Here is a 72,089-nt window from a genome sequence, read left to right on the forward strand (position 1 = left end):
TTAATATCTTGGTTTAACCTTGTAAATTTGTAACCGATCATTTAAATTCTGACAACTTGAAGTTTTTGGTGAGGGGTAACATCTCGAAAAGTACTATATATTTGAAATTTTTAAAGATTCGTTTGTAGTTTTCATTTATTTCTATACCCTTTTCTAACTTTTTCATAAATTGTTTATTTTTGGAATATGGCCAAAGCAAATTTTGAAATGTAGTAACTTTTATTAGTTTTAAAAATTCTCATTTAATATATTTTTTCTCAGTTTTAGTTTAATAACCTTATTAATTTGATGAACAATTGATTTTGTTTAAATATATATTACTTTTTGCGAGACACGGCATCTTAAACATTTTTTAAGAATTTGAATTGCCGTAATATGAATCATGTATTTATGTAAATTTAGTCTAGTGAGAGAGCAGCAAATTTGTTGGTTGTGATAATACGGTATGTTAAAAACAAGTTTTCGAAAGTTTATTTATTAAAAAATATATGTGGTTTCAAGTATTATTTTATTGTTCAAACAAACAGTAATTAAACTTGATAATTTTAAAGCTTTAATACAAAAGTCAAGTGAAATATAAACTTAAATTTACTGTAGCTTAAAGGTATTTTTATACAAACGTTGAGAATTCAATGTAATAATTTAAAAGTAAATTTCAAACAAGCTTCGTGGTTTAAGTTTTAATTTTTTATTTATTTAATATTTTTTGTATAAGCTTTTAAAAAACTTTTTGTAATAAGTTTTAGGAGATTTTGCAATTCAAAAGTTCAAGAAGTTTTCTGGTTTTTTAAGTTTGTAGATAGTTTGAACAAGTTTTTATTTTTTGAAAGGAACGCATTTTTAAACATTGTATGACGATCAGTTTAAATTTTATTACGACCGAAAATTTTAATTCGTTTTTCTAAGTAGCTTTTAATGCTGAAACTAAAATGTTTTATAAAATTTTTACTAAGTTTTTTGTTTCTAACTAGCAGTTTAGTTTCTAAGCATTAATTAGCCTTGGTAAACATGTTTTTCAAGTTTATTGCGTATAAATTTCTAAAACAACTTTAATAACAATGTTTTTTAAATACATTTTGAATAACAAAGTAGCTATTACAGTATTGTTTTAAAGTAATACAGATTTTTAACCTATAGTTAACTTTTAATTTTTTTGTCAATAACGACATAAACTTAATAAACACCATTGTTTTAACATTTAATTTGTTTTCTGTTCTAAAATCTTTTATCACCATTAAACACATAGTAAATTTTTTCAAACCAAATTTAACTTATAACCTTTGATTGGCCATCTAAAGTTAAAAAAAGCGTTTCACGAAATTTAACAAAATATAAAAGACTTGTATTTCAATTTTTTTTTGTCAAAATAAAGTTTTTAAATGTATACAAAGGTTGTTTCGAAGCATTTTCAAAGTTAATTGACTCTTGGTTAATGAGCTGTGAAAAATTACGATTGTCTTGCGTTTACAAACTTTTATCTTAAACTGAGCTAAATATTAAAAAAAAGCATTTAAAACGTCAAACAATTTCACAAAGAAAATGTTGTTTTTACGAAGTTCATCGAGATTATTTCCTCATGGTAGAAACGGTTATTACCTTGAAATAAATTGAAATTGACTCAAATCTTAGTTTAATCGAAACTGCTCAAAGTTTTTTGGATTTGACGTTGGTTTGAAAAGCAATTTTTCAAATTAATTGATTTTTTGTTTAGTGAGCTGGAAAAACTTAAGAGTTTTACAGTTGGCTGAACACAATGCTTTAAACTCAATCAATTGAACTCTACTAGTAATAAAGTCTTATTAAAAGGCGTAGAAAGGTTTGCAATTAAAGAAATGTTTTTGTTGGCTTTATGCATTGAGAAAAATATTGTATGTATTGACTTATAAAGAATTTTAAATGATATCACGTGTTGTTTTTCGTTTTGTTTTAACAAAATGTTGTTTATAACAATATCTTATAACAAAGTTATTGGTATGATGTTCTAAAAACAAATTTTAATAAACTTATTGTTAACACTTAAAATTTAATATTCTTGTTTTCGAGAAAAATTGTTAGCTTTTGAAAACTAAAGAAATGTTTTTATTATCTGTTTTTTTGGATATTAAACCCAAACGACCTTTGAAATGTAAAAGTTAACATTCTTATTGGTATCAAAAATATCTGTTTTTAATCACTCTAAAGAACAAATAAAAACTATGTATTTTTCAAACTGATGTTTAGAAAGCAGAAATGTTGGAAAAACATGATTATGTTGTATTATAAAAACAAAATATTTAAGAAAATTTAAAAGTTGTCTCTTAACGATGTTAGAAAAGCATGATATTTTCTTTTAAGCAAGACGTCAATACTTGCTCGCGTGCATCACCTTACGGAAATACAAAACTTCACATGCGTCAGCAGATTAACATTACCGTCGCGGCAGATTTCGGGTGTGTTAAGTTATTTTGCTTACTACAGCAGATATTACGAGATCAAGGCGGGTTATAGGGAGTCAACGGTCAGACGTACGTACTGGCTTAAAGCGTAGAGAAAGAAAATGTGGGCAGAAGAAGCCGCAGCTAACGCCGATGGAGCGAGCAATTTTAAAAATTATTTCAGATTATTATATAGGAATAAAAATTAGTGAATTTTCATCAGTTAAATTAGTTAAGAAGAGGTGTAATAGAATGAAAACTTTAAAAATTTTGCATGCCTATATTAAAAAAAACTTTTTACAACGCCTGTTTCAACTAATTATAAACTTTTTATCTTACTTTTACTACTTGTATAAACGCTTATAAGAACAGATTTGAATGTAAAATATAAAACCTATTTATGAATTTTGTACATTAAGACAATTTCTTTAAAAAAATTCTAAATTAACATTTATATAAAAATAATTTGTTGCAAAACCCCAAAGGACTCTAGTGGAACTGATTGGAGGAAAATATAATAAAAATTTTACATTTTTTTTGCTTTTAAATTACTGCCAAAAGCCTTGGATGATTTTTTATCAAATAACTTTATAACAACTAAACAATAATATGTTTTTGTGCTCAGTTTAGCTATCAGTATGCAAAAAGCACATCACACCAAAATACTCTTTATTATAAGTAAGACCTGTTTTCACGTTTAAGGTTCTCACATTAAAAAATTGTAAGAACATTAAGAACTTTTTAGCTTATAGAATATTTGTCTTTGTTGTTGTGTTTGTAATTGCAATTTTATTCTATTGATAGATTATCTACTTTTTAACTGATAATTTCACAAGGCTTTTAATAAATAAAAAATCAAACATAATAAGCTAACATTAAATGAAAATAAAGTCAACTGAAAATTGCTATTTTTGCTTTATTTTCGATGCCAAGTTTTTGGTTTCAGTCATACGCTTTGAAAATCCACAACAGCATCGATATCATCACTAGTTTGCTGATCTCAACTTTATAAGCAGAATTGCAGTATCTTCCGTCGCCCTCATACCCCGGTTTGCATTCGCACTCTGGGTGCTTCCCCCCGCTGTGCTGCACGCATCTGCAAATGGTAAAACAAACATTGTTATACTTTTATTTAGTTTTTACGCTGCTATTTACATTGTTATGTCAGGTAATATGTAGCGAAATTCCCTTCATAGTCCTAAGTTATTATGAAATTTTTTTTTTTTTAAATTGTCATACTTGTGGGAATTTTTAATTACGGAACGAGTAACTTTACGATTTATTTAAATTTATAAAAGAGATATTAAATTTGAAAATTTTTTGAATATTATGTCATTGTTTTAGTATAAAAATTTTAACTTTTTTGTTAGCTAAAGTATCAAATTTACAAAAACTCAAGGCTTTAAAGTCAGAAAAATGTTTAAAACTACAAACCTGGCGTTCTTGTCACAAAGGATCCACTCCATGTAGCAGGCGTTATTGTACAAGCACGCATTAGGAAGTCTGCACTCTACTTTCCTTTCCTTGAAAAGCATATTAAAGTTAATCGATATACTTTATACATAGAAATAACTATTCAAAGCAATGTAGAAATAAGTTTTACGTTATATAGACAATAAACTGTAGCTTGTTTTTAAGATTTACAACAAGCTTAAAGTCAAATTTCAAATTTGAGTAGCGTTTAAGTGTTAAATAAACAAACCAGTTCGTCGGTGCAGTTTCCCGCCTTGCACGATCTCGTGTCAGTTCTGCTGCCCAGTCCACACTCTCCATTGCACGGACCGATCTCCCAGTCGGTGTAAGAAGTTCCTGTGAAAGTTTAGATGTTGTTGTTAATACAATACATTTAGTACTTTGTTCAGTGAAGCGTTCGTTTTCTTGTTTGCTCAGTAAAATTTATATTGATAGAGCTATATTTAGTTTCTATCATTAAAAGAGAAATATAAATTATGTACCAAATTCAAAAATCTTTTTACTTTGTTAAATGCTTAACTATTTTATGTAAACTGTAAAATGAAGAACCTGTCTTTTCTTAACATGAAACCTATGTACAATTTTCGATTAACTTACTAAATTAAAACCCTCTCAAGTACAGTAGGCTCAGAAAAATATTTGGCTAACAATTAAATTTTATTCTCCATGTACGTGTACAATAATACCATCGTAAAAAAACCGACCGTCGGCTCCCGTGAACCGGATATCTTCGTTCTGAAATATGCAGTCGCCGGTGTCGTTGTCCCTGGTGAACTGGGGCAGGCAGTCGCAGTCGTAGTAGGGGGCCTGGTTTTCTTGCCTCTTCCTCTTCACGCACTCGGAGTTGGGCGGGCAGAAGAGCTCCTTGCAGATGTCCGAAGCTGCGTTGAAAAAAAAAAAGAGTTTTCACGAACTCAAAATATGGATTTGACCTCAAACTCTTTTTTTGAAAACTTCACTTGGAGAAAGTTAAATTTACAACATAGAATCACAAGTTTTAAAATTTACTACAGCGAATCTTTAGCTTTTAAAACTTTTAATCATTGTAATAGAAATTCAAACTGAAGGTTTTGATAACAGTTATATGGAACTACACTTTCAAAGTTTTTCTTAACTAAACTTATTGTTCAATAAATCAAAATAAAATAAAAACTAAAAATCTATGAAAACTAACTGTCGGAGCACTCAGGCATGTTGCAGATCGACACCCGGTTCAGCAGTTGTTCCCTGCCAACGCAGTCGTCCTTGGCAACGCACTTCCTCGTGTCCCTCCTTGTCCCCTCCCCGCACGTCACACTGCATTCGCCCACCTCCCACGCGCTGCATTATTGAAATGAACATTTTTTAATTATGCTAGTTTTCAAATACCCCAAGTTGAGCATAAAATATATTTTAAAGCTTTACAGAATAGTGTTTTACAGAAGCGTTTTTTGAGTGATTCGGACTTTACTGGTCTTGCAGACACTAGAGTACCAGTGCCTGCGGACTTCATTGTTTCAAACCATGACGAAAAAAAACTCCTTTAAAAAGCAATACACGTCAACAACTCACCTGTAATCCATCGTCTCCCGGATCCACTCGACGTGGGGCGTCACCCGATGAAACCCGTCCGGTATATCCGTGCCGCAGCCCGCCTCCTTGGCAACGAAGCCCGCCACCCCCCTCAACACGTACCCGCCCCTCGCGTCGTCCATGCAAGCCAAGGGGCCGCCCGAGTCGCCGTTGCAGACGCCCTGCCGCGAATCAGGGTCGTTGACGCACACGTGGAACCTACTGATGAACGACCCGTAGAACTTCGCGCAGGTCGCCAAGGGAACGGTGAGCACCTCCGCCCACTGCAGCACCTGGTACTGGGGGTTCACCACTGGCTCCGGCTCCCCCTTGGTCCACGTGTGCCCGAAGCCGACCACGTCGCACCTGGTGAGATCCGGAATCAGGTCGTTGTTGCCGTCGGGTAGGGAAATAGCCTGTATGGTCGAGTCGAAGTAGAATTGGGTTTTCAGTTGGATCATGACAATGTCGTGTTGCCACTGCGCGTTGTAGCCCGGATGCTCGAACTTGCGCAAACCCTGCGACCTCTGCTGGAAGCTCAGCAGGGTGTTGTCCAGGAACCCCGCCATCACCCACAGCTTGTCGGCGGGGCTTTTCGCGGTGCAGTGGGCGGCCGACAGGACCCACCAGTTTGAGATGACGGACGCCCCGCACTGAGTGCCGCCGACATCGTTCAGTCTTTTCAGGAACGCATAGAATGGGTACTTTCCCAGGGGAGAGTCCGCGCCGTCGATGATTCGTTCGTCGTCCTGAGCGGACGCCAGCGCCGCAGCCAGAAAAATTAGTAGAAACTTCATGTCCGTCGCATTACTTTATTGAAAACTGTTTTGAAATCTTGAGTGTTGCAGTAATTTTGAGTTTAGATTGAAATTTATTTAATTGATAAAGATTCAATTGCAGTTTATTTAAGAGTTGCTTAGCAACAGAGATAGAATCTGAAACGTAGTTTGTAAAAATACTTAAAAAACAAATACAGTTATTTTGCTGTTATTAGATAAAAAGTAGTTGATTTTCTTTAACGCATCAATTCGAAAATTAGACTAGGAAGCTAAAACATAGGTCGGCAGGCATTAAGTAGACGCGGATAAAATTCATAAAAGACCTTCACGGGCCCCAGTTTTTGTTGCCCATGCTATTTTGTAAAAAACAATATAACATTTTATGACAGTTGTAGATTACTTTTGTTGTTATTAACTTCACTTTATTAAATTAAGTTTGAATACTTAAAAAATCTTTGCATTATTAGTTGTTTAATAGTTTGCCGACATATATTTCAGTCTTTTTTAAAGACTAGACTCGATTTTTTTTTGTGTTACAAAAAACTAAAGTAAAACTCGAAAAATAAATGATGACAAAATGATAAAAAAGTTTTTTGTTAACTTAAAAAAATATATATAAAGTTTAGTACTTATTGTAATTCATAAGTTTGCCTTCTTTATACAGTATAACAAAGAGTTACAACTAATAATAAGCCACAAAAAATTTAAAATTTATTTAATTCCTTTAAGAATTTATATATTGTTACAGGAGTTCAATTGTATTTAATTTAGAAAACATCAAGGTTTTTGTCTTATTAAATTTCGATACGCAATACTGAGTGATAAATTCAAAGTCTTACAAAAAAACCACTTAACGTAAAGTAGAATGATACTCATAAATTTTGAAACTTATATCTACAAAAAAAAAAACTTAATTTTCTATTTTGTTGTGGTCAATAACACATGGCAAATATACATAAACAAGTGATTCTAATGCTAATTAAGAACTCTTCTAACTTTAATCCTAAGTCTTAAGCAGCCTTTAAACAAATATTTTTGGTTTAAATCGGGAACTGGCAAACTGCGGCCCGCGAGCATGTTTTTATTTTAAATGGAATGAGGCCGATTAAAGGTTTAGGCCCACGGAAACGGTTCAAATCTGTACAAAAATATTTTTGCACGAAGAGTCAAATGTGCACAAAGAGACACTTTTGCACGAAAGGACACTTTTGTACGAAGAACTTTTGCGCGAAAGCTCTTTTTTGCACGAAGGGTCATTTTTCAGGAGGTTTAAAAAAACAAATAAATAAAATAAATTTATAAAAACAGGTTAAGAAAAAAAAAACTCATGAGATGAATTAATAAAAAAAAGTAGAAAAAAAAAATTACCAAATGAGGGTAATGGTTAGGGGTAACAGTGGTAGTAATTTTTTAGCTTGATTAACTTGATATACTCTGATAAGTTACATATTTCTGTAGATTATAGCATAAAAATGTTATAATCTGTTATAAACTTATTTATAAACATTTTTGCACATTTAAAAATAATAAAAAACAAAAAAGAAGAAAAAATAAGTTACCGACCGAGGGTAAGGAAAAGTAACAAGAAAATTAAAATAGATAAAAGATTAAAATAAATAGGAAAAAAAAAATCAACCCGTGCAAAAGCGTGTTCGTGCAAAATCGACACTTCGTGCAAAAACGTCTTTGTGTAAAAGTGACCCCTCGTGTAAAATTGACGTCGTTCAAAAGAGTCTTCGTGCAAATGTGTCTCTTTGTGCATGTTTGACACCTACCGTAAAATATATTAAGTTTAATTTTTAATCTAGACTTGTACATTATACAAAACATCAACTGAAATAACACAAGAAGGATAAACTAAGGATAAAACTTGCGGTAAACACAAGGTAAAAGTTAATGATTTTATTAGTTTAATAACTGCTAATCTTCTTCAGTATGTTTTCATAAAACTAGTACTACATATCAGAATCATCAAATTACCGGATTTAAATTTATTTTCTTCCTTATTTGTAGTTTCACCGTTTTCAACAAATCTCCAACATTGAAAAAAGGCTCTTCCACAGTTTGAACTTCAACTGTATAGTTTTTTTCGCCATATTTTTTTTTTGTTTTAATCAAAATTAGTTAGACTGTGTTTATCACTTTTTCACCTTGAGTGCTGTTATCGTCTGTTTTTAATAATTAAAAACGTTTGTTAAAGTCCTCTCTAATTTCTTCAATTCAAAGCAGTCTTCATCTGTTTCAATGCTACTAAAAAGAAAATATGTGTCGTCAGTTTTAAATGTATCTAAAAAGCCATGGTAATTTTCTATCACCTTTCAAAATTACTTTTTGAGCATACTTTTGTTTTGAAATTTTTACCTATACTATCAAAGATTTGAATAAAGGAGCTTTTTTTAACTTCGAATAAGCTTGTTTTTCTTGCACTATCACTTATACTTTCTTCAATCTCCAATGAACTCGACAATTTTACTTCAGTGAAAATTTCTTCAGGAATATTTTCAACTCGATTAATCTGTACAATCTTATTCTATTAAGTGTTTTCAAGATCTTTTTTTAATTTACTAAATACTATAGTAAACATTATGAACAAATAGGAACATTTACATTCTAATTTTAATGAAGAAAGTGATAAGTTGTTCAACTGAAAAATCTTGAAAAACTATAAAGTTTTAAAACACTCTAAGAAAAAATTATCTTTATTGAGATGTTTATTATTCAAACTCAATAAAGTATCTTCTATAGAACAACAACTACAGCTTGCTGTCTAAAACACTTTCTACCTAAATATTGTAAAATCTAGTGATATATCTTAATTTGTTTAGTGATTTGTGCGACTGTTACTTAAAAACAATAAAAAAAACACTTAAAAATTTACAAACAATAAAGTATTCTTTTTTATCTCTATTTTGTTCAAATTTTAAGTTTGATCTATAAGTAGATTTAATTAGATTTTAATTTAAATATAGTATCAAACCAAACTTAGAGTATATAAACATTTAAGTTGATCGGTCAACTTTTAGTAACTTGATAATTTAGAGTTAATTACAAAATATTTCAGATAAAACGAAGTAATAACTTGCACAAAACTAACATATTTCGTAGTCTATGATTTGTGCTTTTATAAATTAGGTATAATTATTCATTTTTTAAATCTCACAAAGCTTTTGTTTGACTATGTTGTTTGTTAACTTTAAAGTACGTTTATACTAATCAACTTAACAAAAATAAACACTACTTATAGTTAATAAGCTTCCATTTTGTTAATTTTTTCCCATGAAGTTTATAAAACTTAAAAGTGAATTATGTATGTTTTGCTGCCATCAAGCGTTTCAAAGTTGAGTTGACTTAATGTTTTAGTTTTTTTAATTAATTAAACTTTTTTAAACTTGGATTAGAACAGTTTCCTGCATTTTTACATAGCAAACTTTGCTTTAAGTTAAACAAAACAGACACTTTAAATAGGTATTTTTAATCTGTTAAAATATTTTTTTGATACAAACACAAAGCCTCCAATAGAAAAGCCATGTCGATGAAGCAGAAAAGATTACTCACAAGAAAACAACTGGTGACCCTAAAGTGTCTGAGCGGCCAAACGTCCAACCCAGATTTAGCAAAGTGCGAATCTTCCCATAGAGACAACTCATGCAGAACTTCCCCAATGAGAAATCTCCAAGCAGGGATTAAATCTTGTGTCGCTTATGAGATCCAACTAGGTAAGAGTCAATTGCTGCTTAGCAGAGCTGGTAACTTCATAGATAAACACCAAAAAACAACGAAAAAAATAGTTTTTGAATGTGATACTTGCGCTGTTTTTATTAACAAAAGAATTTCTTGCCTAAATGTAGCTGTAAAAAAAATTTGTTCGTGAAACAAATCGAAAGGTGAGTGAGTATTTAACCAAAGACAATAACCTCAAAGAAGCCTTTGTTCAAACTAAATTTCAAAAAATAAAGAAAAAGCAAGTCAAAGGAAGAACTCTAAAATTGTTGGACTGGTACGTTTACGAAAGTTACTTCGTAATCGTGACAGAGTACGATGAAGGCTTCCAATTTTCGCAAATGCACAAAAAAACAGACCGGCGGGCATTTCAGCAAAAAAAAAACGCGAAAGAACACATTTCTGAAAATGTTAGATCTCGTTGTCTGACTAAGCAAGAACTACATATTTCATTTGGACATAGAGCCAAGCAATTTCATGTGCAACGAAGATTTGCAAGAGGTTAAGCTGTTATATTTCGGTCAATCCACTGGTAAACTTTGATTGCGGGACAGAGGGTCCGCAGAATCCAAGCAGTTCCTCCCGAATGACGAACACAGTTCCGGTGGGGACGTGGACCTGTGGTGCGTGGCGATGACGTTTTGAGCAAACAATCTTTGAAGTTCAAAGCAGACGATTTAGAAGACCTGATGTCAAAGATGCTTTCCTATGGTGACAGTTTGGATCCGAATGAAATACTTGAACACCCTTGGCTGACCAAGAAAACAATTAAAGATTTAAACTGAAACTAATTAAAATAAAGAATCTCAACTAATGCTTTATACAGTTTCTTTTTTTTTGTGCACCATCTGAAGTTACCGACAAACAGTTTTTACGAGCTAACAAACTTTATTTTTGATTTTAAGTTTATATAATAGTTTTTTCTTATATCACACGAAACTGCTTTTGATTTTATATTAGAACTGATGCTATACATTGCTAATAAACTAATTGGAATTTGTAAAGTAGATTGTTAGGCTAATAAAAATGTAGTGTTTTAAATTCTATTTCCTCACTGAATACATTTATATTAAATAATTCATGATAGTAATTAAACTATAAGTGAAGACACAATTCTACACAACATTAAATTATCTGGATCTAGATCCGGATCAGGATAGTTTAATTTTTTTGAAAAATGTAAGCGCAAAATTACAACCCAACATAATCTATAACGTAAGTTTTCCAATATCTCTAATTGTTTTAAACCAAATAAGATGAAATTTCTAGCTTCTTTATTTTAAATTTAATCAAAACATTATAGTAAAATTTTTTTTTAGAATATACAAAGGTTAGCTGACTTAAATTTTAAAGTTTCTATTACGACTTAAGGTTTTTCAATATATTGTATAGCATATGTAAATCAATGAAATTATTACTGTATCAATTTTGTATTTACAAATTTTTTCTATAAACTTTTATAAAAATTCCTGGTAATAAACTGGTAAAGGTAAAATTCCTTTAAAAAACTTAATATAAAGCCTTTAAAAACAAGACGCAGTTTTTCAATTAGTAAATTTATTAAACATTTCTAGACATACTGTTTAAAGAAAGCAAATTTACAGTAAACAAAACACACAACAATTAATGTTGGTTGAACTGATATTTTAAATGTTGCAAACGAACCGTGTTGACTAGCAAACTGCAACGGACGTTGTTCAAACACGATATTCGTTAAATATGTTTCCATGCACACACAATTGCTACTTCACGTTTAAAATTATTACACTTACACATTGCGATCTAAGTCGGTATAAAAAGTGAACTGTTGCAATTCAGTTCAGTCTTGCAGAAACAGTGTGAAAATAATCAACTCTATTAGTTCTAACCAGTATTGCTGCTTAAAAGCTTATTTTAAAAGTAGTTATTTTTAGATAAGCATTAGTGTTGTTTAAATAAAAAACCGATTTTTCAGAAAAAAAATCCGTAAAAACAGTTTATCTTGTAATTAAAGAAAAAAGTTAATTAAACTTTTAAGGGTCAAAATAAAACTAACTATAAAAAATATTTTGATAAAGACGAAATGCTTAAAGTTTTCTTATGTTTTTAAATTAGGTTAATCAAATTTCTAAATTAAATGAAAACAAACAATGTGCTTGAATAACTGTTTTCAAAGTGTGCACTTGTGCAAAGTTAAGTTTATAACTTTGCACAGCAAGTATGTTTTATAAATAAAATAACTTTTATAATGATTTGTATTGAACTTAAATTTTAAGTTGCTTAAGTTTTTTAATATCTCTAAGTAGGCTTTAGTATATTAAAACTCAATATTGATAACAGAGCCATGCCGGAAATATTTGTCTATAAAGATAAATTCATTTTAGGAACTCTAATATTTTTCAAAGTAGACATAAAAAAATTCCATTGATGTAGAATACTCGATACAAAACAGAAAGTTTGAAAGGTTTATTAAAAAAAGGTAGTAAGCATTATAAACGACTTCAGTTCCTACGTTCATATTTCTCTACAAGAATTTGTGTCAAACTAGGTTAATCTGAAAACAAAAATTAAGTATTAGTTAACAATAGAAGTTATAAGCAGAATTGTTAGTTAGGTACTTTGAAGTTTTAAAATAAAATACCTGTATATTTTACGGCTATTGCAAACATTTTATTCAGTTATATATTGTCATTAGATATAATCTAAAAAATCATAGAAAAATAATTAAAAACAATCGGTATTTTAGAATTTAACAATTAGTATTTTAGTAACTTAGACTTTTAAAAGACTTATCAGAAAAAGTTGTTGTATTTTAGCTTTTTATCTCTTAAAATGTTTAATCAAAAAAAAAAGTGAACAGAAGTGTTATAATTAGTTTATAACAAAAAATATTTAAAAAATACATTCAAAATCAAAGGTTGAGATTGGTAAGTGTAGGCTGGAAAAATTCAAAATGCCTAATTGCTTATTTTTTGTCATAAAATAACATAAATATACTTAGCCTTGCTTCGTTAAAGCTATTAAAAACTTTTCTATAGGATAATAGTTACAGATAAACTAGGTATTTCACAAAGCTGTTTATTTATGAATTAGTCATATAAAAGTTTGGACAAAAACTAGTTCTATAAGTGCTTAGTTTAAAAAAGGGTTCTTAATACATAAATGCACGAAAGTTCTTTTAGATTTTTGACAAAATACGATTCTAAACATTTTTATTGTTTTCGTAATAATAATCTTTACTTTACTTTATCGCTGATAATATTTAAATTTTCTTACCACTTAGGTAACTAGTTGTTTTTGTTTAAAACAACTAAGTGAACTTTCTAACTTAGGTAACTTTTGTTTTAGCGCTGTGTTTTGCTTAAATATAATTATTTTTATAAAACTCTACACAAAGCAATTCAAACACAGAAATTTTAAACATGAACTTTTTGGCGCTCCTCGCTCTCTTGCACCTCTCTTCCGCCCTCGTGTGTCCGGACAGCGGCCACGAGTGTCCCGACCACCACACCTGCTGCCGACTGGCAAGCGGCGAACAGGGCTGCTGCCCCTTCCCCGAAGCCGTCTGCTGCTCGGACGCGGTCCACTGCTGCCCGAAAGCCTTCACTTGCGACAGAGGGACGTGCACCCGCGGTCTGGAAGCGGTGCCGATGGCGAGAAAGTACAAGGCTCTTAATGACGTCACAAAAACCAAGGTTGCGAGGAGAATGTTCCCAGAAATTCCGAGGAACGAAAAGCGCGCGAGAGACATCGTGACCGCATTGCCAGAGCTGCAAAAGTACGAGGCGAAAATGACGAAAGAGACTCCGCTGAAAATCACAACGCCCCTCACTGTCACACTGAAAAGTTCCTCCGACAAAACGTCCACCGTTTGGGCCTCGGAACACCACGTGACCTCAATTTCCTGCTCCCGAAAATTCTCAAACGAGTTTTGCGTTGGCAAGCTCTGCTGCGCCTCGCGTGACGAAACCCACGAGTACTACGGGTGCTGTCCCCATGACGAAGGAGTTTGCTGCGGCAGTGGATGTTGCCGGGCCGGGGACTTGTGTGTCCATGGACTCTGCCAGAGCCTAGTCACCGAATGGATGTGGATGCACAGAAGAAGAATATAATTTTGAATTTTGAAAGGGCGTGTGGTTGAATCGGTTTTAAAATAAACTATATAATGCTGTGCTCGATTTTTATTTTATGACTCATTGTTTTTATAACCTTATGTTAAATATAACTTAAACAATTAATAAAGCTTTATGTAAAGCAAAGATAAGTTGTTATGAGATTCTGTCGTATAACAAACACTTTATGAGAAAAAAAAATCGAGTAAAAATAAATTTTGCGCAAAAGCTATTATCTTTTACTACTAAAGTGTTTTAAAACTTTGTTAAACAGTGTTTCTGTTTTCGGAACAAAAGCATAATTGAAAGTTGTGCTTAACCATCTTAAGCTCTTAAAAAGAAATTAAAATAGTGTTTCAGAAGTTTGCCTAAAACAGTTAAACAACAAATAACTAGTATGAAATAGAATAAAAGCTACATGATTAGTTAAGACGTAAAATACAGATTTGTTCAAAGCGTAATTCTAAACAAGCACCAAACTAATCAAACCCATACACCATTACTTTTCGTTCTAAGACTATTTTTAGTGAAAGATTAAAAAATTAAACAAATAAGCTGTACTCGAATCTCCTAATTTAAAAACTGTCATCTGATTCATAATTAGGTAACAATTATTAAAAAATTAAAATTAACAAAATGTGATAAAACAACTTCTATTTAAATTAATTAGAGTACTACATGTAGCTTTAAAAAAAAAAACTAACTTCTGAAGTTTTAAGAACATTTTTAGCAAAGACTTCTTCTAAACTCTAAAGCATTAAACTCAGGTCTTGATTTAGGATTTACATTCCGAAACATTGTAATTAACTCATATCTGTAACATTAAAATGTTTAGAAGGTTTTAATTGTTAATATATAAGAAGCACTAAGCTGAAATATAAAAGATAAAATGTTTAATGTTCAAATACTGTTTTAATATTTTTACTAAATGACTTTAATTAAAGTATTTAGAATAATACCTTTAAAAAACAATAGTAGTGTAAAAAACTGTAAACCTTTCAACTTGTTATGAAGTACAGTATACTACCGCTTAAGTACGCACTTTTTTGGTACGCACCTCGCCTTAAGTACGCACTTACCTAGAAAAACAAAAAAAATCTAAATTTTCCTAGACTTATAATTTTTCTAAAGCCTTGTTCTATAGAGTCATTTTCTGAGTTTGCCATCCATTTTTCTAAACTTTTATAAAATTTCTAAATTGTTTGTATTCAAATACTTTCAGAACACCTGCAAAAGAAAGGCTAATTTCAATGTGACATTATACAAAACTAATTAACTCCAAAAAATTGTTACAATTTTTATAAAGTCAAAATAAGCATTTAAAAAGAAGCAACAACAAAAAAAACTAAAGTTTGAAAAAAAATAATGAGCATCTTATCATTGTGCACTTATACTATAAATGTTTCTACTGATATAAACTTTCATATAAAAACAGTCGTGAAACGTTTTTCTTTCAAATAAAAAAATCGACCACTTTTTAGCTAATGGAAAATTATAATATATGTATTAACTAAACTAAACTTAGCTTGACTAGCATTATGTAGAAACGTTTTATAGAATAAATAAATATAAAAACATTTTGCAGATTAGAATTATGTATCAAATGTTATTTAAAATAAAAAGACTTGTTTATTTGGCTTAATTATTTGGTGGCTAGTCGTATGAAAGAAAACAAACAACTAAGTTTCATATTAAACTATGTCGTCAAAAAGTACGCACTACCCGTGCTAAGTACGCTCTTTTTGGTCGGGTTCAATTTGCGTACTTAAGCGGTAGTCTACTGTAGTATAACTTCGAACACAACATAATCTTAATCGTAAATTTTCTACTATCTAAAACTATTTAAATCAAATAAGATGAAATTTCTAGCTCCTTTGTTTTAAATTCAATCACAACATTATAATAAAAAGAACTAAAGTATACAAAGGTTAACTAACTTAAATATTAAAGCTTTCTATTATGACTTAAGGTTTTTTAATATATTGTATAGCATATTTAAATCAACCAAATTATTTCGGTATCAATTTTGTATTTACATAGTTTTTTTTTTAACTTTCAGAAGAATTTCTGGACCTAAAGGTATTATTATTTCTTTATAAAAAAATAAATGATGAAGTAAAAATTATTTTCTTAATTAGCGTTTATTATTAAAGTCAAAAATATTCAGCTAGTATCAATGTTTTAAAACAGTTATATAAAGTGTTTAATAACTTTTTTAATTGTTTTTATTTATTTCACTTGTTTGACCACTACTCATTAGGTGTTTAAGAAAAGGAAATGAGTTTTACAGAACCTTTTTTTTTCTTTACCAAATTATGAAACGACTTAAACAATCCTGTCTACTGCGTACTTAATATTATTTTAATTTTCTAAGGTTTCAATAAAACTTTGATTATAATGATTTTTGATGAACATCTAATAATATTTTCACTTCCAAAAATTTCTTTTTTTAAAGCAAGCTTATCAACATTATAAAATTACTAACTATGTACTCCTAAATTTGTGTTCAGTCCCAAGATATTTTGTTTTTGTTGCAAAAATAATGTTTGGTACCAAATTAGGAATCTTGTTCAATTTTCATCTTAATATATTTAAAATGGGAACATGTCAAAATTGCCCCAAGACAAAACTGCACAAGGTTACTAAATTGCACAAGCGGTTTAAATTGCACGAAGACAAAATTTCACGGGTGCACAATATTGCACGAAGATACTTTTGCACGAAGACAAATTTGTCCGAAGGTGCAAAACTGCACGAGGGAACAAAATTGCACATAGAAAGTTTTGCGCTAAGGGTCAATTTTGCAAGAACTAAATTTTTGCATAAGAAATACTAACCGAGGGTAAGGGCTAGGCTTAGGGCTAACACTAACAGTTACAGTAAAAGAAAATGAAATTAAAAAAAAAATAATAATACATATCAAACCGTGCAAAAATGTCTCCGTGCAAAAGTGTTTTCGTGCAAACGTTAGCCTTCTCGCAAAAGTATCTTCGCGCAATTTTATTTTTGTGCAATTTTATCTTATCGTGCAAAAATATCTTCGTGCAGTACTCTGCACTCGTGCAAATTTTATAGCTACCCATGTAAAATAGCTTGGTGCCTCTTTTTGAGTCTTAAAGTTCGCCATGCACTAAAAAAAGTATGTCGGTAAGCTTTAAATTTGGATTTTTTTTTTCTTAAACGTAACAGCTCCTGCAAATTAAAAAAAAAAACCAAAAATTAACTTAAACAAATATTAAACAACCACTGAGAAACAACAAAATAAAATACATTAAGATAAAGTTAAAATGTAAAATTGTCACATCTAATTTAATAACATTTAATTCAAGTTTTGAATTCAAGAACTAACATTACAGAAACGCAACGCTCGCTTATTTGTCAATAAAAAATCATAGTTTGCGTTTGTTCTATTTTAAGTTTAAACTATAAATAAATTTCTGATTTGAATCGAACGCTTTTTAAGAGCTCTCTGTACCTATAAGACTACTTAGGTTGTTTCCCTACTATGGTGTACGAATTTGTTCAAAAATATTTATGCTGCAATTGTAATGAAGTTATAATATCATGCCAAAAATTAATTTTATATTTTCTTAATAGTAAATAAAAAATTGAACTTATCACACAGTATTGTTACCTAGTTGTGTACGCGGGCCTAACGATTACTGACTTAACGCGCTATTATAACAATATCCTGGATAGTTTCTTAAACTAATGTTTATAATCCCCAGAAAACGTTTATTTGGAAGGGGTAGAGTTTGAGACTGATTTTTTTTACCATTAAAAAAGAATGACTTAGCCTATTAATAAAGTCGATTTATAAAATTTTAATTGAACTTATACTATTATACTAATAGGTTATAAGTATTTCAGGATTTTTTAGTAATCAAAAAAAAAAGTTATTTACAGGATCAAAAATCAAATAAAAAGTTATGTTTCAAAGTTAGACTTTAGAGTACCACATATACCTTTATTGTCTTTAATTTTCATCATTCAATTGTTTTTTTTTTTGTTTTTATACATGTATCTTAATTCTAGGAAAAGGCAGAGGGCTGATCAGTTACTGTCCTAGTGTTGAAAACCCAATCAATATAGCACTACAAGCATCAGTGTTTCTATTCTCATCTTAGACATTCTAATATTAGAATACGAGTGCCTGCTAAAGCACCTTACCAATGACAATAATAAATTAAAAAAAGCTATTTGCTTTTGATGGGTTTTGATCAAAAAGTTGAGTTAAAAAAGTTTAAAGACTTTGAAAAACTTAAGCTATTTTGTTTTTTTAAAGAATAAAAACTTTTAAATTAATGAAAACTAAGTTCATAGCAACTCAAGTTTTTTATGATAATTTATTTATTTTATTTATTTATTATTTTTATTATTGTAGAATAATATTAGAGCTATTCTTCCGTTTGCAAAGATAAAGGTTTTTGGAAGTTCAAGCAAGCAATTTGTCATCACCTGTAATTCTACTTCCCCCTTAAAAATCAAAACTAAACTAACCAAAAAAGTTGAAATAAAATAAAACTATTTATTTACCTGAAAAAAATTCCCTTGGTGAAATGTCATTTGGCAAATACTTACTAGGTTAAAATCTCAATGCTAAAGACCACTAAGTGTAGGAAAATCATAAGGCTCAAATCCCCAGCCAAGTATCTGCCGACACTACAATAAAAAAACATTAACAATCCAATCATGTAGCCACTGTCCACAGTGTGAACTCACAATTATCTGTTGCAAACTCAAATAAACCAGTATCTAATTGAAATTATTAAGTTCTATAAAAAAAAATTAAAAGTGTAAAATAAAGAAATACTGTATGTTGGAAAAAAACCTTTTGTATTAAAAAAAAAAATATATATCAATAATACAATCAATAAAACAATAACTATTATATGAATTTGTTAGAATTAACTTGACATAAAACTCAAAAAATAACAAAAAGTCAAATGAAAGTAAACCTGTATTAACGTTATGCTTTTACCGCTAGTTAAAAATAATATAATAATAAATAAAATTACCTATCTTTTATCTAACACAGTAACAAAAAGATAAAAAATAAATCAAATTAAACATAGATATAAATAATTTTAATTATTTATAACAATCACTCTTTCATTAGAAAGACAATCACAAAAGACCCACCACAATCTGCTGCCCATATAACATGAGTCACATTTCAACACATACATACAGAAGCACGCTAGATCTACTACTTGTAGTGATTTAACAATAATTTTAAGACCATAAGAGCTGAAGTTAAAGTATTTTTCACTACAAATGTTATAAAATCTTATAACTATATAAAACAAATATTTAGCCATTAGCTACTTTTTAAAGAAATTTGAAATTTAAATTAGAGATTAAACAAACAAATATTTCTTTAATTTTTAAAACTTGCTTAATGTAGTTGAAAACACAGCTCAGGCAATGAATGAGAAAGTATGTTTTAAGAATAATAATGGCATTTTAGTTAGTGATCTATAATGAATGTATACAACTTTACAACTTTGAACCTTTATATCTCAAAAGTTATTTTTAAATGTGTTAAGCAATAAAAAAAAGTCTTACTGACAACTTTTTAATAAGATTAAATCGTAAAAGAAAATAGGTGAACTACTTACAGCAGCTTTTTTGGTAATTACCTAGGATGATGTTGCACCAATATCAAGCTGAATTATATTGTATTCGATGTATTTTTAACCATCATTTTAGGCTAAAAATAAATGTTTTAAGCCAAATATGTTTAATCAAAAAGGATACTTTATTTTAAACAAGCTATATAAATACATACTAAGACTCGAACTTATTTATTACAAACTAAAATATTTAATCAATTTAGTTTTACAATATTGTAATCAATATAAATTATTGTATTGATAGAATCGCTTCATATTGTGAAATAAAAGGGAATAAATATATTAGTTTAGTTTGATTTATGTATTTAGTAGTATATTTTTTGCTTAAAATTATGGTTGAAAATACCTTGAATATAATAAAATTTCAGCTTGATATTGGTACAACATCACCCTAGGTAATTACTGCCTTTTTTAAGTAGTGTGTGAACTTTTATTGAAAAACCCTAAGTTGTTTAAATTAATTGAAGTAATCAAGTAAAAAATATTAACTTAAGTTAAAAATATAATAAAATAAGAAATGATAAAATTATAGTAAGTAATAACTATTAATAGTATATATATTTATAAATTAATAGCCTAGCCATAATAATTCATCTCTTTTTTTAATTGTTTAAAAAATTGTGTTTTTTTAGCTGATAAGTACATTTCAATTATTTTTCTAAGCATGTTGCCCCCTGGACCCAGTTTGTTAAGCCCTGCCCTAAATAATGCCTTATCTTAATTACACTTTAATATTTAAAAACAGTAAAATAAGTTTCTTATTCATGAGTTAAAAAAATTTGACTAATTTTTGTCCTTAATCCGAGCTCTAAAGTTTAATCTGATTTGTATTATATATGTAAAATGACAAATGTTTGAAAATTATTACTTTAAATAAGTATATAAAAACATCAAAAAAAATCTTTATTCCAACCAGGCATGTCTTAATTTTTCAAAAAGAACTTAAAAATGCTTAAATTATAATTTTAATTGTTTTGAAAGATACATTTTGTACTTATATCTTTTTTAAGAGCAACAACTAAATTTCTCAACTTGAATCCAAGGAGATAATACAAATTTATTAGTTAATGAATTCTTTTATCAAACAATGTTCTACTTAGTTAATCAAAGAGATTAATCAGATCATCAGTTACAATTAAAATCTTATGCAAGTCTATTTATATACTACATAATTCAAATTCTATTGTAAAAAAAAACTGAGAGTCTCATTAATCTCATTGCTTAACTGAGTAAAACATTGTTTAATAAAAAAGTTCCTAAATTAATATTTTTTTAAGATACATTTTATGTAAATAACATTTTCATAACAGAAAATGTATGTTTTAAATACTATGATTTCAAAAGATACTATGAATATTAATTTAATTCAGAAAAAAAAAAATCAGCATATACCTGGTATAGTTTTGATAAATAGTTTTTACATTGTTTTCATTGTGTTAGTATGCATTTTAATCAATGATTAGCAATAATTAAAACTTGTTAAATAAAAACAGAAAAGTTCATATTCTAAAAATCGAAAGTTTAAAAAAATAAATTAGTATTAATTACCAAAAAGGATGGCCATTTAATCTGAAATAACCTGGAATTTAAGAATTTAGGCAAAACAAAACTGTAGAAACTAGAATTTGATATAAAAAAAACAAGTAGAAACATCTGGAATTTTCAACAATTTTTATAAGAAATATAGAGAAATTTTGATTAAATATTATATAATTTTTGGTATTATTTAAACTTTTATTTATTTTAAAATACATTTAAATTAGTATTACAGTATTTTTTTAATTTTTTTGTACTATTAAAGACTATATTTAATTATTTTTTTCATTTTCTTAAATTCAATTTTACAAGAAAAATAAATAAGAAAACTTGTTCTTTAAAAAACCAGTAACCACTATGTTTGAACTTTCTAATATTAGTCTTTTTTAAGAAAAAAAGTAAATGTATACCCACCACACTTCTCAACTTAAGAATTATCTCTTTCAAAAACTTCACAACTTAAGTAATATATAACTGTTCTTTATTAGAAAGTAAAAAAATGTTAAGTAACAAATATATTACATTTTTTAATTTAACTAAAATTAGCTTTTGTAATCTTCCTAAGTAATCATAAGCATCCAAAATACTTTATACATAGTTCCCACCCACTTCCTTAGTATTATTTGACTTACTTTATATCAAGTACAATGATTGCAGAAGTTGTAACAATTAATTTTAAACTTTTAAATTTTATCATTTAAACTTTCAAGTACTAAACATAATATTAATCATTTTAAAATCATCTAGAAGACTATAAGTATTATTTAACAATTGATCTATTAGAATGTAATATTAGTTTTACTCTGTTTACATTTAACGCTTTTCATAGTGTTATTAAAAATACTATTAACAAATTTAGCACAACTTTAAAAAATTATTACATGCATAACAGTCGTAACAATTACATAATTATTTCTTTATTTAAACTTTAAATTCAATGCCTTAAAAATTGTGCAGCAATACCATAATAACAAATATATTCTAAATATGCTATAAAACCAGTCATCTTCAATGTATGTATTCATAGATGGCAGATTATGTATTAGCAAAACAAAAGTTTTGATAAGGTATGAAATTCTATGTTGAAGCAAAAATGTGTATTTAAAATTCAAAACTGTTGAAATCTGTCAATATAACAACCCTTATATGTACACACGCTTACATTGGGTTCACAAAGCACCTGTAATTAGAAAGCCACTGCTTTAAGTTATGTAAAATGTTTAGAAAAACTTATAAACACAAAGTTTTTATTATACGATTGTTTTATTGAAGTAAATATAAATTATTTAATAGGTAAAATAAAATGATAAAAAAATAAAGGAAATATGAAGATAAGTTTAAGTCAGAGGTTTTTAGTCTGTGTACTGTAAATAAGTAAATTATAAAGTCTTGTGCTCACAAAAATTTTAAAATTGCTTTAATTCTTTTTGTAGCGTCTTAGTTTTTTATGTAATATTTTAAATGAACAAATAATGTTAAACTTACATTATTTATTCAGCTAACATCTTATAGAATTTAAAAATAAGTCATTTATTTAATAATTTATAAAGTTTTTAAGGCCATATAAATAGTACTAATAGGTTTCTACAAGTTGATTTTGTTTTGTAATGTTGTGCAATATTTTCTAATTTACCAGATACTTTTTACAGCTTGACAAAACTAAGAGTGATCAAAGTCCTTGAGTTTGATCGGCATTGTTTGCAATACTCAAACTAAAAAACATAAGATATAAAATGTTAATCTACAAGTTTTACGAATGTTCTTTAAAAGTTCATTGCTTATATTTAGTATTTTTATTTTTAGAAGTGTTATAGTTGTACAAAGAACGTTTTGAAATTTGAAATCACTGTATTTTATGGTTTTTGGTCAAAAAGTTATTGTTTCTTTAAGTTTAAAATCCTTGTTGTAAAATTATCTTAAAATTTGTTAGGATTGTCGCACACTTAAGCTATTCAAGCAAGATAACTCGAATAGTTTTAGATTTTTTAAAACTGAGGCAAAATTAAATAATTTTTCTAAATCTTAACTTTTACTTGTTTTGTTATTATTTTGGTATTTCTAAATTTTTAAGTTTTATTAACAGTATTTAAAGTTTTAGGCCTATAATTTTTTTTTTCAATTCAATTTAAATTCTTGCTATTTTAAAGTAGGCAAACCTGATTTTAAAAATATTTCAACAAGTCTCTTGCCCAAATAAAGAACATGGACTTTTGTTAGAACTGAACTTCCTAATTCAATAATGATCAATTATGTATGTTTGCATCCAGTTTTTTACAAATTTTATTGTACCTAAAAAGTTTAAAAAGTTTTATACCTATCAAAATTGTCAGAAGTTGATTTGACATTAATATTTGGTATGAGATAGATTTAATGTTTTTAAAGAAAAACAATGATTAAAAGGTTGTTTTAACAAACTAGCTCCATTAAAGCAATGTAGTTACTCAATACAAAACTTATCTGCGACATTTATACTTTGTATTTAATGTTATCTGTGTGTAAAAAAAAAAAGTTGTATAATATCTTCTGGTTAGAACAAAAATACAACAGAACTTTTACCAGTAAATCCTTAGCCAGATACAACATAAAAAATGATAACACTTTTGTTAGTTAAGTAGTAGTACAGTTTTTTACAAAACTAACTATATTTCAAAAGAAAAACGTAATTTTATGTTGAAAAAACTTAAAGTTTATGCTCTTATTTTTTAGTCATCTTTTTTTAATGATATACAGTGGGTTGGCAAGCAGACACTGACTTTTATGTGACTAGAAACCTAGTGTTATACATAGTTAAATAGAACTGGATTTCTTGCTTTATAAACTTTTTTGTCTTCATTTTGGAAGTTAGTTAAGTTGAATTATGGCCTATTTTTGCTACTTATAAGTTAAATTAGATAAAAAAAATTTCATTGAAATTAGGATCCAGCCAAACTACATGAAAAATCTAAAAATCATACATATATGGATATTTCTTTTTTTATATCTTGGATATGGTATAAAAATTCTGAAGCATGAGATTTTTTTTGGGACTTTAAATTGTTTCTTTTTGAGTTTGTTATTTTACTTTAAAATGTGCTTTTTATTTGCAATTGTTTACATTAAATTTATCAACAAAACATGTTGATTACCTAATAGAAATTTTTATTTCTTCATTTAATGACACAATTTTGTTTGTAATAGTGTCTTATGAACTAACGTAGGGGTTAACAGGCATTTTGTAGTTGTGTTTTGTTTTTAGATAAATATTTGTTGAATATTTAAAAACTTACTTTGTTTTAGATGTCTACTAGAACTTTAAAAAAATCTAAAACTTCAAAAGCTGAGCTATATGCACCTAGAAACTTGAATAAAAAGTCCAAGGAAAAAGCTGGACAATGTTTGTCAAGTTCTAGTTTGTCAGAATATTTTTTGCAGGAAGATGGACAAAGTTTTACAACATGCCAAGTTGATGACTGTGGAAAAAAGTTCAGCACTAGAGTTGAAAACCATGAAAAACTGATTGAGCATTTGAAAAAATTTCACAGTATTGATTTTGTTCCAAAAGTTAGTTTTAGTTACATCATTTGATTTCTAGCTTAAAGTTCTCATTATTTTTAGTCCTGACATATTTTTCGAATTTGTTAAATTAATTAAATAATATTTATCTTCTAAACCAAAAGTAAAAGTTTAATATTTTCTCAATTAAATTTGTATTCAAACAAAAATATCTATATTTTAAAGTCTTGAATGCTTTGTTTAGGCACAGCCACCTCCAGCTAACTTACCAAATGATTCTGAACCTGCCATGTATGAAGCTGGAGAAAACAGTATACAGGGAGATGAGTCTGAAAGAGTTTGTGTTTTTATTGTTGTCACTGTTTGTGTAATGTAAAATTTTTCTAAAGTCTATAAGTGATATACATAGAAATTTGTGAAGAATTTCAAGTCCTATAACTCATCAAGAAACTTTAAAATTGAAATACTTTTTAGCATTAATTAAGTTAAAGTATTAGTTTTACCTAATCAAAACAAATTTCCTGTTAAGTAAGTTAGCCTTTATGTATATAGATTTAATCAACGTTATTTAGTTTTTAGGTGAGTAATTATTATTTATTTCATGTTAGTAAATCGCTTTGAATAAAAAGTCTTTTTTATTTAAAACGATTTTGATAACGACAAAAAAATCAGAACAACACACAACCAAGGGAAGATTTGAGATACTTTAAACTATAATATTCTTACTTTTGATGTTAGTAGATTAAATAAAAATTGGATTTTTGTGCTTAAGAGGTCTTTTAAAAACAAACTTTTCTAAATGTAGATAAAATAGTCTGTACTATAAATATAAAAATAATATCATTAAAAGTTTACTTAGAAGTTCTTCATTATTTTAAGATGTATTTACTTAAATCATAAGTTCATTTCATAAAATATTCAAAATATTTTAAGTTGATAACTCCAACTCAACAACTTTTTCTTTATAAATACTTTTTTTTAACGTGTTTTTGTATACTTTTAATTTATTTTGAGAGTAAAAATCTAAGTTCTCAATAGTAAATGTTTCATAATGCTTATTAACGAATTTTACTTATCTTTTATTTAATCTTTTAACAAATTTGTTTAATACTTTTAATAGTTCTCATAGTAGCCTTAAGATTTTTATCAACTCTATTAGTTTTTTTTTTAGTTTTTTTTATGAACTTATTTAGTAGCTTTATTGATACAAACCCTAAGCTATTTACCAGATTCAATTAGTTTTTAGTTTTGTGTTTGAATAAAGTTTTAAACTTAAGCTAAGCTGTAATGTCTTCAAAAATTTTTTTTTAACATTTTTATAACTGAGAATCTCATTAATAATAGCTATTAATTGAGTGAAACATTGTTTTATGAATAAATTCACAAAAAAATGAATTTTTAAAGTTTAGTTTTTGAAGTTGTCTGAGTTTATAATACATATTTCGGTTTGTCGTAGATTTATTTTTGTTTTGTATTATTAGCCTTTATTTTTTGTTTAAAACCCTATTTCTACATATAAATACAAATTTTTATATGTTCATTAAATACAATTTAGAGTCTTATTAAAAACGACACTTTTCTTTATAAAAGGAAAACTACTAGTCCTGTATAAAATCTCAATATCATCCACATATTTTTTGAGTTTTAAAATCACTAACTTCAAAAAAATAAACAACTTCAACAGTCCAATACCTTTATTTAATAAACTTGTCAATTAAAAGTTAAGTGTTAAAACATTCTTACAGCCTGGGCTGAGGTTGAAGATCAACAAGACGCAGCTGGACAAGCAGAAGAAAAAGAAGAAGAAGAAAAAGTCGAAGCGGAAGAAGAAGAAGGCGAGGAGGACGGTGGTGACCAAGAAGAAGTTCACCGCCAACCCCGACCTTCCCAAGTACTTCAGCAACCAGCAGAGCTACAACTTCGCCGTGTGTCAGGTCAACAAGTGCGGCAAGAAGTTCAGCACCAGGGTGGAGAACGACAGGAGGATGATGGAGCACCTGAAGAAGACGCACAAAATCGATCTGCTGCCGAGCGTGAGTTTTGTTTGTGTTTTAAGTCGTGGTTGTCATATCTTTTTGTTAAAATGTTATTTTGTTTGAGTTGTTAAATATGTAGTTTGTATTTCTGTTAATTTTAGGATTTTTTGCTGTAAAGGCAAATTCGAACTGATGGAATTTCTTTTAATTTTAAGATATTTTACTACTGAAAAACTACTAACAATAGGAGATGCTTGTTTAAAATTTTTTTTTGATATTCTCTATCGTGCATTTAAAACATATTATTTTCAGGGAGATAAGACGAATTTTGTTGAAACAGTTGTGTCAGATAATGATTCTCAACCCGAGAATATGAAAGAATTAGAAGTTAGCATTTAATATATATTAATTATTTTCAAATAAATGTTGATTATTTTATTTTGTTCAAATGATATTTTAATTGATAAGAGTTTATAACTATTAAAGTTAATTATAGACGTAATTTTAAAATAAATTAAAGAAAAAGTTTTAAAAACTTGTGACTTTTAAAAACAGCATGATTTGCAAATTTAAAACCATTTGTTTGAAAGTTAGTAAACTATTTAACAAAATGTTGCCTCAAGCCAACAAACCGCTCAACTTGTTTTTCGTTCTTTCTCGTTTGTCACCCCAGGAATATTTTAAGGAGTCCGACCCCTTCACCCACGCCTTCCAATCGTACTCGCGTCTCAACAAGGAGCGGATTCAGTCGAGCGTGATGGGCGATCTGGTCACGTGCGGGGCCGTCCCCCTACCGAAACAAAAACCGCCCACTTTGGAGGGACTGGTTGAGGGGGGACGGTACAACGAGGACTTGGGAGCGAACATGCTGCTGGAGCTGTGCGGAATGGACGACAAGTTTGCTGCTTGCAAGACACAGGTAAGCATTTACAATCTTGTTGTTTTTAGAATGTTTTATTTTTACTGCATTACTGGTGGTATGTGGTAGGGAGTGATTCATGGGATCAAAATATAAAATTCTAAGTTCTTGTTTGCTTTTTTTGGTTGAATTTTATGACGATTAACTATATTTAATTTTAAGTGTTTAAACTTTTTTGCATTAGTCTTGATTAGACTTTATTGAGACTTAAATGATAGAAAAAGCTGTTAGTGAAAAAATTGACAATATTTACGCTAATCATGTGGTATCAAATGGTTTCTAATAAGTCATACTAACTAGCTTAAATTGTTGAGGTTTTGATGAAAACTGCTTAAATAGTTAATAGGTATTTAAAGTTACAATAAAGCTGTGTCTTGTACAAATTGTTTGTTGTGCGGAATGGACGCTGCTTGCAAGACACAGAGGTTGCTTGGACTCTGGTTGCTTTTAGACTTTTTATAGTGGCATGTAGCAGGGATAGTATTTTTTATAAACAAGTTTTTTATTATACAGAATAGATACTTTTGAGTCATAAGATAAAGTTCAAGTGTTTATAATCTTGTTGATTTTTAAATACTTAGACTTAAAGGGTTTTTTTCTTACTCCCGGTTGTATGTAGCAAGGAGTGATTTTTGGCTCAATAAGTTAAGATTATGAAAAAAATATTTACTTTTTTTAGTTAAATTTTTAAACAGTTAGTTAGATCTTGGCGAAAAAAGTTTAATCTTTTTTGCATTGGTCTTGGTTAAGTTTTATTAAAACTGAAATGATACCATATAATTCTAAATACGAGCTAGTACAACTTGACAATTTTAGAGTTTTTTTTGAAAAAGCTGTTTCTAATGTTTTATAATATTTTTGCTAATAAAATAAAATAATTTATTTCTGTCATGTTGTTAAAGTTTTGAAGTCAATTTTTTAAACAACTAATAGGTAAAAAAATTACAGTAGAGCTTTGTTTTATACAATTTTTTTGTTGAGGCAAAGTAGTTTTTATTTTAAAAATTACTTTTAATTTTGGTAATTTACACTTGTTTTATTTTTGCTAATGTCAAGTCTATGACAAAAACTGTCTTAGTACAATATTGTAAACTGTAGTTTTTGAGAAAAACTTTGCTAAAAAAAAATAAAACCTTTTTTATAACAAACCAAACTGAACAGCATTTAAAAAAATCTTTTTTTTACTGCTTTTTTATAAACAAATACTGTAGCATACACTACCCAACATATAAATTTAATTTCCACCAATTTAAACAACTGCTGTTATAAAATTGTTATAACAAATTGTAGGCAAGCCCCAACAGTTTTTACAACGCGTTGTCCTACTTATTATACGGAACTGAGAAAAAATCAATCAGATTGAGATACCGACTTCTGCAAGACGCCTGCAGAAATTTACACTACCTGAACTCTGTTCACATGTTTGTTGTGTTTCTTGAATATTTATATAAAGCTTAAGTTAAACAATATGAAAAATAAATGTATGTTTTATAATTACTATTAGGGTCTAATAAAAGATTTCTAAGTCATAGTATTGTTCAAACCAAAAAAAAAAAGGGAAAAATAAAAACTAAAATTAATTTATTGTAGTTTCTTAACATTTTTTGTATTGGTCAGATGTATTAAGTCGTTTAGCCTTAGGATAATGCTTAAATTTAACAAAACTTTCTTTTTCAATTTTTTATTAAGTATCTTCACTTGATACACGTGTTCATACTTGCTAGATATCACGGAAAGCACAAGACAGTGAGCGACTGCCTGCGAAGTTGCTGCACATTGCAGGACGAAGCTTGCGTAAACATGATGTACATTGCAGCAGAATCCCTCAACGTATCTATAAGGAGCCACTTCACATCAACTAAGAAAAACCTCTCAATGGACTTCTTCCACTACAATCAGGTTGTTGAAACATATGAGCCTTTTTAATTTGTTTGTTTTAATTATAAGCTAATTTTGCTTTCAGCCTTTTCAATGCTTGAATATATTAGTTTCGTAATTTCCGACTTTATTTGAATTAATATTGCTTTCCGGGTTCAAAAACCTGGCTCATTTTATCGTGTTTATAAAAAAGTGATTAAGAAAAAAAAAACCTAAATGCGCTATCACAAAAAAAAAAACTGGACCATTGAAAACAGTAATCTTAAAACAACTTTCAGTACATCAAACCCTCTAATAAGAAGCATAAACACGAAATAAACATTCTGTGGGTCGGCCGAACCATGACGTGCCGGAACCAGGTCGTCGCTCTCCTCCCCAAAAACCCCCCGAAACAAAACCCCCTGGAATCTTCTGCTCAGGAGGTCCAGCCGACGGAGCAAACGGAAGCCGATAACGTGAAGGTTGTAGAACAACTGAATGTGGTTCATTTTATCATTTCAAAGTTTCACATCTACTTATTTTCTTTTCAAATTTTTTTATTTTTGATAAAATATTTAAACAAGTAGTTCTTCTTCAAAGGTGGCGGCTCGGGAGAAGAAGGTGAGTGGAACGTTGGAGGGGATCTACATGAAGATGGTTGGTGCGTGGAGGGAGCAGAGAGCGCTGGAGGAGATCCCGAATGATGTTAGTAGGGTGTTGGGTGAGGAGTTTTATCTGAAGTTCGACAGGATCAAGCAGAGAGTGGAGGACCTCATATCGAGTTTGTTTGTGTTTGAAACTTGCAGAGGATTTTTGTGCGGTGTTTTCTGATGATGATTAGTCTAAATGTTCAACTTACAATTTTTTAATTAATGAAAAATAATGAAACTGAAGTAAAACGTTATGGTTTTTACATTGCTTTTGATTGAATATTCCACTGTAACTTTTTTTAATTTGCTTTACTTTGCATAGTTTTAATTTTAACTTGAAAAATTTTAAAGTGAGGATTAGAAAATATTACATAATTAGGTATAGCTTACGCTACACTGTCTTGTTCCAAATTTTATATTTTGTATTACTTTTAATTAAACATGTTTGAATTATATTGTGAAATTTGTATTTTAAACCAATGAATGCTCTAAAAGTTAATAACAATTTTCAGCTATAATCAATTTAATATAAGCTCAAAATACTTTACTAGTACAATTGTCACAATTTTTTACAGAAAACTTTGGCAACTGGAAGATGACGTCGGCGCGCGAGGAGAACTTCCACCTGATAGAAAAGCGTGATGACGTCACAAACCACCTCCAAGACGTCACACAAGTTTTTAAGTTGGGACCTTTGTGGCTGACGCAAGACCGGACCACCAAATTGTACTCGTCGGCGGACGTGGAAAACAGCAAAGTGGTCGAGTTGACGTTGTACGAGGTGTGTAGAAAAACTGAGCTGTTTTATTACTATCAATTGTTTAATATTTGATATGTTTGTTTACACTTATACTTGTTTTCATTTCAGATGTTTCATTATTAACAGAATTAAAAAAAACATTCACACTAGGTGGAGCACGCAGTGTTCGAGTGCACCGCCTTCGTTCTGTACGTCAGCGAAGTCGACCACCCGGTGGCGCAAGTGGCGATGGTCTACGTCACGGGTGACGCTGAAAAGTGCTTCCTGGGAGAGCTGAAGGAAAATAGCAAGTTTTGAGTTTCCGTGTGAAAATTGTGGTTTTTGGAGCAGAGTCATTTTGAGGTTGAATATATTGATATTAATTTAACCTGTTTGAAGATTTTCTGAAAAAGCTGTTTTTTTGTGATCAAAGCTTTTAGGTGATTTGATGTAAGTAGTTTATGAAGTAAAACATAAAAAAATAGGCAATTTTAATCTAGACAGTTTTTGTTTAACCATGTAAACTTATATTTACAGAACTTTTTTTTCGTTAACAGCCTTAACTGGTTTCTTCAAAAGTTGTTATAAAACGAATTATTTTATGTAAATAAAGTTTTACATCATATTTTGTTATTAGTAATTTGTACTTTTCATACAAGTTTTGCATTTACTTCAATTTTTTTCGGTTTTTTTTTTTATAAATGTTATAAAAAATTACATTAATAGTTAAATTTACTTTAAAAAGTAACGTATTCTCAAAAATGTTTGAGTTTGATTTTGTGCTAATTCTAGTCTGCCTTGTGTTAAATTGATTGTAAACAATAAGCATTCAGATTTTAAACATAGTGTTATAGTAATATGCTTAAATATTTGCTATTAAAAGTACTGCAATGTGAAGGTTAGTGGTAAAGTTTACAAGTTTTTTAAAGAAAAACCCATGTACTCAAGCAGACTAGAAATTTTTTCTTATAGTAGCAACTTAAATATATTGAGATTTAAAGTTAAAAAGAGTTTTTTAGCTTTTACAGATAACTTAAGTTGTTAAAAACTAAATGTAAACTTTTTACATTAGCTACTAGCTAACCTTTTTCTTTAAATAGTTTATAAAATAACAGCCACATTAATTCCTTTGTTCTTTTTGTTTTACAACAATTGTTGTTATTGTCAGATGTTACTTCTTTCATATTTTGTTAAAATCAATTTTGAAATTATTTTTGTTTATGCCTAAAATAAGATACAAACTTTTTTCCAAAGAAAAAATATATAAAACAGTTATATTAAAAGCTCATGGGTTTATGAGTCTAAAATTAATTTATTAAACTACTTTAATTTGTGTTGTTGAATGTACTTTTGATGAAAAAACAAACTTTAAGTAAAGTAAACAAGTGAAATATTTAAGTTGTTCATTATTTTTTATCAGATGTGGCATGCAAAAACTTATTTCTAAGTTGTTTAAAAACTTTAACAACGTTAATTATGTATTATAATTATAATATATTATTTAAGATGAAATATTAATATCAAAATATACTTTATCATAGTACACTTTATTAATATATGACACTGTTAATAAATTTTTAATGTTCTAAATGGAAGTTTGATAATATTCGCAAGTTTTCGTCTTTGTAACAATTGTTAAACCATGCTTACTAGTTAGTCAAATAATCTGTATTCTTTATTGATGTATGTACTTTTTAAGTTTCTTAGTGCGTAGTTCATGTAAATTAAATAAATTTCAAGGAATAAATATTTATTTTTTAAAGCTCTGAATTCAGTTTTTTTCTTTGACTCATTATGTTAATATTAATTCAATTCGATTTAAAAAAAACTAGTACCAATTTTACCTAAATATACTCTGGCATGCTCGAATTTTCGAATATGCAACATTTTTGTTTATATTCTTCACGCATGAATAAGTTTTTAAATAACAGTATAAATAACTAACATCGTTATATGCAGTTTAAAATTTTATTTTTTGCTTGAAAAGGTCGCAATCTCTTGCCACCGAAACCGGTCGCGAATAAAATATACAATTTGCATAAATCTATGCAGTTAATAGAATTTATTATTGATCACTCTCCTTTTATTTTAATAAGGAGAGAACTTTGATTGCCACCTTAAACGTATAAATTACGCGAACAATATATACAAATAACAACTACTTAAGTTTTCCTAGAATAATTAGTTTTTAAATTAAAAGCCACTTTAAATTTAGTTTGCATAAAACATATTATGAATAAACAAGAAAAAAATACTTTGCATCAAGATAAAATAATGTAAAAGCTTTCTGTTGATAACAATTCGTTTAATAGTTGTAAAATAATTTTAAAAACAGTTTTTTTAATTTATATCATCTCTTATAAACACAAAAAAATATTCAAGTGAGACTTATTTTTATTACTTTTATATCAATATATTTATTTAAACCTTTTTAGATTTGTCATTAATTCCAAAGTTGATTAAAATACACCATTTTTAATATTATACAAAATACAACTATAGGTTTGGTTGTTAGAAAACAAGTAGAGGTCTCTACTTCATTAAAGGAGAAGAATTATATTTTTTATTAAAAAATTTTTTTTTTATTATATCAAGTTTCGTACAAACTGCTCGTCAGTGTTCAAATTAGAAACTTTTATTGAAGAGCTCTTTGAGCGAAAGTTAGTTTACTAAATAAACTTTTGAAATAAAACAAAAAATGAAAAACACATGAATTTTAGTTTAATAGGAACGTTTTAACTAAAGTTTACTTTATATTTTGTATTTATGTCTCATTATTAAGAAATTCAAAGTAATGTCTTCAGTTTAGTACCTGAAACTTTGCCTTTGGTTTTCTTATTAGATTTAGTGAGTTCAGTGCGTAAAACTGGAAGTTAACTAGTAAAATAAGATATATATTTTAAGTTACTAAGTGATTAGAACTAGAAAAAAACTAAACTTTTTTACAAGAACTCTAAACGAAATTCATCTCAATTAAAATAGTGTATAATATAGGAACAAATAATTATAAGAACATTTTATTGTATTAAACGAACAGAATTTTGCTTTAGATTAACCGAAGTTTTAAATGCTACTTATTCGAATAAATCAAACGACTAACTTATCATGAAAATCTTTTTTTAGAAAATAGTTATTAGTATTTCAATTTTTCCAACTAGAATGAATATTTTAAAACAAATTTATAGCTTTTTGTTTGTAAAGCAAGGCTCCCAATAAAGGTAAGCCAATCTAAATTGACTAAAAGAACAAATGGCATTGTATGAAAAATTAAATTTTAATTATTTGACAAAAAGTATACCAATTAGCATCAAAAGTAAATATAAACTAAAACTCCTTGACCAAATTAGAAAGTTTTGCAAAAGGGTAAGAATTAAAATGTATTTTTGTACTGATGAGGAATAAAACAAAACTTTATTGAAAACAAAGAGACATATAGTTTTAAATCCAAATTTATTTCAAAATTAACAGGTAAACTTAGAAGAATTTAAAAATGAAATGTTCAATTTAGTTAAACAGTTAAAATTTAGAGAAAAAAGACAGCTTCAAAAATAAATGAACAAATGATTTAAAAAATATAAATGAAGCCAAAAACATATTAGTACCTGTTTATAAAATTATATGTCTCTTTATAAATTTATAATAAAATTATATGTATTATTAATATATGTATTATTAATTACTTTGGTAACACTTTGAAAACTGTAAGCTATTTAAATCTATATCAAAAGACTTAAATCAATAAACTAAAAATTAAATAAAACTTTTAGTAAACAAGAAACTGTAAAATTTCTAATAAACTATTAAACTATAAACCTGGCTTAAATATTTAAACAAATAAACACCAATTGAAGTATTCACTTTTAAAACAAAACAATACTTACAATAAGCATTCACAAAAAAGTTCAAGATATTTTTTTGCTTCAAGCTGCACACCAAACTAACTAACTGCTTACATATAAACTGCCTGTCATGTTCTGATGTTTTGTTGCATCAGTATTTAGTTTGAAACATTTCGTCAGATGATTCTCATTGGCTCGTACATTCAACCGTATTAACTCTAAATATTCTCTGAGCTCAACTTTAAACAATAAATAATGAAAGTATTTATTTTAAAATTTTCAATTTTACAACATATGTAAAGAGTTGCATCTCTAAAATGTTTATTTCATAGTTTAAATGTAAACTAATAATAAATAGTCACGTGTACAAAATGAGCCAATCACGGTAGGTGTTTAATTTCAACTGACGAAAATGGCTTTTATTAATTTACACAGCGTTTGTTTTTGAAAAAATATTTTTCAGTATGCTCTTTTTTACTAACTAAATCCGGGTCCGGACTTTTTTTTCAAATTAGAATCCGGCCGGAACCGGATCCGGACTTTTTTTTTCAAATTAGAACCCGGCCGGATCCGGATATCATACAAAAATGGCAATCTCCGGCCGGACCCGGACCCGGATAGTGAGTCCAGTACATCACTAATTTAGATAAATTTCTAGGTATAAATATCTTTGAACTTTTCTAAAAAAGCTCTTAATTCAGTTTTTTTTTTGATTCATTTTATTAACTAAATTCAATTTGTTTCGAAAAATAGTGTTAATTTTACCCAATTATACACTGGTAAGCTTGTATGTAACATGTTAGTGTAACAAATTAGTTTTTAGTTTAGATTTTCATGCATGAATAAATTTATAACTAACAATACTGATAAGCAACATTGTTATGTGCAACTATTTAGTTATTAACTATTTTATTCTACTTGATAGGTCGCAATTTTCGCTACCGAAACCTGGTTGTAAACGAAATATTTAATTTGCACATCTTTATAAAGCTTTTGTTTCCAAAATACTTCATAACCATAACTTACTTAATTATGAAAATAAATAAAAAACATAATAAAACCTGTTATAGAGTTTCTTATAACAAATGATATTTTATCATTAGTTAGTAATTAAGCTTTGTAATCGAATTTAAAACAAACAGACAAATATCACGGAATCAATGTTTAGCTACCATAGCAACAAAAGGTTAGTGAAATTCCAACTTAGTCCAATTTCAAATAAAAAAATACTTTAATTTATGAGAAAAATTTAAAAAGTGCAAAATAACACATTTTGCACAAGTTGTAAAGATATTTTAGAAAAAAATTACTGTCGGCTATTTATATTCGATAATATAAGTTAAGTATTTAGTCCCTGATGAACAATTGTTAAGTTGTTTGTAAGAAACCATTTTAGTCTTTTATAGAAGCCATTTTAGTATTGTACAGTCATTTGTTAAGTTTTAAGTGTTAGCTGTACGGTGTTCACTGTTAGTTATTTATACTTTTTTTTTCTCCTGTTAGTTTATTTTACTTTATACAAAACGTACAAAAACTTAAAAATAAATACATGGTGCAGTATTAGTTTATACTACAGTAAGTGATAGACAATATTTATTTCAAAAACTAATAAATATTTTTTATTATTTTAGTTGTAAACTTATTTAAAATTTTACTGTGAATTAGCTAAATATTAAATTATATTTTTGAGGTTAGAAGGCTATTGTTTCCATACAATATAAGTGTAGTAACTTAAACTAATACTCATCTTTTATTTCATATAAAATTAAAACTATTTTCAAAGATTGTTCTTTTTCCAAAGTTTAAGGTAAAATATTAAAAATGATTTACTAAGTGTTTCTGACAGAAAAGTGTTAATATTATATGCCCATTGAACATTACTACTAATATTGACATTTTCCCCTAAAAAAATTTCAAGTTAATTTCCCATAATTATTTTTCTTATGTATTCATTACTAACGTGTTTTGTAAAACATGTTTTTTTAATCTAGGAGACTGTTAATTACATACTAATTAGGATTAATAAAAAAAGTTGATTTATTTACAAGTATGATGGGAATCTTGTTAAAGTTCACATTTGTTTTCATAAAAACCATTACAAACATTTAAATATCTAACCCAATTTGTGTTAGGTTTCTAAAAGTGGTGATGAATTTGCTGCTCAAAGTTTTCAGCTAGTCAGGGTTTTGGCAAATTATCTTAAGATATTTAAAAGTACACTTTTTTTTGGTCTTTTTCAGTTGAAAACAAAGTTTAAGGTAAAAAGTTGTGTTATATCGTACAACAACATTGAAAAGATACTGCTAAACTACTTTAAATGTGTCTTTTAATAAGAATAGAAGTTTGATAATGACAATAAATATATTTAAAGTATAGATTTTTTGTCTCAAGTCGGAATTAAACTACTTAACTAGTAAAACTTGTTTAAAATTCTAGGTTTTTAAAGTTTTTTTTTTTTTGAGTTTCTCAAATCCTAGGGTTCAGTTATTTTTTGGAAACCCTGGTTAGTACTAAAGCAACCTAATAAAATACATCCTACAACAAATATTAATAATAACTCTTGAGTGTTTTTTAATCAGGGTTGCCACTTAACCTTGAAAGCTGGAAATACCTTGAATTTCACAATTTAGGAGAAAAAAAGCTGGAAAAACCTGGAACTTGAGAAATTTTGAAAAAAACCTGAAAAACCCTGGAATTTAAACAATTTCCACATGTTCAGTAGTAAAATTAATTTTGATTTAACTCAAAAAATCTATAATAAAAATTAAAAAAATTTGTAATTATCAAATTTTTTTTTTTACTCAAAAACATATTTAAAGTAGCTTTACAGTATGTTTTCAATGTTTTTATACTTTTTAACAGAGTTTCTTACCTTATACTTAACTCCTAACTAAATATAGACCCGAAAATGTGTACTTTTAAAAACGTGGAATAATTTTTGAAAAAACTAGTGGCAACCCTGTTTAATGCATAGGTTAATTTAAGTTTTACTAATTAAAAAATTATTTAAATATTTATAACATTTTACAAAACTTGAACTAATTCTCTACTCTTAATTTTTTTTTTGTATTGCATTTTCAAATACTATATAGTTATAATACTTTCAAAATTTGTATTTATAATCACCAGGATTACTTAACACTCAAATTACTCAATATATTATAATAAGCATGTTTTTAGAAAAACTTCGGCGGACTCAAACTTAAAAAAAATATTTGTAACTTAGGCTTGTTTTATTTTTTGCAAAAGTCAGGTTATTTTTACTAAATCTTAGGCTAGTTTTTATGACTTAAGGTATTATTTGTTTTATTTACTATTTTATTAGATCTTTTTTATACTATTTTGTATACTTAGGTGTTTAAATTTCTGGTATATAACTTAAAACAATGTCTAAACAAAAACTAACTTATAAAATACTAATAAATTTTTTTTCACATAAAATAATTTGCTTTGTACTGTATATTTATTAAAGTTTTGTTGCTATACAAGAGTTTTTTGTATATTACACCAATATTTTAAGGGTATAGGTTGGGTCTATTTCAATTTTACAAATTGATCTTTTTTTGTAGAGTTTTATCTGAGCTATCAGACATTTTTAACTGCTTGAAAAAAATTCAAAGCAGTTTTTGAGATATAAGAGATCAAAGTCGGTGACCTCACTATGTTCCTAATGTAAGGCTCAAACTAAAAACGCGAAAAATGACTATCTCACTAAATATCTGTTTTCTCCTTCTTTATGAAATCAATCTTCTTCAAATTTTCACAGAAAGTATACTATTAAATTTTAAAAAGAATATATGCAGGAATATTTTTAGTTTTTAAAAATACTTTTTTTTACCTAGGAAAACTACCTTTTTTTTTTTCTTTCTTAAAATTTAATTTTTTAATTTTAACATTCGAAGTCTTTTGAATAATAAAAGGAACAATTTCTCAAAGTTTGAGGTCTCTAGCTCAAAAGATAAAGGAGAAAATAGATTTTTAATGATTTTTGAAGTTGCCGGGTAAATTGACCCAAAAAACTTTGCGGTCCGTACGTTTGTATCGGAAACTTGTTATAAAAATTACAATATCTCAAAAGTTAATAATTTTTTTTTTATTCTGTAAAATCTGGCTTATAGTTTGTACTTCAAGCTTTCATATAGGATACAGTTTTATCTTGAGTAAAAATTATGGTGAGTAACTTTTTTATCTTTTTGCTTTTTTATTAATCATCACAAATCTTATAATTTTTACTAGTTGTTTTTTTTTTGTTTTTATTCTCACAGTTATTCATAACCCATACCCTTGGTAGGTATTTTTTTACTTTTTTTTTTATTAAATTGTCTTTTTGTTTTTATCTTGGTTTTGTAAATTTTCTTTATTTATTTCTTCTACTCTAGTTAGAAAGTGACCTTTCGCGGAAAAGTTTTTTCGTGCAAAAATGTCCCTTTGGTCCCTTTGTGCAACGTTTTTTTTTTTGTACAAATGTGTCATCCTGCATATTGACCTGTTGCCACCCAGAATAGTAGCTGTAGCTATTTCAAAACAACAAAAAAGAGAACAAAACTCATGCAAGTAACGGCTAAAAACATAGGATAAACATATATTATTTTTAAAATTTCAGGTAATGTTTTTCTAGAAATCTTGAATAGGAATTAGCTAGTCCAGTTTTAATATTTTGGAATTAATTTTTGAATTTTGTTCATTTTATTAATTTTTTTAATTATTTTATAGCCTTGTGGATAGATTTTTAGATAAAAAAGTTATAGTTCTCTTATGAAGCTTTTATATATACCAATTAAAACTTTTTAAACAGATACAGTTTATAAAATTTGTAAGTTAAGAGAAATATTAATTTATTTACTTATTTTTTGTGTCTAAATTAATTTAAACTTAAAAGATTTATTTTATAGAAAATGATTATAAAAGATAAAATAGTCGCTTTTTCACTGGTTAAAGTTTTTTTAAATCATTTATTTTTATTTTTACTATTACTGTTGCACCTAACCCTTACCCTCTGTTGGTACTATTTTATCACTTGTGAGATAAAATAAAAGAAAAAATATTTTTCAGTTTTTTTTATTCATTTATTTTCATCTTTTTTATCATTACCTCGGTCAGTAACGCCTTTTTCTTTTTTGATTAAAAAAAATGTTTATTGTTTATTCAATCTATTAGTTTTAATGATTTATTAACAATTTTTATTTCTTCATTTTCTTATATATTTGTTATCTCTTTTGACCCTTACTTCCGTCGGTAACTTTTTTCTTCTTATTGTTTGTTTTATTACTATTACTTTGGTGCAAAATTGACCCTTTGTGCAAAAATGAATTTTTGCCTATTTGACCCATTCCAGTTTAAAACAGTTAATTTTTCAAAATAGTGCTTTTATTTATGTTTTTTTAGTTGCTTCTTGAGTTCATTAACTCAAATAAAATTAAATGTTCTGACAAGTAATCAATTAACTTAAATAAGTTAATGGAATAAATTAAAAACTATCTTTAGCATAATCCCTAGTAAATAGCTCTAAATGTGGTGATTAACTAGAAAATAATAGTTGTAATCAAATTAAACTAAAAGCTTTTTAATTTACCTAAATAATTTTAGCAATGTAAAAAGAAACAGTATTTAATTTACTCTTATAAGTTAAAACACTTAGGATTAATTTATACTTTTTGCTTATAGTCTGTGCTTCAATTGACTAATTTTTACACTTTTTTGGGCGTAAACAAATAATATCTTTTAATGAGTGTGTACAGTTTCAGTTGTACTTAACCTGATAGAAATTAAATTATCATACCTAAAATTCAATGCTGGAGTTATTTTTTTAAGATATATGTTTTTATTTCAATATTTTTTGCTCAAATTTTAGATTAAGGATCACTGTATACCGTTTTTAATACAAAGTTAAGCTAACTTGAACGAAATTTCTTCTATCTAAATATATGTATTTTAAAATTCCGTAGTGCAAATTTCCACCATTAGTAGACTTTAAAATGTTATATTATGATTTTTTTAATTTTGAAGGTAGTATACATACACATATATATATATATATATATATATATATGTAAAAAAAAGAACAGTGTGAAATTTATTTAAAGCAAAGATATCTAACTGATTTAGCTAACAACTTACATAATTTTACAGAAATACTATTTCATTTAAAATGACATGTCAACGTTCAGTTACAACCAAGACCGGAACCTTCACCGTATATCCTGAGAACGTTTCGCACTGCGAAGCTGACAAGCTTTGTAGATCAAAAGGAGAGATACTCGCTCCTTTTTATAAAATCGAAGATATGAAAGCTGTTCAGGACATGATTGTGCGTAACAATAAAGATAATGATTGTGATTTTGCTTTATACTCCTTATATTCATACCACATTGGTTTGGATGTCGAAGTCAATGGTGATGGTAGTTTTACTAAAACCTTCAGCAATGGTCTTGAATGGGACAATGCTAAATATGACGAAATATACGAAAGAGACATGAAAACTAGTTGTCCCATAGCTTCGTACAAGCCACATTTCACTGAACCATTTGGAGTTCGTGAGCAAAGCCCAAGTTGCCGAACTCAACAGAACTACAAGTACTTCTGCTTGAAGCCTGCTGGCCAAGCGTCACATATTGTTCAAAATAAAGTTGAACTTCTCAGTAACAAACTTATGTTTAGCGGAATCTTAGTTGCAGTTTTTGCTACATGCATGGCCATTTTCTTCTACAGGAAGATAGGAAGACTCCAGGAAAAAATTAGACAGCTTGGAGCAAGTGGCCAAGAAGAGCAAGTTTAAAATAAACTCACTATTTTAGTGTAGTGCTAATTTATCGCCATTTAAGATTAAAGAAAGCAAAGTCTTGTATATTTATTTGAGGTAAAAGAAATTGTTTTTAACTTTTTATATCTAACTAGACTTTAACAGGTTGTTAAATAATATATAAATTACGAAAAATCATCTGTGATATGTTTTAAAAAGTTAGTTTAAATATATTTAGTTAAATAAAAGAAAATCATACATATTCTATTTTGAAATGGGTAAAAAAGAAAAAAAGAAACTTTTGAAAGAGGACAACTTTGCGCCTTTCTTTTTTGCACTAAGGCTGGGTTTTCCAAACTCATTTACTAAGTCGCCCTTTTTTCAAAAATTCGAAAAATAATTGCCCTTATGGTTTTATACAGTAATTTTCCTCCTGAGTAGGCACTTTTGAGCCAAAAAAGTTGTGTTTGAAATGTAATTTAGGCTGCTACTTCTTAGTCACTCACTTTTGAGTTATGCTCAAAGTAATTTAAGGGCTTGAGAAAATAGTTTGCAGTTGATCATTATAAGCCTAATGTATTCTTTAATCAAATCTGTTTAACTATAAATAGTTTTGAAACTAATAAACCTTTTAGGGTAGCTGTCTAAATTGCACGAGCGTACAAAATTGCACAAAAGCACAAAATTATACGATGATACTTTTGCACTAAAAATTGCACGAAGATTAATTTGCACTAAAATACTTTTGCACGAAGGGTCACTTTTGCACTAGCCGACGACTTTGCACGGAGACAATTTTTTATTTCGGACGAGTTATTTTTTTATTTTATTATTTTTATTTTTTACTATCACTGTTAGCCCTAACCCTTACCGTTAGTCGGTAGCTTTTTATTTTTATTATATCGTTATTTCTTTTTTAGTTTTTTTTTTTAATTTTTACTTTCACTGTTACCGTTAACCGTTACTCTCGTTCAGTAACTTTTTTTTAGTATTTTTTTCCGTTTATTTATTTTTTTTCTATATATTTTTTAACTCTCGTCCAAAAATGTAACTTGTGCAAAATTGACCCTTGGTGCAAAATCGTCTTCATGCAATTTTTTTCCCTCGTGCAAATTTGGCTTTGTGCAATTTAGATCTCTCGTGATATTTCGTCCTCGTGCAATTTAGTCCTCTCGTGCAATTTTATCTTTGTGCAATTTAGACCCGTTCCCCTTTAGGTTAGTACTGGACAACTTTTTTAGTCAGCAGGTCATGTTTACTAAAAAATCCTTTTTCGTATTAACTTGAAAGTGTTTCGTTTTTTTAATTTGAAAAATTACCTGCACCAATATTAATAACTTAATTGAAATATAGACAATTTTCAACGGTCTTTTTTAATTGTTTGTTCCTTATAATACTCCAGGTCTAGGTTAAACTTTATTTGTGTTTCAAATTTATATTACAAAATTATCAACAATCTTTCTGTTTTAATGTTATTTGAAATAAAGTAGTAGTTTTTAACGAACAATATAAACTGTTTTCATTTTTATTTGAATAAGAAAGCTTCAAAGATTGTTCAAAGTTCAAAGATTGTTGTTATCGTTTTCATTGAATTTTTATGACGTTGTTATTTAAATTGATCGTGAAAAAAGTTTTGTAGTTTCATTTTTATATATTAATAAAATATAATTATAAAAAGTATAATTTAAATAACTTTTTCTAACAATCGGACGCCTGTAAAATAGGTTTGAACACTGTTTTTACATCATTTATACCAGTGGTCGTCACTTGTGCGTACCAAACTAGAAATAGAAAGCTCTGTGCACCAAAATCTCAAAACTCCCAAAAAGTATGCCTTACTAGACTTTTTTATTCATATTTTATTGCTATTCATCATAAAATGGAGAAAGTCTGTATAGCTTCAAAAGGAGTTTTGTGCGACTGAAAACTTTGGTGAATTTCAAATAAGTTTTTAACACTAGTGTGCAGTGCAATCAATCTCATGCATACTATTGTGCATGGATGGCTAACAATTCCCACCGAAAGATGTTTTTTTTCTTTACTAATTATTTTTTTGTTCTTTACTATCACTAAATACCTAACCCTTACCCTTGGTCGGTAAGCAGTTTTCATACTTGATCGGGTAGTAACTGTTCGCGGTTTTTTAACTGAGCGGTTCCCGCATGGGTGCATAGCGTGAAGACCACTGTTCTTAAATACAGTTTGTATGAAATTAATGTGTTTATTGAATTTCATATTAAATTTTATCATTCATTTGTTCCGCCTAGTTATTATGAAGTAGCAATAAAAAGTTAAACATTTAACTATGAGTAGATTAAAACCAAACATTTTTTCTGATAAAAACCTCGAACATTAACTTTAAAATATTTTTTTTTGTAGAATTATTGTTTGAGGTTGTTGGGTAGTTGGAAAAATGTTGTTTAATTATCTTATCATTTGATTTTTTTCTAAATTGTTTTTTCTTTTATTGGTGTTGTTAAATATTTTAACTGACAAGTAATCTCGTTAGTTACTAACTAAGTAATAAATAGTGTTCATTAAAAGTTGTTCATAAGATAAAATAGTTAAGTTTATTTAGTAGTAATTTAAATAACTCTCATACTTACTTAGTAATTGTTAAAAGTGTTTGTAAAGTTGTTCATAAGATTTAGATCAGACAGTAAAGTTATTAACAAATTTTATTTCAATCAACTTCATATATATTAAGTAGTTAACAAATAGCGTTTATGATACTAAAGTTATTAAGTAGTTGCATTTAAATCAATCTCATAATTACTAACTAAGTATAAAATAGTGTTTATAAAGTTATCCATAAGATTTAAAATAAATACTAAAGTTATTAGTTAGTTTTATCTAAAACAAATTCAAAGTTATTAACTAAGTTTTTAAAAAATTTGTAAAGTAGTTTATAAGATTTAAACTAAATAGTAAAAAGTTGTTAAGCAGTTAAATTTAAAAGTGTATTAGTAGCATGTTATTTGTAAGATTAAAATTAATCAAGTAAAAGTTTATAAACGGCTACATTCAAAAGTATACTAGTAATTTAAGTTATTGTAAGGTAAAGATTGAGTTGTATTTAGTTAAGTTTAACAGTAAGTTAAAATGAGTTATTGGCTTCTGATAACAAACTAAGTCGACTGAATTCATAATAAACGAAGTTCAAATTAAGTCTAGTAGCAACCAACTCTCACGATACTGGAGAGATTGTAAGAAAGAAAAGTTTTTTTTTTTCCTACTTAATTATTTAATTTTTACTTATTGTCCAAACCTTACACCAACAGTGTTAGCATTTAAAAAGATGAATTGTTGTGAGTCTGTTATAAATTTGGTTTATCAAAAAAAAGTAATGCTATTGATCATATGTAAGTAGTACTTATTTTTTTTATTAACCTAAGGTTTTTACAGTACTTACTAAGTACTGTAAAAACCTTAGGTTAATAAAAAAATGTTATACATTAAACATAGCTACTTTATATTATAGATACTCAAGATAACTAATATAAAACCAAGTAAGGTTTTTATTTAGGCTAGTTGGGTTTTTCTTTGATAGATTTTAAAAACCTTCTTAATTTATTTTAATTGCATCTGTATTTTTTTGTTTAGTATTAAATAAGTTTAAGTCAAGTCTATTTCAAAAGTTTTTCATACTAGTCCCAGATAAAACAACAAAAAAAATAAAAAACTCTTAGTCTTCAAACTATAGTGTATTGTGGCAACAAAAAACTCAAAAAAAGTTTAGTTATACAAAACAACTAAATCTACGCTAAATAAAAATTGAGTTTTAATAACTTAAAAATATTGACTACATTATAACAGTTTGACAAAGCTTTTTTAATATAAAAGCAGTCTTGTATATTTTCTGACCTAAATTTAAATAGTTCTGCAATCCTATAAAATTAATTAATTAATTATGTATTTTATTATTTAAGATACAGCTCTCTTTTAAGCTACACAAGAAGTTATTTGTAGTAATAACTATTTACTTAAATACTTGTGTCTACATAAGTAAGATTGCACTTGTATTAAACCTGTTTTTATATGCGTTGTAGTTTATAAATATATAACAAAATAATTATTTTGAAATAACGACTTATGTAGAAACTCTAAACTAGTTGGTTACATAAAATTTTAAAGCTAAGTTTTACCCTTTAAAAGTTTTATAATTAAAATGACTAACATATTACGTTACTTAGAATTTATATAAATTATCATGAGTTTTAATCCGGATAAAATAAAAAATCTGACTTTGAATGAAACAAACGTAAAAGTCAGACTAAATGATGAAAAGGAAATCGTCGAGATTAATAAGCTCAAGCTAATAGAAAGTTCTTTATACTTCGAAAACATACTCAGTTCGAAATATAGTGATCACAAAAAAGAAATTGTTGAAGTCAAACATCAAGCAAACATTGATACTTTCAAAAGTGCGATGCATTTTGTTAGTACTGGTCACTTATCTTTAGATGATGAAAACTTTTTAGAAATTCTAGCTTTTGCAGACTACTTACAAATGGAAAAACTACAAAAGTTTTGCCTCAATCATTTCACATCAAAGTTGAGTCGCAGCAATGTTGAAGCAAAGTATGATATGCTAAATAAAACATATCTCCCAGTTGAAGAATTCAAACAGAGCAGTGTAAGTTTTATTAAAAATGCCGCTTGTGGTCTGTACTTTACACAAAAAGAACCAAAAGAACCTATCAGATCAAGCTTAAATTTTTTTTCATTTGAGAACAACACATTTCGAAACATTTCTTGTTATCGTCATAACAGGTCGGTTAACTTGTTTCTCCACAATTTTGCTAACACACTAGTAGTTTGCCCGGCAAGAATGTGGCCCGCACAATGTGAAAAAACAGCGTTGCACGATAAAACCATGATACTCTATGATCTTGTAACAGAAAAAACTAAAGAAGTGGCTCTAAATTTTAATGGTCATTCCGTCAACTGTTCTAATGAAGACCGACTCTTTGTTCTCAGTGTTGTAGAAAATGGTTCAGAAAAAAAATCTTTCTCTTTAGAAGCTTTTAATATATTAAGTTTGGCAGAGTTTTCTTCTACAAGAAAAGCAGTTGATTATGATTTAGTCCGAGGGTATATATTTGAATCATTTCATTATGCAGAGTGTGTTGGTGATAAAATCTATATATTTTATCGAGCTAAACTCGAAGAAGACTCTCTTGCACGAACTTACAACAGCAATAACATAAGAAACTATATGATGACAATTTGTGCTAAAACTTTAGAAATTGAAAAGAATATAGACATTGCAGAGGATGAGCTATACCACGGACATAGTATTACTAAAGGCAGCGATTTATGGAAAAAATTGAAACATTCACTATTGTACAAGTCTTTAAGTTTGAGAAAAGAAAATAAGTTATTTATGAAATTCGAATCTGGATATGTTTTGATTTTTGACATTGAAACCCAGCTTTTCTACTTGGAGGAAAACCAATGTAAAATGATAAACTCGGAAACTGAATGCAAAGTAGACCGAAACGTAAAAATTTTTTCCCGCGGAGAAGATTATTTTGGTCTCGTTTTAACAAGCTGGATGGAACTGGACAGTGATGAAGACAGTGATGACTTGTACTCAAGGTTTCATGAGTTCCCAGTCTACAACGAATTGCGATCCTACAAAATTGAAGACAATTTTCTGGTTGAGAAAGAAGTGATTTGGAAAGGTGAAGCAAGTTTTGTTAGGCGGAGAGCAACCTTCAGGGATTGGGTGAACCCGTTCTCAACTGTTGTAGTAGAAAACATTTTTCTTGATTAGGCTGTATTTAATTTGATACATATTTATACTTTATAGAGTTTTTAATCGTGATCATTGCGTTTGCATGAAGTATTGTGTTGAATAAAACTCTCAATTTGAAATTGTCTAATTATTGTTTTTTTTTGCTTCTTTCTAGTTAAGCTCTTTATTGGAACTATAACTCAATGTAAAGTTAATACAATTATATATTTATAATAAAAATAAATCTTCGAACTGTTTACGACTGTTTCAGTGCTTCACGCAATCCTTAGAAACAAGATTAGGTTAATATATATATATATTATATATTTATTTATTTGTAATTTAGTAATAAAATACGATTTTAAAAATTATAGAACATATGTTTCATAAAGCTAAATGCTTTAATCATCAGCTTTGAAAGTATCTAAAAGCCCTTCAAGTTGGCTATGTTGAAAGGAATTAAGTTTAAATATTTACCTTATTTTCTATATATATAAGTATATTTATATATATATATATAAATGTATATATAAATGTATATAGAAATGTATTAGTATATATATATACTAATAGTACTTCTTAAAGTTTTAGTCGATAGCGCTCGACAATTTGAATTGGAGCTAAACACTTATTTGGTTTATAAAAAATAATAGATTTTTACGAACGTATTGTATATGATATATATTACCTCATATACTCATCAATGAAACTAAATTTTACAAAAAACATTTAAAATAAGTTTAGAATTTGAAAGCTTTATAAGTATTATGACGTAGTAACAATAAAGGTATTTGTTCAGCTAGTTAAGTTTGAAAATAACGCTGATCTTGTAAACTTATAAATTCACGCTTAATGAAAAGTTTGGAAAGGTTGTATAATAAAAATGTTTTAAACTGTTCGTGTTCGCGGCTTAATTTTACTTTGATTTATTGTTAAATTAGTTTTAATTTCCCTAAAAAATTATTTTTAGTAATCAATGCATATATATATGTTTTTCCCTTTTCTTGTTTAGGTTTATGTTCTTGTCTGATTTATCAACTTCTATTTTTTCTAAGTTGCAAAGTTTGCAGCCGAATTTATTACTAAATTTTTATTTTATTCTGTTTACTATATCCCATTTAATTTTGTAGTCTGTAATTTACATCACATTTGAAATTTAAAATATAACAATACAAGCTAAAAATTTAAAATGGAAATATATCCCATATACAAAACCGTCGTATAAACCTATTGTTTTTTATATAGTCAAACAAATATATACATGTATGTGCGTGTATATTATTATCCATTATCGTTATTTAAATAGTTTAATGTTATTAGTTTTAACTCGTATGATAATTTCTTTTATATGCTATACTTTTTGTTGATAATAACTTATGATGTTGATTAAGATTTTTGTTAAATACTTGTCCATCTTGTGTTTTAAATTTCTATTTGCTATTAAATTATGCTAAGTAATAATGGTGGTTAGTTTTTTAATAAAATATTTTTTAAAACTAGACTTCGAAGTCAATCGAAAACGAATAAAGTGTACAACATATTTCTATAAAATATGCTTCTAAGGTTTTCAACTTGTTGAAATAATTTTTTTATATGTTATGACTTATTATCAAAAGTTATAAAGAGAACTTAACACAGAAAGCATCCTGTTTTCTCAGAAAATATGTTTTGATACAATTTAAGTTTACAATAGGGAAAAACAGCCATTCTACTCAGAAAAAAAGTTTTAAAGTTTAATTTGGTAATAAAAATTAAATGTAAAAACTTAACTATTTACGGTCCTAAAAACTATTTTAAGTTGCACTTGTTTCGAAAGCTTTACAAAAAAAAAGTACTAAAATACAAACTGCAACGCTTTTTTAGATAAGAAAAGATTTTACATAAAAACTTTTACTGCAGAAGACACTTTTATTTCTCACCATTGTTTCGATAAAAAAGGTTGTAATTTTTAACCTAATAAGTAAAGAACTTAACAACAAGTTGTTGTTGGTCGTGTGGTGAAGCTCACTATTTATTGTTGATGGCGCGAACATCTCAACTTTGTTGATGATGGCCGATGTAAAAATAGGTTATCATAATAAGCTCGTTAAATTTTACAAAAAAACAAGTTGAAAAATAAGATCTTTATCTGAGTTGACCGTATCTTTTAAAAAAAAACTTTAGTATAACTTTTAGTAAAACTTCCACATTTTTGTTTCTAATTACTTTAAATTAAAAGTAATAATTTTTTAAGTAGTTTGTAATTTTTATATTACAAAAGTAATTTAAGCATAGTTATATTTTATAATCGTTTCTCACTACATTCTTCAATTAAGTGTGCACATAAACATTTTAGAATTGTAAAAATATGATATAAGGTATAAGAGTATTGTGTTTATAAACTTTTAAAATAAGCTTTTTGTGTTTATAAGATAAATTTCTATGTACATTAATGTACACCAGGGTTTCCCAAAGTGGGCGATATCGCCCCCCTGGGGGCGATTTTAGTAATTTGGGGGGCGATAATTAGTAAGGGGGCGAAAGGGTGGGCGATAACTAGTAAGGGGGCGAAAAGGGGGCGATTTTAGAATTTTGGGCTGTCATAAGATTTTTACTTTTTTTCTTGCTATTTTACTAATTTTAGCTTGCTATTAATTATTTGACCCTGAGGTGAAACTTAAACAAAAAAGTTTCTTTTATTTATGTAAAAGATAGAAAAAAAAATCAAGTGCTTATGACTCCTACTTTCAAGTAAATATTTCCTTATTTAACAATTACATAGATCATAGACGATTTAAATCCCTCTCACTATTTTATAACCTGACATATATGTTTTTTGGGATCATAAATGGTTTGTAAAAATCTATGTTATTTATTATTAACTATCACCTCATGATATTTCCAGTTTTTTTTTGAAAAGTCACTAGGTTAGACTAAGAAATAAAACTATACAGAGTTGCCAATTTACCTAGAAAATTTAGATTTGACACAAAAAAGCTATCATATAGATAAAAATATGGATCCCTTCGAGGCAGATACTTTTGAAGTAAACGACTTACAAACTGACCTTGAACTTAAAGTAAGTTCTTCCAAAGAACGATATCAAAGCTTTTGGACTCAACAAAAACTAAGGCAAAAGTATCCAATCATTTGAGAGGAATTTAGACTGTTGCTTATAGCTTTTCCTTCTAGCTATGTTGTTGAGAAAGCTTTCAGTTCAGTTATCAGCATCTTGAGCAAAAGATCTAATCTAGATATTTATAAAAGAGGTGACTTAAGGCTCTATTTTACTGATTAAGAATCAGATTAGAAAAACTTGCAAGCAGTCATGAACCTTATCCTTCACATAATATTAGACTTCAGTAGCAGACATTATTTTTTGAAAGTTTTTTAATTTTATTTGATCTTTTGAAATATTTCTTATTTAGCCCGGTTTGTATTGTATTTAAGTAGTCTTTTTAAAACAATAACTTTATTAAGCTATTTATTCTACAACAGGTTTGCATAATGCCTAATAAATATTAATTATGGTAGACTTCCTCTTGAGTTCGTCTTTTTTACCCAAAAAAAAGTGCAAATTTATATTTTCTTAAATTTAACTTAAGTAAAGTCTATTACTAACTAAATATTTATAAAACAAAATATATATAATATTTAATAGCTTGTATAGATCTTTTTTTTTAATGAAAGTTTGTTTTATATTGAAGTGGATTTCATGTTTAATCTTAACATTATTGCTATAACATATTGAAATTTGTCATTTTGTAAAAAAAAATTGTAATAATTTTCTCAGTTTGCACTTTTTGATTTTTTTCAAAGTGCGAACTCAAGCGGAAGTCTACTATATTTATTAAATGGTTTATGTTTTAAAGTTGTTAATAGTTTTATTTTGACCTTGTTAATTTTGTAGTTCATATTCGTCGTTTTACATTACACTAAAAGTTTTTATAGCATAGTGATTAAAATATTTGTTTGAAAGACAGGTTTTTGTTATTACTTGTTTAATCTGTATATAACTTATATCACTATATAACTATTATCTGATTGTAAAATTCTGGTAACCATTAAAGTTTTTATGTCTATAAAGAAATTTTCGGTTTTAAAAGAGTATAAATTTGAGGTCTCTATTTCAAATGACTTCTACGTTTTCATTTAAAAGTTTCTTAAACTCAATTTTATTTTCTAACTTTATTTATTATTGTTAAAAAATTTATTATTATATAAGGAGTTTTAAACTATTAATACAACTGTTTTTTGTATTATCTTAATTCAACATATATTAGCAATTAGAACATACTTAGTTTATTTTAATACTTCAACACTAGCTTTTAGTTTTTCACTGTTTTCCTCTGTTAAATTATTAGAGGCTAATAGCTAGAAAAAAAAATTTAAACAGAACTAAATAAGCCATTAGAAAGACTGCTACAGTTACAAAAAAAAAATTTTAACCTAGTTAAAAGTTTTTTTTAATTGATTACTTTCTGTTCTTAGAATTAACTGTAAAACATTGGATTTTTTATTTTTGAATTTTGATAAAGAAAAAAAATTGTTAGAATTAAGGTTTAGTTCCCTAAAGATTATTCCAAGTCAAATACTATTACATGGTGTTGTACTACAAAACAAATAGTTTAAAAAGTTTGAAATTAAATTTTTAATTTTACAACTAACTTGCTTACAATATATCTTAGCATTGAAATTAATAAATTTACTGCATTAATTGAAGCTGTTGATGAAACCACTTTTCATGTAAGATAATCAACCAGTCGGTCAAACTTCCTTAAACTAGATCAGATATTATTTTTTAATTTTTATTTTATTATGTGTAAAATAAACTGTTCTTTCATTATTTTATAGTTTTTTAATCTCTGGTATAGTTATTTTAAAATATGCCTATTTATAAAATAATTTAAGTATTTTGTGCGGCTTAAATAAGTTACTTAGTATTAATTTCTAAATGTCCGAAATTTGTTATATGTGATATTATTATAATGTCAGGTTTCAGTTAAAATTTCAGATGGGTAACGTACGGCTCAGATCGAGTCGCAGATCCAGTTGAATTTCGACCCGCTAAGTAAATTGAAAACTACTTGTGCAAAATAAATAAAATTTAGTTTTTTGATACTTAACATTTTGAAATACGCTTTCATTTTGCTTTCAGTTCACAATAGTATTTTCTAGATCACAATAATACTAAATCATTTTATTACAATTTCGCTCGAGTTTTTTAATTTTCTTATTTGATATTTTTTTAAATCATGCAGTACGCAATTACATTTTTTAACGAGTTGAAACTAGAAAAGATTTTTTAGTAAATATGAGTTGCTCACTACAAAAGTTGTCCACCACTGACCTAAAAGTTTCATTAGTTTCAAAACAGTTCATATTTAAACAGGATTAATTACAGATTACACAAGGCTTATTAATAATTAAGTATTTTAATACACTCTACTGGGCTTCTAAGAAAATAACTGTAAATTATTTTCTCAAGCCTTGTAAACTACTTTGAACACAAAAGTGCGTGCATAAGAAGTACCAGGCTAAATTACATTTCGAACACAACTTTTTTTAGCTCAAAAGTTTGTACTCAAAAGAAAAACTACTTTTTAAAATTGTGGGGGGCGATTTTTTTTCAAGTTACTGAAAAGGGGGCGATTTAGTAAATGAGTTTGGGAAACCCTGATGTACACGAATGCTTATTATATTTATTGTGCAAATAAACTTTTAAACAAAATAAAAATATGTAATAAAATAAAACAGTTTTTTTTATAATACATCTTTTGAGTTAATTTTTCTGTTCAAATGAAATTAATTATTTTGCACATAAATATAAACAGAAGCTAATTTTTGAAAATAAATTTTTAACGAATACTTAAGTTAGACTGAGTGTATTTTAAGCATATTTTCTTTTATAGTTATACATATAATGTTTAAGTATCTATTAAAAATATAAAAAAAAACAATAGAGGATTTAAAGTAGCATGTTGCACAGTATACGTTTTTCATTAAAATAATAATGTTTTTTTCTAAACTAAGTTACTTTCTATGCATACCACATTAGTATACACGTATGCTTTTTATTGGAACCACTTATTTAATGTGGGAGTGGGTCTAAACTGAACGAAGACGAAATTGCACGAGGTTACTGAAATGCACGAGGTTACTAAATTTCACAAAGCCAAACTTGCACAAAGCCAAATTTACACGAGGGTACAAAATTGCACGAAGACCATTTTGCACCAAGGGTCAATTTTGCACGTCATTTCAAATTTTTAAATTATCATTAAGAAAAAATCTACCGACCAATCGTAAGGGTTAGGGGTAACAGTGTTTGTAAACAAAAAAAAAACTTACTGACCGAGAATAAGGGTTAGGAATAATTTTAAAAAATTAATTAAAAAAATACATAATATTTAACCCGTGCAAATTTGTCTCCATGCAAAAGTGTCTTCGTGCAAAATTGACCCTTTATGCAAAAGTATCTTCTTGCATTTTTATCTTATTGCAATTTTATGCCCTCGTGTAAAAGTATCTTCGTTCAACTTTGTGCACTCGTGCAATTATGTACGCTCGTGAAATTTAGACAGCACCCCATTTAATGTATAGTTGATTTAGAGATGTATCATTGTTAAGTCTGTATAAAGATAATCAAATCAGTTTGAGTTTAAGCCAGTAAAAGTAAACATCGCTATTTACTCTGACTAAGACAGGCTAGTTTGAAGACTTTTAAAAGCTCAAAACATTTCAGGCAATTTTTTTCCTTTTTTTGAAATATAAGGCTAGTTTTTGGTCACTTACGCTGGCTTTTCTGCTTTAAAGAGTTGCGAAGTACACTTATAATATATGTTCTCTTCAATTTACAGTTTTGATTTTAAATTTTGTAAAGTGTTAAATCTTTTAGCTGCTTAATTAAAAAAAAAAACAGTCTTCATAATACTAAAATTTGTTTCTTACAATTTAAAAAAAAATTTGAAATAATCTTATCAGCTTATTTTAAACTTTTACTTAAAACAAAACTTTCAGTTTATAAAACTTCTCTTATAAAACGCAAAACGAAATAGTTATCACTAAAAGTAAGTTAAGCTGAAATAAAAAAAGTTATACGATCTTAGTAATTAACATTGTTTACAAAACTAATAAATAATGAAACTACTATTAACTAGAAAATAAATTATAGCAGTTGTATGTAATTATGTTCAAAAAGTTAACCAATTATTATTATACTTAATTAATTGCTATAAATATATACTAAATGAAGAGACTGTATCAAAATATCTTAACAATTTATTTAATGATATTAAGTAGGTTAAAAATGTAAAATTCTAACCATTAACAAAAAAGAATCTTCTCCAACTGACCTCTTAATCAATAAAATCAAGTTACCAGAAATTAAAGTTTTTAAAGATTTAGGAATTTATATTTCCAAAGATCTGAAATGGAATGAACATATCAACTATTTATATAAGATTGCAAAAACTACATGTTATCAAATATTAAAAAGTTTTACAACTAATTCTGCTTCAATTCTGACAAAACTATTTAAAACATACGTTCGCCCTAAAGTTGAGTTTAGTACCCAAATTTGGTCACCCCATTTAAAAAAGGATATTAACAAAATTGAATCTGTGCAAAGGAGTTTTACCCGTCATATTTGTAGTCGTTGCAACATATCTTACACGTCATATAATGATAGAATGTTTAAGTTTGGCTTGAAATCACTTGAATATAGAAGATGGGAATTTGATTTATTAAATCTTTACAAAATTATCAATGGCAAATATAAAAGTTTTTTTAACCAGTTTTTTAATTTCAACTAAGAGGAAATAATTTGAAAATAAAATGTAAACATGATTTTCAAAACAGTCAGTGGCAAGGCGAATTTTTTTACAGAGCAAAAACTATGTGGAACAGACTACCTCAGGATATAGTATCTTGTGAGAGGGTAGAACAATTTCGTTTAAAGCTAAAAAGATTTGATTTAATTACAATAAATACCAGTAAAATTTACTAATTTTCCACTATAAACAAAAGAAAAAATATTCGTTTCCCTACGCCTCCCCCCTACAAACTATTAGTTTACTTATTTATTTTGTAGTTATGAATTTTGTTTTATAAGCGATGATTTTAGACAAACTTCTTTACTGTGTGTACTAAGTAATATATAAGTTTGAATTTTTTGAAGTGAAATTTTAATTTAGTTCATTTGTTTATCATATTGTGTTTAACTTTGTGTTTTCATTTAAGTTATGTTTGTATATATATATATAATTTATCTTAAAGTTTTGAATATAAGTTTATTTTCTTTTTCTCTTTTTTTTTGTGTCCTGTTTAAGTGGCTCAGGTTTTGATGCCTGAGTCCAACATTGCACAATAAACAATATAATAGTTATAATAATAAAACACTTTACTTCGTTGTAAATCAAAAAAAAAACATAGGTAAATCGTAACATACAGAAAGATTCAAAAAGTTCTGTTTATTTAACCAAAATCAAAACTTCACAACTTCATTCATTAGTTTATTGAATGATAAAAAAAAGCTCATAAAATATGGTCCCAGGACGAAAATATGCACGAAGAATCTCTCGGTTATCGAGTCACGAATATGTGCTACAAAAATGTACTATGCTACAAAGTATACATTATATGCTTAATCAAAAGTAAATTTCAAATCATATACAAAAAGTTTTCTTTTAATAATAAAGTAGTATTTTGTTGATTTTATTTGGAATTTAAACTGTTCAGTAAGAAACAGTTTTTTTAGTTGGTACCAAATTTCAAAAGAGTACTTTTTCTATAAATTGCTTCTTATTGTTAGTGCTCAAGCATATTTTTACCTTAAATCTACAACAATACCTAAGTTGTTTAGAAATGGTGGCGTTCAAACAAAGATTTTATGACTAAGTATCTTTTCAAGTCATTATCTATATCTAAATGTCATTATCAAAAAAAAAGGTAATTAAAATAGTGTCCCAATCAATAAGCTTATCAATATAAATAAACAATCTTCAAATAATATTTGAGTCATGTAAAAGAAAATGTTACTAGACATGCTTTATTGGCATATTGCAAGAAATATCAAAAATAAAACAAATTAAAAACTATAAAAAATACTTGTTAATCTTGCAGATTTTGTTAGTAGAATTATGTAAAGTGGTGTAAGACTCAAAAAACAAAAAGTTTTTTTGTGCACCAGGTCCTGCGACCAAATATTTTGAGCGTTTATTTTATTCTGTTCAATAAACTAAGTTTAAACTATACAAACTTTTGGTCAAAGCTTTAAGACAGAATAATTCTATAATTTAGAGACTAAAAAATTAAAAATGCATACAACTAATATTGTTAAACTTGTTAATAGTGTTAGTAGATATTAAGTATAGGTTTAAAATAAAAATTAACAGTCTATAACATTGAAATGAGAGCATAAAACTTTAGGTAACTACAATTAAGTTCATTATAGCAGTGCATCTGAACCTTTTTCTAGTGGCGGAACCCTTTTCCAAAGTTAAACTTTTCCGCGGAACCCCTAATTTAATTTTTCATATAATGTTTAATATTATATTTCCTTCAAAATACAAAAGAATTTTAGTGAAAAACGAAAATTTAAGCAAAACTATATCATTGTTAGAAATCATACCAATTGTAATAGTATTAAGTTGAGTCAAACTCAAAGTGCGCCAAAGGAAATAGGTATTTTATGATTCTATAATAAATAAACGAAAACAAACATGATTAATCGCAACGTCATAAAAATCTTTTCTTGCATATTAAAAACAAAATGAGAGCTACAAACAATAACGAAATTAACATGAACCTAATCGAATTCACTGATTACTGTAATAAACGAGTAAGATGCCTAACGAAAAGTAAATAAAAAAACATTTAGTGCAAAACTTGAACTTGTCTCTTAGTAACAAGCATTTCAATGCTCGGCTGGATTTTGAATAGACTGAGACGGAGACAGGCAGATAAAGTTGGAGTCAGCATACAGTTCCTTTGCTTCGTTTTAATGTTTGTCACATGCGAAAAGCCGGACTCGCAAAGCTAAGTGGTGCTGAATGGTAAAAGAAACTTTCTTACACGCTTTGCTAAGACGGGGTACTTTGCTAACCTTTTTCTTCCAAATGTTAATTTTATTTTTAAACGCCTCAATCTTGTCTGTCATGACAAAAATGAAGTTTTGCTTCCCTTACAGGCTTAATTTCAAAGCGTTCAATTCTTCGAAAATATCAGTTAGATAAGCTAGCCTGGACAAAAATACATCATCTTCAAAGAACTTCACTAATTCTGAGCCTTCATCTTTAAGAAAGGTGAACACCTGCTTCTTTGATTCAACGAGACGAACCAGTGTCCGCCCCTTCGACAGCCAGCGAACTTTGTTATGATAAAGAAGTCGCAGATGGTCAGCATCTAAACTTTCACATAGGTCTTTGAAACATCTGGCCTTTGTGTCACTTTTCTTTATAAAATTAACAGTTTTAATCGACGCTTAGAGAACTTCTTGTAAACAAGAAGGAAGATGTTTTGTTGCCAAACTTTTTCTATGTAAAAAACAATGTATCCTTTTAGCTTCAACTGCACTATCCTTCATTTTCCTCACTACACCTATTAGTAATGAATACCCGTTAAAAGTCCTACCACTAGATACACACTAAGCAGATCAATGAATGCTATAATTATATATGTTTTCCATTGTATGAGCTCCATTTTTTTTGAAGTTTTATGATTTATGTTTTTTCTTCTTTCAAGTTTCTTTTTTATATTTCGAAAGACTTCGCGGAACCCCATTTCAGAAGCACTGCATTATAGCTATTTGACAAAACTTAAAATTTTAACTAATTTAATTTCAAATAACTTTATTGGGTTATTCAAATTTAGAATATCACTATAAAAATGTATTAGTTTAAGAGTTTTTAGTATTAAAATTAAATTTTTCTAAATAAATTATTTTTTATTAAATTTCGGCCAAAGAAAAGCTAAAATTATCTTTCTATTAATGTCTTGGTAGAGCAGTTGGAATAAAATGGTCAGTTTTTAGTAAAGTGTAAGAATAAAAAGTTGAAAAAGTTAAAAAAATAAATGCTAATTATGCTAAAAGTCGTGTGGGAGTTTGCTTTAATACAACTGTTATTCAATTGCTATATACCAAAATAAACAAATTTTGTCTAAAATGAATTTGTTTTTTCTACAAGTAAATAAAACTAATTTGATTTTAATAGCTACATAACTTGAAGTGCAATTTCGTAATCTTGTTGTAAAATAATGCATAATATTGATTTATTTACTTCAACTAGAATTTTCAATAGAAAACTTGGTAAAAGTGCATAAATGTTACAGCACTTATCTTTATATTTTCATTCATAAAAGTTAAGTTCACTTATGGTAGGATTTGCATCTTTAAAATTATTAAAAATTTGTACAATAGCTAATTTATCTATTCAAATAAAAATATTTTTACTGTTCAAGTAAAATTACTAAAGAAAAAAGGAAAATTACACTTTTAGCACAAAATACAGATAAAATTTAATGTAAAAACATTGCAGCGTAAGATTTTTACCTTCTTTAAAGAAGTTGTAACCTATCATTCAAGTAATCACATTTTTGCTATTAGTATTTTTTATCTCCTTTAATAAGTTAATTTAAAGTTGTATATTTTTTTAGTTATTTTGTTGTACTTCTTGAGATTTTAAAAACCGGTTCACATTAGAAAACTGAATAAAAAAAAATTTATTGCAAAACTATTTTAATAACCAAAACTCATAACTAAGATTATTAGATTACTAAATTTATTGATTAATTTAAATTATAAATTAACTACTAAATAAAAAAAAATGGTAGAGTAATCAATCAAACTACCGCAGGTTATTTCAAAAATTTTATTAAGTATTTATATATACTTACTTGTGCAACTTTTTAATATTTGAATATAATAAGCTGATGTTACTTTTCTTTTAAAAGTTTTTAAGTTTTTCTACTGAAAAACTAAAATTTAAAGTAGTCTTAATAGCTAGCTATAATTTTTACAAACTAAAACTTCCTACTTTTAAACTTAAATTTTGTTGAACAAAACAGTAAAGCAAGAATTATAAATGTTTAAATTTTATTAAAAATAAAATTATTAATTTCATAATAAAAACGCATTGGTAGAACAATTATGCTTTATAAAGTAATAGTGCATAAAAATACGAAAATAATTGAATTTAGTATGGAAAAAAACTTAATTTAAAATTTTACCTACGACGGGCTTTCTTTCTAAGTAAACAGAAAAGATAAAATTCATGTTTTCGTATCAAAAAACTATGTAAAATAATGTTATTGCCAAACTTTTTTTTGCTCGTAGTTTTAGTTTCATTTTTTGCTGAAACTTTACAATATGTATTTTTTGAGTTTAGATTTTTTAAACATTTATACTTTAAAATAAGTGTTTGCGAAGCAAAATAATTTTACTAAAGCTAGGTTTTTGTTGTTTAGTTTACTTCAACTTTGTACTGCAAAAGAAATAAACTTAACAGATTACAAAGTAGTGCTGTTTGTAAAACTATTGCACTTTTTTTGTTTGATGCATTGTAATTTTTTTTATTATATTGCTTTATAATTTTTTTTTAAGACATACTTTAAGTTTCAAAAAAAGTTCAAAAAATAGTATCTTGATAAGGTAGGTTTAAATTAATAGATTTAAGTACATATTCACTTAAAAAAAAAATGATAAATGCTGGAACAAAAGTTTTAAATGTAAGACAATGACCGCAATTAATAGTATGGGGACAATTATAATGTTAGTGATAATAGTTTGTGTTTGTTTTTTGAGCAAGGCAGATGGAAAAAACTATGAGAAAAGAGCAAAGAAATGTGAAAAGCTTGCTTTCAAACAGCGGCAGCTGCTTTTAAATACACCAGATATTTTGCCATTGAACTTGTACGAAGGTAGATAATGTTTTGATTAACAAGTTTAAAAGTTGTAATGTTTAGTTTAAAACCTAATAAAACACCTTGTTACTTTAAACAGTTTTTTTTTTACTCAGTTTTTAAACAAGTGATATAACTTGATTTACATTAAACATATTTTTTGCTTGACATTTATATACAATATTGTATTTAAAAAAATAGTTCTTAAAATACAGGAAAGTTCGGAAGGTTCGGATGGCCAAATGACGTAATAACGAAGCAAGTTTCGTCATCAGTCAGGTTTTCATGCAATCATGTTGGTTACTATGGTAACCGGGATCCGCCCCCACCTGTCAGAGTTGACTGGAAGAAAAACAAAGAGTTCATTGATTTCAAAACAGGAAAAGTAATTTTTAATTCATTTTAAAATCAAAAAAAAAGTTTTGAAGTGAGCCTCATTAACTATTTAACTACTAACAACAAGCTCATTTTTGTTAAATTTATTTTTATTTTAAGGCCTTTTAAGCGTAAACTACATAAAAAAAACGTGTTTTGTTTTATCAAAAGTTGTCGTATTTATTCAAGTAAAGCTGTGCATGTTTCCTCACTAGAAAAACTTAAATAATTGTGTTTCTAAATAACAATATCCTTTTTAATTAAATGTATTTATTTTAAAGCACCACTGCAATACAGCACAATTTTTATTTTTACATGTATAAAAAAACAGGCAATACTTCAACTTTAAACAAACTTTAATAGTTAATAAAAAGAGTAATAACGCTTACGTTTTATATTTAATATTATCAAAATTATAAAATTGGTATTAAATTTAAAATTTAAAATATTATGAACTAATTTAAACATAAAACAATATAGAAAACTTAGTTTCAAAAAGAAATTATTAAAACTTATTATACTTTATTATTTTTCATGATTAAAAAAAAATGTAAACAACTTAAAGGTAAAAAAAAACATACAAACATTTAATTTTTAAACAGATAGAACCATACGGGTGCAACAAACGGCCATACCTGCCCGCCAGTGGAATCAACATAACTGACATTCAGGCGGAGGATGAAGGAGAGTATACCTGCGAAATAAGAAGGAGAAACGCCAACAAGACGGAACAAGCGATTGTGTCAATGTCCTTTCAGCTCAACGTTAACGTTTCTCTTATACAAAGTATATATTAAAATTAAAACACAAGTTTAAGTTTTTCAATTAACTAACTATTTCAGATGATTCAGTAGTTCAAGTCAGCCTGCTTCATAACACTGAAAGTAATCCAGAAGGTATTTGCATCAATGTATTTAAGAAACGTTCTGACAACTTTATAACTATTTTTTTAGAATCAACAACTCCTGTCTACATTGTCTTCGTTGTGCTGGGCCTGCTGTTCGTCATACTTGTGTTAGTGGTGTTCACTGTCAACAAGAAAGTTCAGAGCAACTCCGCCATGGTCAGAAGCGATAGCAGCTTGGAAAGTTTCTTCCCGAGAAACTTCGATGCAAACTCCATTGAAAGGGTATAGTTTTGTATACAGAATTTTTTGGAAAAAAAGACGTTAAATTTATGTTAAAATAAGTTGGCTTTTCATGAGATGATAATCTAAATTGGTATTTTATTTTCAAAATAAACATATGTTAAAATGTATAAACAAAACGGTAATATTTTTTATAAGCAAACTAGGTAAATCTTACTCCAGAATAAAAAATTAAACCCAGTTGTGAAATATTGTAGAAATTTAGAACAATCTAAACTGAAAATGTTGTACAAAAAAGAGTTAAACAATAAATTTTTAGTGTTAAAGTTTATTAGTCGTTTTAACTTTTGTTTTGCTTTTTGTAGTATCAATCGACCGAGTTCGCATCTAGTATCGAGCTCAGTGAAGCTTACGAGAGAGTGTTCTCATTTTTCCAAAGCGAAGAGTGGCAATTGATTATTAACAGTCACGTTGACAGGAAGAGGTACAACTTTATTAGCTTGAAGATTTATTAATTACTTTCCCTAATCAAGCTTTGAAATAAAACGTTGTAAACGATTTTACTCTTTAGCTTAAACAACTGTTGCTTATACTGTGTATTCAATGTAATTGCATCTATAAAAATTTTAAATGACATTCAAAGCGATATATTGCATTTAAGAAACTTTAAAGTGTAAAGTACCTTTAAAGAATATTACTTATGTAATATTTACTTACAAATAATTTTTAAGTTCCTTAACTTTTTTAAGCGCAATCTTACAGTTCTAGTAATGTCAGTAGAAGTTAACAAAGCTTGATATACATCTAAAAAACTTAGTTTTAAGTTTGGTTTTAGATTTATAACTATATTTGTAAATAAATGTTAAAACAAAACAAATCATTTTTAATAACACAAACCAGAGTTAATTGTGACGTGGAACACTCGATGCCGATTGTCTTGGGAACGGGGAACTTTAGTCACGTGTATAGAGCAGTTATTACGTCACAGAGAAGTACTTCGCGGGTTGTAGCTGTTAAAAGACTGAATGGTTTTCGTTAAAAAATATTATTAATAGTTTTTCTAAGTTGTATTTATTGATTATTATATAACTTACTACATTTTACCAGTTTACTATGTTGTTTTTAAACTAGCTTTTGTGAACTTCTTCGAGTTTTAAACAAAAATTTTTTTTCGACTTTACTCTTGTTTAGTTTTGAAATTCTTTGAAGTGTCAGCAAAAAAAAAATAAATTGTCTTTATTAGTTCTCAACAAAAAACATAAATAACATCTAATATACCTAATTGTGTTCTAACAGCTGGATACAACATTGAGGGCTTGAGAAATTTGCTGTTGGAAGCAGTCACTATGTTGAAATCTGGTTGCCATGAAAACATAACAAAACTTGTCGGCAGTATTCTTCTTGATACCCTTGATGAGGTATTTATATTTTAAATTTATTTTTTATTATTAATACTAAACAACTTCTACAAACAACAAAAATCTTTTACATTTGAATTAACTTACTTTATTATAACTAAATAATGTATATCAGTTTCTAAAAAAGAAAACAGTTTTTAAGTTTGGTAGAAAACTAAGTTGTTAAACTTATAAACAATTTTTTTTAGAAAAATTCTTCAGCTATTTTAAAGCCACCGATTCTGTTGCTTGAATATTCGCCGCATGGAAATTTGAAACAGTATCTGAAAAATAACAGGTTTGTTTTTAATTTTACTTCAAAGAGACTACTTATACTTAAAGTTAGTTAACTTAAAACATCAACATATTTACACAAGTCTTGTGTAAGCTTGAAATTTTTTGAACTAATAAACTTGATTAATGATTTTTGCATGTTTTGACAATGAAAATGAAAAACTATAAAATTGAATAAACATATAATGAGCTTTACCTGAGTTTTTTTTTAAACTCTTTAGGTCTTGCTTTAGAAACTCGTCATCAGAAAAATTGAATTTGCGTAATGATGACGTAATAATAACATCAAGTGACTTAACTATAAACAGTTTGCATTCTTACTGTCGTCAAATTGCTTCAGGAATGAAACATATCTCCGACCTCAAGGTTGTTTTTAAATCATTTAAGTAGTTTTGGATTTTTTAAATCAAGTTTAAATAATATGGTTTTTGAAAAAGCTTTTGAAAAATCTATACTGATCTAACGACTAAAGATTGCGACGATTTTAGCTGCTTGTTTAAATCAGTTTTAAATGAGAAGGTTTTTTGTGCTTCTTTATTAAATAAAAACAATATTAAAATTGTAATACAAATAGTTTCAACTAGTTTTAAAAACAACACTAAATTGTTTCAAAAACGATAGTCGATCTAATTACATTAAAAATTAATTTGAGATTAACAAAAAATATTTGAAACAGTTTGTAAAGAAACTTCTTATACAAAAACAAAATTTCTTCTAAGTAGTGTTCAATATAATAGCAAAGTTTTTGTGCAAAGTTTTTAAAAAGTAATAAAAACTCATTTTAGTGCTACGAGCCTTATAAATGATATAATTTTGACAGATAGTACACAGAGATTTAGCAGCCAGAAATATTTTGGTGTTTGATGAAAATGTTGTGAAAATTTCAGACTTTGGTCTTTCAAAAACTTTAAAAGATAATCATCCCGATTACTACAAACTTGACCCTAACGGAGTAAGCAAATAGTTTTTGTTTTTTTTTGATTTTGTTTAGTTTCATACGTTTTATTAATAAAAATTTTCAATAGACTTGTTAGTATGTGTCAAACAGTCTGTTAGTTTAGTTGTAAAGTAATTGAGTTTAGAAAAAAAAAACGGTATATTCATAATTCCAACCCGCGCACAATTCCAACCTAATTTTGTTTTTTTATTTTCTTCAGCTATTAATTTTTTCATTGTTTATTTATGTTTTGTTATTTTTTACTAACACTGTTACCCCTAACCCTTACCCTTGGTCGGTAAGCGGCTCTCGTATTTGATCGGATGGGAATTGATCAAGGTTTCGAATTAAACGTTACCCTAAAAACACATACAAAAGTACTTGTGCTTATCAAATTGCAACTAATGTTGTAAGAATAGTTATAATATAAACATTTTGAAAACTATAAGTTACAAAACAAAAGTTTGTTTAAAACTTTTTTTGTTGCTTTAACTTTTTTTTTTTTTTCAACACTTTTATATACAAACAGATTGCTCCAGCCAAGTGGACTGCCATCGAAGCGCTGACAGACAACAAGTTTTCTGTTTATTCAGATGTGTAAGTATGTAAATAAGCACGACTGTTTTTACTTGTACAATAAAAATCAGACAGTTTTTGAGAAATTAACTACACCTTTTTTTTTAAACCTTATTAAGGGCTAGCACAATATTCATATTAAATAAATATTGTAAAACTTGTAGTGTTTTTCTAAAGTTTGGTTTCAACATTTCAATGATAAATTTGATGTTAAAAGTAAAATTGCTTCAATTTATGTATTTTTATTGATTTGTATGTTTCATCACCTTTTTTTTTTGTCATCATTAAAGTAGCTCTTAGCTTTTTAGTAATCATACGTTTTTAAAAGCTTGCTCGCCTAAGTGTTATATACAAACTTGTTTGAAAAACTACTATAACTATTTGAACTCATTCACTGAAGATAACATTGTTAAGTATTATGCATGAACTTCTTTATATAGTATTTTATAAATCAATAGTATAATTAAGCATCAAACATTTTGCTATTAATTATATAAAACATTTACATGTTAGAAAAAACTGTATGTGTTGAAAACAATCTTAAAATTCTTTATTGCACACTTTTGAAAACAACTAATTGTAGCTTACTTAAAAAGTTTTGTGATTAAACTTAAAATTTTTATCCAAACAAATAAGCGAATTTAAATTACAAAACAGTTAACGAATTTTTGAAATGTCATTTATTTACATTACGTATTTAAAAGTTAAATGCAGTAAAAATTTAGTTAAGTAAAGAGCTTATCTATTTATTATTTTTTAAATCTTCAGGTGGTCATACGGAGTTCTTATGTGGGAAGTATACAGTTTAGGTGAACCCCCATTTAAAGCAATACCCATTCAGAGGCTTCTGGACCACTTATTTGCTGGCTTTAGGTTGGAAAAACCGAAACTTGCCAGCAATTTAGTGTGAGTTTATTTTACTAATATTTTATTAACAAAAACTGCAAAATTAAAATTTTAACAGTCTTTACACTACTATTGTTTTTTTAAAGGTCTTTTTCTTAATACTTTAATTAAAGTCATTTAGTAAAAAAATATTTAAACGTTATTTGTATACTAAACTTTTTATCTTTCATATTTTAGCTTAGTGCTTGTTATATATTAACAATTAAAACATTCTAAACATTTTAATGTAACAGATATGATTTAATGACAAAGTGTTGGAATGTAAATCCTAAATCAAGACCCGAGTTTGAAGCTTTAGAAGATCTCTTTGCTGAAATTGTTCTTAAAACCTCAGAAGTTAGTACATTTTTAAAAAGCTACATGTAGCTTTCTTATTAATTTAAATAGAAGTTTTTTTATCACATTTTGTTAATTTTAATTTTTTAATAATTATTAGCTAATTATGAATCAGATGACAGTTTTTAAATTAGGAGATTCGAGTACAGATTATTTGTGTAGTTTTTTAAATCTTTCACTAAAAAAAGTTAAAGAACGAAAAGTCGTGGTGTATGGGTTTGATTAGTTTGGCGCTTGTTTAGAATTACGCTTTAAACAAATCTTTTATTTCACGCCTTAAACTAATCATATAGCTTTTATTTTTATTTATACTAGATATTTTGTTGTTTAAAACCACTTTAGTTAACTTCTAAAACATTGTTTTAATTTTCTTTAAGAGCATTTAGATGGTTAAATACTTTAATACTTTAAAAGCAAATCAAAATAATTTTTTTCAAATATATGTCAAGGTGTTTAGTATGAAAAGTTATAAACTAAGCAGTTTAACAAACTCAAAATTTTGAAACTTTTATTAAACAGTGACAGTCGGCACACTCATAACTAGTTTTTGATGAAATATTTAATAAATTAGTTTGAAATGTATCAATTCAACAGTACAAAGAAACAGCGAAACCAGTCGACAAAAATGAACACCAGTTGAAAAAATCGTCGATATCTTCAGAAGTATCTCTATCGCCCTCCGCCGGTGAGTCGATAAGAACCACTTCCGATTACTACTCGCTCAAGTTCAAGCAGGGTTCGAACAGGAAACCGATACCGAGCTACGAAGCAGGGAAGTTCATTTCTAATCCGGTGTACGACGAAAACTGTTTCACCGTTGGTGACGTGAACAGTTCCGAAAGCAACTAGTTTTATTTTTAACTTTATTTTTGTTTTGTCTAAAAAAGATCTTAAGAGCTTTATTAAATTTTAGCTTAAATCAATATGTTAATTGGGAATAGATTTTTAGAGCCTTGTGCTAAATTACTTTATACTTCTTTAATTTTCTCAAGTCTCATTTTGTTCACATGTTAGAATTTAATTATGACGAAACTAAGTTTTGATTCTAATTTTTGTACATTATTTTGGTGCAAAAAGTAGTTAAGCTGAAACACTTTAATAAACTATTTCAAATTTTGTATTCAAAACAAATGTTTTAGCTGTAAAAGTAGCCATGTTTCAGTATAACTCTGTGAACTTTTAAACTCTTTATTAAGTAAATTTTTAAACGTTTTATTTTTTATTCTCTTGAAAATTTATTTATAAGAAACTACTTTAATTTTTCTATACTTATACTTAACCCATAAGGTAGATAACAACTAAAACTTTGAAAAAATTTTAAGTATCTCGTTTATAATAAATTAAGTAAAATTTTGTCTTGTTTGAAAATGACTCTTAATGGGATGTTGACTGCTTTTATATTTTAAACAATAATACTTTGAAAGGTATTTAATTACGGTGAATAGCATTTCTAATATCTGTTATGTATAATAACTTTATTTGAATTTTAAAGAATTTTAACTTAATTTTTAAATTAAGTGCATTTAATGCAACACATTCAAAAATATTGAAGCTTAGTAAATTCGAAAACATAGTAAAAATTTAGTATAAATAATGCTATATCTCAAAATTATCTATCAAATTGCACAATAGCTTAAATTTTTTTTTATTTGTTTTATAAATATTTATTTGCAATGAAGGTTTTATTTAAATCAGTAAAGAAATGTACGATTCCGTAGTACTTTTTTATCTGTTGCAATATTTTTTAAACTTAGTTATGGTTGCAGCTTACTTTTATTTTTTTAAATAAAACTTTTGAATTGATATATTTGAAATATCAGATAGGTTTAAGGCTTTCATAGAGTAGTAGTTAATAAATTTTTTTAGTGTATTTAAAATAAATAACAACAACAAAAGAGTTGTGTTAATTGCTCATAAATGATTACTTAAAAAGAGGCTAATGCAGTTAACCTTCCAAAAGAACTTAAAATTAAATATCTCTAAGACAACTTTGTCTTTTTTAACTTCATGACTAATCTTACAATATATCTGCCTTAGTACACAAAAGATAATAGTTTTTTGCGCAAAATTTTTATAATTGAACATTTTTTCCCATTAAGTGTTTGTTATACAGTAGAATCTCATGATAACTTATCTTTATTTTACGTTAAGCTTTATTAATTATTTAAGTTGTATTTAACGTAAAGTTATAAAAAACAATTTAAATGAAATAAAAAATCGAGCACAGCATTACGTAGTTTATTTAAAACCGATTTAACCACACACCGTTTCAAATTTCAAAATTATACTCTTATTTCGTACATCCACATCCATTCGGTGACCGGGCTCTGGCAGAGTCCATGGACGCACAAGTCCCCGGCCCGGCAACATCCCCTACCGCAGCACACCCCGTCGTCATGGGGACAGCACCCGTAGTACTCGTGGGTTTCGTCACGCGAGGCGCAGCAGAGCTTGCCAACGCAAAACTCGTTTGAGAATTTTCGGGAGCAGGAATTTGAAGTCACGTGGTGTTCCGAGGCCCAAACGGTGGAAGTTTTGTCGGAAGAACTTTTCAATGTGACAGTGAGGGGCGTTGTTATTTTCAGCGGAGTCTCTTTCGTCATTTTCGCCTCGTACTTTTGCAACTCTGGCAATGCGGTCACGATGTCTCTCGCGCGCTTTTCGTTCCTCGGCATTTCCGGGAACATTCTCCTCGCAACCTTGGTTTTTGTGACGTCATCAAGAGCCTTGTACTTTCTCGCCATCGGCACCGCTTCCAGGCCGCGGGTGCACGTCCCTCTGTCGCAAGTAAAGGCTTTCGGGCAGCAGTGGACCGCGTCCGAGCAGCAGACGGCTTCGGGGAAGGGGCAGCAGCCCTGTTCGCCGCTTGCCAGTCGGCAGCAGGTGTGGCGGTCGGGACACTCGTGGGCGTTGTCCGGACACACGAGGGCGGAAGAGAGGTGCAAGAGAGCGAGGAGCGCCAAGAAGTTCATGTTTAAATTTCCTGTGTTTGAATGGTTTAACAGTTTTGTGTGGAGTTTTAAAAATATAAATATATTTAAGCAAGACACAGCGCTAAAACAAAACAAAAGTTACCTAAGTTAGACAGTTTACTTAGTTGTTTTAAACAAAAACAGCTAGTTACTTTAGTGATAAGAAAACTTATATATTATCGACTGTAAAGAAAAGTAAAATTAATTATTCCGAAAACTATAAAAATGTTCAGATTTGTATTTTGAATACAAAGGTCAAAAATTTAAAAGAACTTACATGCATTTATGACAAAAAAAAAAAAAATTTAACTAAGCACTTATAAGACTAGTTTTTGTCCAAACATTTATATGACTACTTCTTAGAAACAGCTTTGTGAAGTACCTAGTTTATCTGTAACTATTATCTTATAGATAAGCTTAAAGAGCCATAAAATATCAAGAATAAATACATCTATGTTATTTTATAACAAAAAAAAAAGCAATTAGGCATTTTGAATTTTTCCAGTCTACACTTACCAAACTCAACCTTTGATTTTGAATGTATTTTTTTGTAAGTTAAGCTAAACTAGTTACAACACTTACGTTCACTTTTTTTTTTGATTAAATATTTCAAGAAGTAAGTAGTAAAAATACAACAACTTTTTTCTGATAAGTCTTTCGAAAGTTTAAGTTACTAAAAAAGTAATTGTAAAATTCTAAAATACCGATTTTTTTGAATAATTTTTCTTTGTTTGTTAGTTTATATAACTATATTTGATTATCTATGATTTGATGACAATATTTAACTGAATGCAATTTTCGCAATAGCCTTAAAAATTACAGATACCTTATATTAAAACTTCGAAGTACCTAAAAAACAATTTTTCCTTTAATTTCTATTGTTGAATAATACTTAATTTTTGTTTTCAGATTAACCTACTTTGACACAAATTCTTATAGAGAAGTATAAACATAGGAACTGAAGTCGTTTATAGTGCTGTTTATATTATTTCATAAACCTATTAAACTATCTGTTTTAATCGAATATTCTATATCAATGGATTCTTTTTTATGTACACCTTGAAAAGTATTATAGTTCTTAAAATGAACTAATCTTTATAGACAAATATTTCCGGCATGGCTTTGTTTTCAATATTGAATTTTGATGTACAAAATCTTACTTAGAGATATCATAAAAATTAAACAATTTAAGTTCAATACAAATCATAAAAAATTATTTTATTTATGAAAAATACTTGCTGTGCACAGTCAAATAACACTTATAAACTTAACTTTGCACAAGTGCACACTTTTAAAACAGCTATTCTATCACATTTTTTGTTTTCATTTAGTTTAGAAATTTTATTAACCTAATTTAAAAACATAGAACTTTAAGCATTTCGTCTTTAGCAAAATATTTTTTCTGTAGTTAGTTTTATTTTGACCCTTAATAGTTTAATAAACGTTTTTCTTCAACTACAAGATAGTCCTTCATAAAACTTACTGTTTTTACGGATTTAGTTTCTGAAAAATAAGTTTTCTTGCTAAACAACACTAATGTTTGTCTAACAATAACTACTTTTAAAATAAGCTATCAAGCAGTATACTAGTAAAAACTAATAGAGTTGATTATTTTCACACTGTTTCTACAACACTGAACTTAATTGCACCAGTTCACTTTTTATACCGATTTCGATCGCAACGTGTAAATGTAATAAATTTAAACGTGAAGTAGCAATTGTGTGTGCGCATGGAAACATATTTAACGAATATCGTGTTTAAACAACATCCGTTGCAGTTTGCTAGTTAACAAGGTTCGTTTGCAACATTTAAAATATCAGTTTAACCAAAACTAATTGTTTTTTACTTTATTTAAAACAAATTTGTTTCCTTTAAACAGTGTGTCTAGAAAAGTTCAATGAATTTACTAATTGAAAAGCTGCGTCTTGTTGTTAAAGGCAATTTATTAACTTTAAAACATTTATGTTTTATGATCTAAAAAATATTATTCATAATGAACTAAAAGAAATTCGGCTTTCAAATATTTGATAATACAATTAACTGTTTAGTTACAAGTAATACGGCTACTGTAAAAAACACCTTTAACATACGCAAACAATTGAGTAAATAATCAAGTTTATTTTAAACGGTTTACAGCACCGAATTTTTAACTTTGTAGTTTTTTATTGCTTGTTACAAAAAATTTCTTGTATAAATCAGGGGTCGGCAAACAGTGGCCCGCTGGTCACATGCGGCTCATAAAGGGTAAAAAAAAAGTCCAGTCGGTGAGCATATTTTTGTAATACAAATAGGACACGGGTCGCCAAAGATAAAATGCGAAACTTACACTATACATTCGAGGATATAAAATGAAAAGTAAAAAATAGGTCTCAGGTAAAACATACGGGATGTTTGAAAAATGGTGACGTTGTAACTACAGCTCAACAGCGATTTTGCTGTAGACTTTTATTTTCAAAATTAGCCCGCGATTACCAAATTATTAGACCCTTATTACAACAGTTTACATTTTAGTAGCAAAAGTTTTTGGTTTTAAAGTTTAAAAACTTTTAGTTTGGCTTCTAACTAAAACATACTAAACGTGAAAGGTACACTAGCTATTTTTAAGCATTGTCTTAAAAATAATTATTTTAGTATTTGAGTAGGAGATCAACAAACTGCGGCCCGTAAAGATAAAATTAGCGGCTCTCGAGATTTTATTAAGCTTTAAAAATAATAACAATTAAAAAGTAATAATTTAGTAATAAAAACCTACAATCAGGCTCTACATCAGGGTTTCCCAAAGTGAGCCAAGATACTTAGCAGGCCATTAGCAGCAAAGAGACCAAAGGGGGGCATGTGCAGTTAAGGAGCCAGAGGGGGGCCATGAGGTCAAAATTTGAAACTTACACTAGATATTCTAGAGTTATTGAAAAGCAAAAAAAAAAGGTCTTAGGTGCTTTTAATGGTATACCTTGAGCAATCTTGTTGAAGGGGGCTATAGCTTTTTTAACTTTATTAAACGGGGCCAATTGAAAAAAACCTGCTCTATTACTGAATACTAGAGCTATATATAAAAGCTTTATTTGTCATATTAGTTTTAAAGTAGTTGTTTTTATTGATTACTGCGTTTCTTTCAAATGAATGTGGCTCGTGGAAGATTTTTTTTAATGTGCAACTCGCACACAAACTTTTAAACGAAA

General features: G+C 27.7%; 2 protein-coding genes across 2 annotated transcripts; both read left to right on the forward strand.

Annotated features, from left to right (window-relative positions):
- Window positions 1-16,624: 16,624 nt before the first annotated feature.
- Window positions 16,625-31,151, forward strand: LOC145833178 (uncharacterized). The gene is made up of 12 exons (XM_082940377.1): window positions 16,625-16,666; window positions 24,612-24,740; window positions 24,937-25,053; window positions 26,438-26,725; window positions 26,981-27,055; window positions 27,354-27,587; window positions 28,878-29,008; window positions 29,312-29,486; window positions 29,744-29,926; window positions 30,045-30,225; window positions 30,670-30,875; window positions 31,005-31,151. Exons 1-12 carry the CDS (start codon window positions 16,625-16,627, stop codon window positions 31,149-31,151), a joined length of 1,908 nt encoding a protein of 635 aa, XP_082796503.1.
- Window positions 31,152-59,897: 28,746 nt separating this feature from the next.
- LOC145833179 (fibroblast growth factor receptor-like) lies at window positions 59,898-66,787 on the forward strand. Its single transcript, XM_082940378.1, has 15 exons — window positions 59,898-60,048; window positions 60,246-60,415; window positions 61,008-61,191; window positions 61,248-61,301; window positions 61,359-61,534; window positions 61,858-61,976; window positions 62,393-62,520; window positions 62,789-62,910; window positions 63,099-63,187; window positions 63,405-63,549; window positions 64,004-64,135; window positions 64,650-64,717; window positions 65,465-65,602; window positions 65,836-65,938; window positions 66,533-66,787. The coding sequence occupies exons 1-15, from the start codon at window positions 59,898-59,900 to the stop codon at window positions 66,785-66,787; spliced, it is 2,034 nt and encodes a 677-aa protein (XP_082796504.1).
- Window positions 66,788-72,089: the final 5,302 nt, after the last annotated feature.

This window comes from Thalia democratica, chromosome 4, assembly GCF_965202585.1.
Source record: "Thalia democratica chromosome 4, ktThaDemo2.hap1.1, whole genome shotgun sequence".
Taxonomy (NCBI): domain Eukaryota; kingdom Metazoa; phylum Chordata; class Thaliacea; order Salpida; family Salpidae; genus Thalia; species Thalia democratica.

Excerpts from the sequence above, each read along its gene's own strand:
- LOC145833178 (XM_082940377.1), top strand. The coding sequence starts at position 16,625 with ATGGGAACATGTCAAAATTGCCCCAAGACAAAACTGCACAAG. Across the intron at positions 16,667-24,611 it reads CCAAGACAAAACTGCACAAG|GAAGATGGACAAAGTTTTAC; the intron begins GTTACTAAATTG and ends TATTTTTTGCAG. Across the intron at positions 27,588-28,877 it reads TTGCTGCTTGCAAGACACAG|GCAAGCCCCAACAGTTTTTA; the intron begins GTAAGCATTTAC and ends AACAAATTGTAG.
- LOC145833179 (XM_082940378.1), top strand. The coding sequence starts at position 59,898 with ATGTTAGTGATAATAGTTTGTGTTTGTTTTTTGAGCAAGGCAGATGGA. Across the intron at positions 61,192-61,247 it reads TAACGTTTCTCTTATACAAA|ATGATTCAGTAGTTCAAGTC; the intron begins GTATATATTAAA and ends TAACTATTTCAG. Across the intron at positions 63,550-64,003 it reads AACATATCTCCGACCTCAAG|ATAGTACACAGAGATTTAGC; the intron begins GTTGTTTTTAAA and ends TAATTTTGACAG.